The sequence below is a fragment of the Nicotiana tabacum genome, chromosome 3 (genome assembly GCF_000715075.1).
Source record: "Nicotiana tabacum cultivar K326 chromosome 3, ASM71507v2, whole genome shotgun sequence".
Lineage (NCBI taxonomy): Eukaryota > Viridiplantae > Streptophyta > Magnoliopsida > Solanales > Solanaceae > Nicotiana > Nicotiana tabacum.
The window spans coordinates 288,498-360,586 of NC_134082.1; positions in this window are offsets into that span (position 1 = coordinate 288,498).

Here is a 72,089-nt window from a genome sequence, read left to right on the forward strand (position 1 = left end):
ATTATGTTTTTTGGCATTTTACGGCCATAAAACTGGAAATCCGCGCGAGTCCCAAATTTTCGTGTGCTATAGCCCACGCCTTCCGCCGTGGGCCCGGGACCCCGAATCCGTATCGCCTAAAATTTTTCTGGGACATCGAATACGGCTTAAGGAACCATATTCACCGCTTCTCCATGACCAAATTGTGTTTTTTGGCATTTTACGGCCATAAAACTGGAAATCCGTGCGAGTCCCAAATATTTGTGTGCTATAGCCCACGCCTTCCGCCGTGGGCCCGAGACCCCGGATCCGTATCGCCTAAAATTTTTCTGGGATGTCGAATACGGACTAAGGAACCATATTCACCGCCCCTTCATGACCAAATTATGTTTTTTGGTATTTTACGGCCATAAAACTGGAAATCCGTGCGAGTCTCAAATTTTCGTGTGCTATAGCCCACGCCTTCCGCCGTGGGCCCGGGACCCCAGATCCGTATCGCCTAGAATTTTTCTGGGACATCGAATACGGCTTAAGGAACCATATTCACCGCTTCTCCATGACCAAATTATGATTTTTGGCATTTTACTGCCATAAAACTGGAATTCCGTGCGAGTCCCAAATATTTGTGTGATATAGCCCACGCCTTCCGCCGTGGGCCCGGGACCCCGGATCCGTATCGCCTAGAATTTTTCTGGGACATCGAATACGGCTTAAGGAACCATATTCACCGCTTCTCCATGACCAAATTATGATTTTTGGCATTTTACTGCCATAAAACTGGAATTCCGTGCGAGTCCCAAATATTTGTGTGCTATAGCCCACGCCTTCCGCCGTGGGCCCGGGACCCCGGATCCGTATCGCCTAAAATTTTTCTGGGATGTCGAATACGGACTAAGGAACCATATTCACCGCTTCTCCATGACCAAATTGTGTTTTTTGGCATTTTACGGCCATAAAACTGGAAATCCGTGCGAGTCCCAAATATTTGTGTGCTATAGCCCACGCCTTCTGCCGTGGGCCAGGGACCCCGGATCCGGATCGCCTAATATTTTTTTGGGACATCGAATACGGACTAATTAACTGGCATTTCACCGCTCCTCCATGACCAAATTATGTTTTTTGGCATTTTACGGCCATAAAACTGTAAATCCGCGCGAGTCCCAAATTTTCGTGTGCTATAGCCCACGCCTTCCGCCGTGGGCCCGGGACCCCGAATCCGTATCGCCTAAAATTTTTCTGGGACATCGAATACGGCTTAAGGAACCATATTCACCGCTTCTCCATGACCAAATTGTGTTTTTTGGCATTTTACGGCCATAAAACTGGAAATCCGTGCGAGTCCCAAATATTTGTGTGCTATAGCCCACGCCTTCCGCCGTGGGCCCGAGACCCCGGATCCGTATCGCCTAAAATTTTTCTGGGATGTCGAATACGGACTAAGGAACCATATTCACCGCCCCTTCATGACCAAATTATGTTTTTTGGTATTTTACGGCCATAAAACTGGAAATCCGTGCGAGTCTCAAATTTTCGTGTGCTATAGCCCACGCCTTCCGCCGTGGGCCCGGGACCCCAGATCCGTATCGCCTAAAATTTTTCTGGGACATCGAATACGGCTTAAGGAACCATATTCACCGCTTCTCCATGACCAAATTATGATTTTTGGCATTTTACTGCCATAAAACTGGAATTCCGTGCGAGTCCCAAATATTTGTGTGATATAGCCCACGCCTTCCGCCGTGGGCCCGGGACCCCGGATCCGTATCGCCTAAAATTTTTCTGGGATGTCGAATACGGACTAAGGAACCATATTCAAGGCTTCTCCATGACCAAATTGTGTTTTTTGGCATTTTACGGCCATAAAACTGGAAATCCGTGCGAGTCCCAAATATTTGTGTGCTATAGCCCACGCCTTCCGCCGTGGGCCCGGGACCCCGGATCCGTATCGCCTAAAATTTTTCTGGGATGTCGAATACGGACTAAGGAACCATATTCACCGCTTCTCCATGACCAAATTGTGTTTTTTGGCATTTTACGGCCATAAAACTGGAAATCCGTGCGAGTCCCAAATATTTGTGTGCTATAGCCCACGCCTTCTGCCGTGGGCCAGGGACCCCGGATCCGGATCGCCTAATATTTTTTTGGGACATCGAATACGGACTAATTAACTGGCATTTCACCGCTCCTCCATGACCAAATTATGTTTTTTGGCATTTTACGGCCATAAAACTGGAAATCCGCGCGAGTCCCAAATTTTCGTGTGCTATAGCCCACGCCTTCCGCCGTGGGCCCGGGACCCCGGATCCGTATCGCCTAAAATTTTTCTGGGACATCGAATACGGCTTAAGGAACCATATTCACCGCTTCTCCATGACCAAATTGTGTTTTTTGGCATTTTACGGCCATAAAACTGGAAATCCGTGCGAGTCCCAAATATTTGTGTGCTATAGCCCACGCCTTCCGCCGTGGGCCCGAGACCCCGGATCCGTATCGCCTAAAATTTTTCTGGGATGTCGAATACGGACTAAGGAACCATATTCACCGCCCCTTCATGACCAAATTATGTTTTTTGGTATTTTACGGCCATAAAACTGGAAATCCGTGCGAGTCTCAAATTTTCGTGTGCTATAGCCCACGCCTTCCGCCGTGGGCCCGGGACCCCAGATCCGTATCGCCTAGAATTTTTCTGGGACATCGAATACGGCTTAAGGAACCATATTCACCGCTTCTCCATGACCAAATTATGATTTTTGGCATTTTACTGCCATAAAACTGGAATTCCGTGCGAGTCCCAAATATTTGTGTGATATAGCCCACGCCTTCCGCCGTGGGCCCGGGACCCCGGATCCGTATCGCCTAAAATTTTTCTGGGATGTCGAATACGGACTAAGGAACCATATTCAAGGCTTCTCCATGACCAAATTGTGTTTTTTGGCATTTTACGGCCATAAAACTGGAAATCCGTGCGAGTCCCAAATATTTGTGTGCTATAGCCCACGCCTTCCGCCGTGGGCCCGGGACCCCGGATCCGTATCGCCTAAAATTTTTCTGGGATGTCGAATACGGACTAAGGAACCATATTCAAGGCTTCTCCATGACCAAATTGTGTTTTTTGGCATTTTACGGCCATAAAACTGGAAATCCGTGCGAGTCCCAAATATTTGTGTGCTATAGCCCACGCCTTCCGCCGTGGGCCCGGGACCCCGGATCCGTATCGCCTAAAATTTTTCTGGGATGTCGAATACGGACTAAGGAACCATATTCACCGCTTCTCCATCACCAAATTGTGTTTTTTGGCATTTTACGGCCATAAAACTGGAAATCCGTGCGAGTCCCAAATATTTGTGTGCTATAGCCCACGCCTTCCGCCGTGGGCCCGGGACCCCGGATCCGTATCGCCTAAAATTTTTCTGGGATGTCGAATACGGACTAAGGAACCATATTCACTGCCCTTCCATGACCAAATTATGTTTTTTGGCATTTTACGGCCATAAAACTGGAAATCCGTGTGAGTCTCAAATTTTCGTGTGCTATAGCCCACGCCTTCCGCCGTGGGCCCGGGACCCCGGACACGGATCGCCTAGAATTTTTCTGGGACATCGAATACGGCTTAAGGAACCATATTCACCGCTTCTCCATGACCAAATTGTGTTTTATTGCATTTTACGGCCATAAAATTGGAAATCCGTGCGAGTCCCAAATATTTGTGTTCTATAGCCCACGCCTTCCGCCGTGGGCCCGGGACACCGGACCCGTATCGCCTAAAATTTTTCTGGGATGTCGAATACGGACTAAGGAACCATATTCACCGCTTCTCCATGACCAAATTGTGTTTTTTGGCATTTTACGGCCATAAAACTGGAAATCCGTGCGAGTGCCAAATATTTGTGTGCTATAGCCCACGTCTTCCGCCGTGGGCCCGGGACCCCGGATCTGTATCGCCTAAAATTATTCTGGGATGTCGAATACGGCCTAAGGAACCATATTCACCGCCCTGCCATGACCAAATTATGATTTTTGGCATTTTACTGCCATAAAACTGGAATTCCGCGCGAGTCCCAAATTTTCGTGTGCTATAGCCCACGCCTTCTGCCGTGGGCCAGGGACCCCGGATCCGGATCGCCTAATATTTTACTGGGACATCGAATACGGACTAATTAACTGGCATTTCACCGCTCCTCCATGACCAAATTGTGTTTTTTGGCATTTTACGGCCATAAAACTGGAAATCCGTGCGAGTCCCAAATATTTGTGTGCTATAGCCCACGCCTTCCGCCGTGGGCCCGGGACCCCGGATCCGTATCGCCTAAAATTTTTCTGGGACATCGAATACGGCTTAAGGAACCATATTCACCGCTTCTCCATGACCAAATTGTGTTTTTTGGCATTTTACGGCCATAAAACTGGAAATCCGTGCGAGTCCCAAATATTTGTGTGCTATAGCCCACGCCTTCCGCCGTGGGCCCGGGACCCCGGATCCGTATCGCCTAAAATTTTTCTGGGATGTCGAATACGGACTAAGGAACCATATTCACCGCTTCTCCATGACCAAATTGTGTTTTTTGGCATTTTACGGCCATAAAACTGGAAATCCGTGCGAGTCCCAAATATTTGTGTGCTATAGCCCACGCCTTCCGCCGTGGGCCCGGGACACCGGATCCGTATCGCCTAAAATTTTTCTGGGATGTCGAATACGGACTAAGGAACCATATTCACCGCTTCTCCATCACCAAATTGTGTTTTTTGGCATTTTACGGCCATAAAACTGGAAATCCGTGCGAGTCCCAAATATTTGTGTGCTATAGCCCACGCCTTCCGCCGTGGGCCCGGGACCCCGGATCCGTATCGCCTAAAATTTTTCTGGGATGTCGAATACGGACTAAGGAACCATATTCACCGCCCCTTCATGACCAAATTATGTTTTTTGGCATTTTACGGCCATAAAACTGGAAATCCGTGCGAGTCTCAAATTTTCGTGTGCTATAGCCCACGCCTTCCGCCGTGGGCCCGGGACCCCAGATCCGTATCGCCTAGAATTTTTCTGGGACATCGAATACGGCTTAAGGAACCATATTCACCGCTTCTCCATGACCAAATTATGATTTTTGGCATTTTACTGCCATAAAACTGGAATTCCGTGCGAGTCCCAAATATTTGTGTGATATAGCCCACGCCTTCCGCCGTGGGCCCGGGACCCCGGATCCGTATCGCCTAAAATTTTTCTGGGATGTCGAATACGGACTAAGGAACCATATTCACCGCTTCTCCATGACCAAATTGTGTTTTTTGGCATTTTACGGCCATAAAACTGGAAATCCGTGCGAGTCCCAAATATTTGTGTGCTATAGCCCACGCCTTCCGCCGTGGGCCCGGGACCCCGGATCCGTATCGCCTAAAATTTTTCTGGGATGTCGAATACGGCTTAAGGAACCATATTCACCGCTTCTCCATCACCAAATTGTGTTTTTTGGCATTTTACGGCCATAAAACTGGAAATCCGTGCGAGTCCCAAATATTTGTGTGCTATAGCCCACGCCTTCCGCCGTGGGCCCGGGACCCCGGATCCGTATCGCCTAAAATTTTTCTGGGATGTCGAATACGGACTAAGGAACCATATTCACTGCCCTTCCATGACCAAATTATGTTTTTTGGCATTTTACGGCCATAAAACTGGAAATCCGTGTGAGTCTCAAATTTTCGTGTGCTATAGCCCACGCCTTCCGCCGTGGGCCCGGGACCCCGGACACGGATCGCCTAGAATTTTTCTGGGACATCGAATACGGCTTAAGGAACCATATTCACCGCTTCTCCATGACCAAATTGTGTTTTATTGCATTTTACGGCCATAAAATTGGAAATCCGTGCGAGTCCCAAATATTTGTGTTCTATAGCCCACGCCTTCCGCCGTGGGCCCGGGACACCGGATCCGTATCGCCTAAAATTTTTCTGGGATGTCGAATACGGACTAAGGAACCATATTCACCGCTTCTCCATGACCAAATTGTGTTTTTTGGCATTTTACGGCCATAAAACTGGAAATCCGTGCGAGTGCCAAATATTTGTGTGCTATAGCCCACGCCTTCCGCCGTGGGCCCGGGACCCCGGATCTGTATCGCCTAAAATTATTCTGGGATGTCGAATACGGCCTAAGGAACCATATTCACCGCCCTGCCATGACCAAATTATGATTTTTGGCATTTTACTGCCATAAAACTGGAATTCCGCGCGAGTCCCAAATTTTCGTGTGCTATAGCCCACGCCTTCTGCCGTGGGCCAGGGACCCCGGATCCGGATCGCCTAATATTTTACTGGGACATCGAATACGGACTAATTAACTGGCATTTCACCGCTCCTCCATGACCAAATTATGTTTTTTGGCATTTTACGGCCATAAAACTGGAAATCCGCGCGAGTCCCAAATTTTCGTGTGCTATAGCCCACGCCTTCCGCCGTGGGCCCGGGACCCCGGATCCGTATCGCCTAAAATTTTTCTGGGACATCGAATACGGCTTAAGGAACCATATTCACCGCTTCTCCATGACCAAATTGTGTTTTTTGGCATTTTACGGCCATAAAACTGGAAATCCGTGCGAGTCCCAAATATTTGTGTGCTATAGCCCACGCCTTCCGCCGTGGGCCCGGGACCCCGGATCCGTATCGCCTAAAATTTTTCTGGGATGTCGAATACGGACTAAGGAACCATATTCACCGCTTCTCCATGACCAAATTGTGTTTTTTGGCATTTTACGGCCATAAAACTGGAAATCCGTGCGAGTCCCAAATATTTGTGTGCTATAGCCCACGCCTTCCGCCGTGGGCCCGGGACCCCGGATCCGTATCACCTAAAATTTTTCTGGGATGTCGAATACGGACTAAGGAACCATATTCACTGCCCTTCCATGACCAAATTATGTTTTTTGGCATTTTACGGCCATAAAACTGGAAATCCGTGTGAGTCTCAAATTTTCGTGTGCTATAGCCCACGCCTTCCGCCGTGGGCCCGGGACCCCGGACACGGATCGCCTAGAATTTTTCTGGGACATCGAATACGGCTTAAGGAACCATATTCACCGCTTCTCCATGACCAAATTGTGTTTTATTGCATTTTACGGCCATAAAATTGGAAATCCGTGCGAGTCCCAAATATTTGTGTTCTATAGCCCACGCCTTCCGCCGTGGGCCCGGGACACCGGATCCGTATCGCCTAAAATTTTTCTGGGATGTCGAATACGGACTAAGGAACCATATTCACCGCTTCTCCATCACCAAATTGTGTTTTTTGGCATTTTACGGCCATAAAACTGGAAATCCGTGCGAGTCCCAAATATTTGTGTGCTATAGCCCACGCCTTCCGCCGTGGGCCCGGGACCCCGGATCCGTATCGCCTAAAATTTTTCTGGGATGTCGAATACGGACTAAGGAACCATATTCACCGCCCCTTCATGACCAAATTATGTTTTTGGCATTTTACGGCCATAAAACTGGAAATCCGTGCGAGTCTCAAATTTTCGTGTGCTATAGCCCACGCCTTCCGCCGTGGGCCCGGGACCCCAGATCCGTATCGCCTAGAATTTTTCTGGGACATCGAATATGGCTTAAGGAACCATATTCACCGCTTCTCCATGACCAAATTATGATTTTTGGCATTTTACTGCCATAAAACTGGAATTCCGTGCGAGTCCCAAATATTTGTGTGATATAGCCCACGCCTTCCGCCGTGGGCCCGGGACCCCGGATCCGTATCGCCTAAAATTTTTTTGGGATGTCGAATACGGACTAAGGAACCATATTCACCGCTTCTCCATGACCAAATTGTGTTTTTTGGCATTTTACGGCCATAAAACTGGAAATCCGTGCGAGTCCCAAATATTTGTGTGCTATAGCCCACGCCTTCCGCCGTGGGCCCGGGACCCCGGATCCGTATCGCCTAAAATTTTTCTGGGATGTCGAATACGGACTAAGGAACCATATTCACCGCTTCTCCATCACCAAATTGTGTTTTTTGGCATTTTACGGCCATAAAACTGGAAATCCGTGCGAGTCCCAAATATTTGTGTGCTATAGCCCACGCCTTCCGCCGTGGGCCCGGGACCCCGGATCCGTATCGCCTAAAATTTTTCTGGGATGTCGAATACGGACTAAGGAACCATATTCACTGCCCTTCCATGACCAAATTATGTTTTTTGGCATTTTACGGCCATAAAACTGGAAATCCGTGTGAGTCTCAAATTTTCGTGTGCTATAGCCCACGCCTTCCGCCGTGGGCCCGGGACCCCGGACACGGATCGCCTAGAATTTTTCTGGGACATCGAATACGGCTTAAGGAACCATATTCACCGCTTCTCCATGACCAAATTGTGTTTTATTGCATTTTACGGCCATAAAATTGGAAATCCGTGCGAGTCCCAAATATTTGTGTTCTATAGCCCACGCCTTCCGCCGTGGGCCCGGGACACCGGATCCGTATCGCCTAAAATTTTTCTGGGATGTCGAATACGGACTAAGGAACCATATTCACCGCTTCTCCATCACCAAATTGTGTTTTTTGGCATTTTACGGCCATAAAACTGGAAATCCGTGCGAGTCCCAAATATTTGTGTGCTATAGCCCACGCCTTCCGCCGTGGGCCCGGGACCCCGGATCCGTATCGCCTAAAATTTTTCTGGGATGTCGAATACGGACTAAGGAACCATATTCACCGCCCCTTCATGACCAAATTATGTTTTTGGCATTTTACGGCCATAAAACTGGAAATCCGTGCGAGTCTCAAATTTTCGTGTGCTATAGCCCACGCCTTCCGCCGTGGGCCCGGGACCCCAGATCCGTATCGCCTAGAATTTTTCTGGGACATCGAATACGGCTTAAGGAACCATATTCACCGCTTCTCCATGACCAAATTATGATTTTTGGCATTTTACTGCCATAAAACTGGAATTCCGTGCGAGTCCCAAATATTTGTGTGATATAGCCCACGCCTTCCGCCGTGGGCCCGGGACCCCGGATCCGTATCGCCTAAAATTTTTTTGGGATGTCGAATACGGACTAAGGAACCATATTCACCGCTTCTCCATGACCAAATTGTGTTTTTTGGCATTTTACGGCCATAAAACTGGAAATCCGTGCGAGTCCCAAATATTTGTGTGCTATAGCCCACGCCTTCCGCCGTGGGCCCGGGACCCCGGATCCGTATCGCCTAAAATTTTTCTGGGATGTCGAATACGGACTAAGGAACCATATTCACCGCTTCTCCATCACCAAATTGTGTTTTTTGGCATTTTACGGCCATAAAACTGGAAATCCGTGCGAGTCCCAAATATTTGTGTGCTATAGCCCACGCCTTCCGCCGTGGGCCCGGGACCCCGGATCCGTATCGCCTAAAATTTTTCTGGGATGTCGAATACGGACTAAGGAACCATATTCACTGCCCTTCCATGACCAAATTATGTTTTTTGGCATTTTACGGCCATAAAACTGGAAATCCGTGTGAGTCTCAAATTTTCGTGTGCTATAGCCCACGCCTTCCGCCGTGGGCCCGGGACCCCGGACACGGATCGCCTAGAATTTTTCTGGGACATCGAATACGGCTTAAGGAACCATATTCACCGCTTCTCCATGACCAAATTGTGTTTTATTGCATTTTACGGCCATAAAATTGGAAATCCGTGCGAGTCCCAAATATTTGTGTTCTATAGCCCACGCCTTCCGCCGTGGGCCCGGGACACCGGACCCGTATCGCCTAAAATTTTTCTGGGATGTCGAATACGGACTAAGGAACCATATTCACCGCTTCTCCATGACCAAATTGTGTTTTTTGGCATTTTACGGCCATAAAACTGGAAATCCGTGCGAGTGCCAAATATTTGTGTGCTATAGCCCACGTCTTCCGCCGTGGGCCCGGGACCCCGGATCTGTATCGCCTAAAATTATTCTGGGATGTCGAATACGGCCTAAGGAACCATATTCACCGCCCTGCCATGACCAAATTATGATTTTTGGCATTTTACTGCCATAAAACTGGAATTCCGCGCGAGTCCCAAATTTTCGTGTGCTATAGCCCACGCCTTCTGCCGTGGGCCAGGGACCCCGGATCCGGATCGCCTAATATTTTACTGGGACATCGAATACGGACTAATTAACTGGCATTTCACCGCTCCTCCATGACCAAATTATGTTTTTTGGCATTTTACGGCCATAAAACTGGAAATCCGCGCGAGTCCCAAATTTTCGTGTGCTATAGCCCACGCCTTCCGCCGTGGGCCCGGGACCCCGGATCCGTATCGCCTAAAATTTTTCTGGGACATCGAATACGGCTTAAGGAACCATATTCACCGCTTCTCCATGACCAAATTGTGTTTTTTGGCATTTTACGGCCATAAAACTGGAAATCCGTGCGAGTCCCAAATATTTGTGTGCTATAGCCCACGCCTTCCGCCGTGGGCCCGGGACCCCGGATCCGTATCGCCTAAAATTTTTCTGGGATGTCGAATACGGACTAAGGAACCATATTCACCGCTTCTCCATCACCAAATTGTGTTTTTTGGCATTTTACGGCCATAAAACTGGAAATCCGTGCGAGTCCCAAATATTTGTGTGCTATAGCCCACGCCTTCCGCCGTGGGCCCGGGACCCCGGATCCGTATCGCCTAAAATTTTTCTGGGATGTCGAATACGGACTAAGGAACCATATTCACTGCCCTTCCATGACCAAATTATGTTTTTTGGCATTTTACGGCCATAAAACTGGAAATCCGTGTGAGTCTCAAATTTTCGTGTGCTATAGCCCACGCCTTCCGCCGTGGGCCCGGGACCCCGGACACGGATCGCCTAGAATTTTTCTGGGACATCGAATACGGCTTAAGGAACCATATTCACCGCTTCTCCATGACCAAATTGTGTTTTATTGCATTTTACGGCCATAAAATTGGAAATCCGTGCGAGTCCCAAATATTTGTGTTCTATAGCCCACGCCTTCCGCCGTGGGCCCGGGACACCGGACCCGTATCGCCTAAAATTTTTCTGGGATGTCGAATACGGACTAAGGAACCATATTCACCGCTTCTCCATGACCAAATTGTGTTTTTTGGCATTTTACGGCCATAAAACTGGAAATCCGTGCGAGTGCCAAATATTTGTGTGCTATAGCCCACGTCTTCCGCCGTGGGCCCGGGACCCCGGATCTGTATCGCCTAAAATTATTCTGGGATGTCGAATACGGCCTAAGGAACCATATTCACCGCCCTGCCATGACCAAATTATGATTTTTGGCATTTTACTGCCATAAAACTGGAATTCCGCGCGAGTCCCAAATTTTCGTGTGCTATAGCCCACGCCTTCTGCCGTGGGCCAGGGACCCCGGATCCGGATCGCCTAATATTTTACTGGGACATCGAATACGGACTAATTAACTGGCATTTCACCGCTCCTCCATGACCAAATTATGTTTTTTGGCATTTTACGGCCATAAAACTGGAAATCCGCGCGAGTCCCAAATTTTCGTGTGCTATAGCCCACGCCTTCCGCCGTGGGCCCGGGACCCCGGATCCGTATCGCCTAAAATTTTTCTGGGACATCGAATACGGCTTAAGGAACCATATTCACCGCTTCTCCATGACCAAATTGTGTTTTTTGGCATTTTACGGCCATAAAACTGGAAATCCGTGCGAGTCCCAAATATTTGTGTGCTATAGCCCACGCCTTCCGCCGTGGGCCCGGGACCCCGGATCCGTATCGCCTAAAATTTTTCTGGGATGTCGAATACGGACTAAGGAACCATATTCACCGCTTCTCCATCACCAAATTGTGTTTTTTGGCATTTTACGGCCATAAAACTGGAAATCCGTGCGAGTCCCAAATATTTGTGTGCTATAGCCCACGCCTTCCGCCGTGGGCCCGGGACCCCGGATCCGTATCGCCTAAAATTTTTCTGGGATGTCGAATACGGACTAAGGAACCATATTCACTGCCCTTCCATGACCAAATTATGTTTTTTGGCATTTTACGGCCATAAAACTGGAAATCCGTGTGAGTCTCAAATTTTCGTGTGCTATAGCCCACGCCTTCCGCCGTGGGCCCGGGACCCCGGACACGGATCGCCTAGAATTTTTCTGGGACATCGAATACGGCTTAAGGAACCATATTCACCGCTTCTCCATGACCAAATTGTGTTTTATTGCATTTTACGGCCATAAAATTGGAAATCCGTGCGAGTCCCAAATATTTGTGTTCTATAGCCCACGCCTTCCGCCGTGGGCCCGGGACACCGGACCCGTATCGCCTAAAATTTTTCTGGGATGTCGAATACGGACTAAGGAACCATATTCACCGCTTCTCCATGACCAAATTGTGTTTTTTGGCATTTTACGGCCATAAAACTGGAAATCCGTGCGAGTGCCAAATATTTGTGTGCTATAGCCCACGTCTTCCGCCGTGGGCCCGGGACCCCGGATCTGTATCGCCTAAAATTATTCTGGGATGTCGAATACGGCCTAAGGAACCATATTCACCGCCCTGCCATGACCAAATTATGATTTTTGGCATTTTACTGCCATAAAACTGGAATTCCGCGCGAGTCCCAAATTTTCGTGTGCTATAGCCCACGCCTTCTGCCGTGGGCCAGGGACCCCGGATCCGGATCGCCTAATATTTTACTGGGACATCGAATACGGACTAATTAACTGGCATTTCACCGCTCCTCCATGACCAAATTATGTTTTTTGGCATTTTACGGCCATAAAACTGGAAATCCGCGCGAGTCCCAAATTTTCGTGTGCTATAGCCCACGCCTTCCGCCGTGGGCCCGGGACCCCGGATCCGTATCGCCTAAAATTTTTCTGGGACATCGAATACGGCTTAAGGAACCATATTCACCGCTTCTCCATGACCAAATTGTGTTTTTTGGCATTTTACGGCCATAAAACTGGAAATCCGTGCGAGTGCCAAATATTTGTGTGCTATAGCCCACGTCTTCCGCCGTGGGCCCGGGACCCCGGATCTGTATCGCCTAAAATTATTCTGGGATGTCGAATACGGCCTAAGGAACCATATTCACCGCCCTGCCATGACCAAATTATGATTTTTGGCATTTTACTGCCATAAAACTGGAATTCCGCGCGAGTCCCAAATTTTCGTGTGCTATAGCCCACGCCTTCTGCCGTGGGCCAGGGACCCCGGATCCGGATCGCCTAATATTTTACTGGGACATCGAATACGGACTAATTAACTGGCATTTCACCGCTCCTCCATGACCAAATTATGTTTTTTGGCATTTTACGGCCATAAAACTGGAAATCCGCGCGAGTCCCAAATTTTCGTGTGCTATAGCCCACGCCTTCCGCCGTGGGCCCGGGACCCCGGATCCGTATCGCCTAAAATTTTTCTGGGACATCGAATACGGCTTAAGGAACCATATTCACCGCTTCTCCATGACCAAATTGTGTTTTTTGGCATTTTACGGCCATAAAACTGGAAATCCGTGCGAGTCCCAAATATTTGTGTGCTATAGCCCACGCCTTCCGCCGTGGGCCCGGGACCCCGGATCCGTATCACCTAAAATTTTTCTGGGATGTCGAATACGGACTAAGGAACCATATTCACTGCCCTTCCATGACCAAATTGTGTTTTTTGTCATTTTACGGCCATAAAACTGGAAATCCGTGCGAGTCCCAAATATTTGTGTGCTATAGCCCACGCCTTCCGCCGTGGGCCCGGGACCCCGGATCCGTATCACCTAAAATTTTTCTGGGATGTCGAATACGGACTAAGGAACCATATTCACTGCCCTTCCATGACCAAATTATGTTTTTTGGCATTTTACGGCCATAAAACTGGAAATCCGTGTGAGTCTCAAATTTTCGTGTGCTATAGCCCACGCCTTCCGCCGTGGGCCCGGGACCCCGGACACGGATCGCCTAGAATTTTTCTGGGACATCGAATACGGCTTAAGGAACCATATTCACCGCTTCTCCATGACCAAATTGTGTTTTATTGCATTTTACGGCCATAAAACTGGAAATCCGTGCGAGTCCCAAATATTTGTGTGCTATAGCCCACGCCTTCCGCCGTGGGCCCGGGACCCCGGATCCGTATCGCCTAAAATTTTTCTGGGATGTCGAATACGGACTAAGGAACCATATTCACCGCTTCTCCATCACCAAATTATGTTTTTTGGCATTTTACGGCCATAAAACTGGAAATCCGTGTGAGTCTCAAATTTTCGTGTGCTATAGCCCACGCCTTCCGCCGTGGGCCCGGGACCCCGGATCCGTATCACCTAAAATTTTTCTGGGATGTTGAATACGGACTAAGGAACCATATTCACTGCCCTTCCATGACCAAATTATGTTTTTTGGCATTTTACGGCCATAAAACTGGAAATCCGTGTGAGTCTCAAATTTTCGTGTGCTATAGCCCACGCCTTCCGCCGTGGGCCCGGGACCCCGGACACGGATCACCTAGAATTTTTCTGGGACATCGAATACGGCTTAAGGAACCATATTCACCGCTTCTCCATGACCAAATTGTGTTTTATTGCATTTTACGGCCATAAAATTGGAAATCCGTGCGAGTCCCAAATATTTGTGTTCTATAGCCCACGCCTTCCGCCGTGGGCCCGGGACACCGGATCCGTATCGCCTAAAATTTTTCTGGGATGTCGAATACGGACTAAGGAACCATATTCACCGCTTCTCCATCACCAAATTGTGTTTTTTGGCATTTTACGGCCATAAAACTGGAAATCCGTGCGAGTCCCAAATATTTGTGTGCTATAGCCCACGCCTTCCGCCGTGGGCCCGGGACCCCGGATCCGTATCGCCTAAAATTTTTCTGGGATGTCGAATACGGACTAAGGAACCATATTCACCGCCCCTTCATGACCAAATTATGTTTTTTGGCATTTTACGGCCATAAAACTGGAAATCCGTGCGAGTCTCAAATTTTCGTGTGCTATAGCCCACGCCTTCCGCCGTGGGCCCGGGACCCCAGATCCGTATCGCCTAGAATTTTTCTGGGACATCGAATACGGCTTAAGGAACCATATTCACCGCTTCTCCATGACCAAATTATGATTTTTGGCATTTTACTGCCATAAAACTGGAATTCCGTGCGAGTCTCAAATTTTCGTGTGCTATAGCCCACGCCTTCCGCCGTGGGCCCGGGACCCCGGACACGGATCGCCTAGAATTTTTCTGGGACATCGAATACGGCTTAAGGAACCATATTCACCGCTTCTCCATGACCAAATTGTGTTTTATTGCATTTTACGGCCATAAAATTGGAAATCCGTGCGAGTCCCAAATATTTGTGTTCTATAGCCCACGCCTTCCGCCGTGGGCCCGGGACACCGGATCCGTATCGCCTAAAATTTTTCTGGGATGTCGAATACGGACTAAGGAACCATATTCACCGCTTCTCCATCACCAAATTGTGTTTTTTGGCATTTTACGGCCATAAAACTGGAAATCCGTGCGAGTCCCAAATATTTGTGTGCTATAGCCCACGCCTTCCGCCGTGGGCCCGGGACCCCGGATCCGTATCGCCTAAAATTTTTCTGGGATGTCGAATACGGACTAAGGAACCATATTCACCGCCCCTTCATGACCAAATTATGTTTTTTGGCATTTTACGGCCATAAAACTGGAAATCCGCGCGAGTCCCAAATTTTCGTGTGCTATAGCCCACGCCTTCCGCCGTGGGCCCGGGACCCCAGATCCGTATCGCCTAGAATTTTTCTGGGACATCGAATACGGCTTAAGGAACCATATTCACCGCTTCTCCATGACCAAATTGTGTTTTTTGGCATTTTACGGCCATAAAACTGGAAATCCGTGCGAGTCCCAAATATTTGTGTGCTATAGCCCACGCCTTCCGCCGTGGGCCCGGGACCCCGGATCCGTATCGCCTAAAATTTTTCTGGGATGTCGAATACGGACTAAGGAACCATATTCACCGCTTCTCCATGACCAAATTGTGTTTTTTGGCATTTTACGGCCATAAAACTGGAAATCCGTGCGAGTCCCAAATATTTGTGTGCTATAGCCCACGCCTTCCGCCGTGGGCCCGGGACCCCGGATCCGTATCACCTAAAATTTTTCTGGGATGTCGAATACGGACTAAGGAACCATATTCACTGCCCTTCCATGACCAAATTATGTTTTTTGGCATTTTACGGCCATAAAACTGGAAATCCGTGTGAGTCTCAAATTTTCGTGTGCTATAGCCCACGCCTTCCGCCGTGGGCCCGGGACCCCGGACACGGATCGCCTAGAATTTTTCTGGGACATCGAATACGGCTTAAGGAACCATATTCACCGCTTCTCCATGACCAAATTGTGTTTTATTGCATTTTACGGCCATAAAATTGGAAATCCGTGCGAGTCCCAAATATTTGTGTTCTATAGCCCACGCCTTCCGCCGTGGGCCCGGGACACCGGATCCGTATCGCCTAAAATTTTTCTGGGATGTCGAATATGGACTAAGGAACCATATTCACCGCTTCTCCATGACCAAATTGTGTTTTTTGGCATTTTACGGCCATAAAACTGGAAATCCGTGCGAGTCCCAAATATTTGTGTGCTATAGCCCACGCCTTCCGCCGTGGGCCCGGGACCCCGGATCCGTATCGCCTAAAATTTTTCTGGGATGTCGAATACGGACTAAGGAACCATATTCACCGCCCCTTCATGACCAAATTATGTTTTTTGGCATTTTACGGCCATAAAACTGGAAATCCGTGCGAGTCTCAAATTTTCGTGTGCTATAGCCCACGCCTTCCGCCGTGGGCCCGGGACCCCAGATCCGTATCGCCTAGAATTTTTCTGGGACATCGAATACGGCTTAAGGAACCATATTCACCGCTTCTCCATGACCAAATTATGATTTTTGGCATTTTACTGCCATAAAACTGGAATTCCGTGCGAGTCTCAAATTTTCGTGTGCTATAGCCCACGCCTTCCGCCGTGGGCCCGGGACCCCGGACACGGATCGCCTAGAATTTTTCTGGGACATCGAATACGGCTTAAGGAACCATATTCACCGCTTCTCCATGACCAAATTGTATTTTATTGCATTTTACGGCCATAAAATTGGAAATCCGTGCGAGTCCCAAATATTTGTGTTCTATAGCCCACGCCTTCCGCCGTGGGCCCGGGACACCGGATCCGTATCGCCTAAAATTTTTCTGGGATGTCGAATACGGACTAAGGAACCATATTCACCGCTTCTCCATCACCAAATTGTGTTTTTTGGCATTTTACGGCCATAAAACTGGAAATCCGTGCGAGTCCCAAATATTTGTGTGCTATAGCCCACGCCTTCCGCCGTGGGCCCGGGACCCCGGATCCGTATCGCCTAAAATTTTTCTGGGATGTCGAATACGGACTAAGGAACCATATTCACCGCCCCTTCATGACCAAATTATGTTTTTTGGCATTTTACGGCCATAAAACTGGAAATCCGTGCGAGTCTCAAATTTTCGTGTGCTATAGCCCACGCCTTCCGCCGTGGGCCCGGGACCCCAGATCCGTATCGCCTAGAATTTTTCTGGGACATCGAATACGGCTTAAGGAACCATATTCACCGCTTCTCCATGACCAAATTATGATTTTTGGCATTTTACTGCCATAAAACTGGAATTCCGTGCGAGTCTCAAATTTTCGTGTGCTATAGCCCACGCCTTCCGCCGTGGGCCCGGGACCCCGGACACGGATCGCCTAGAATTTTTCTGGGACATCGAATACGGCTTAAGGAACCATATTCACCGCTTCTCCATGACCAAATTGTGTTTTATTGCATTTTACGGCCATAAAATTGGAAATCCGTGCGAGTCCCAAATATTTGTGTTCTATAGCCCACGCCTTCCGCCGTGGGCCCGGGACACCGGATCCGTATCGCCTAAAATTTTTCTGGGATGTCGAATACGGACTAAGGAACCATATTCACCGCTTCTCCATCACCAAATTGTGTTTTTTGGCATTTTACGGCCATAAAACTGGAAATCCGTGCGAGTCCCAAATATTTGTGTGCTATAGCCCACGCCTTCCGCCGTGGGCCCGGGACCCCGGATCCGTATCGCCTAAAATTTTTCTGGGATGTCGAATACGGACTAAGGAACCATATTCACCGCCCCTTCATGACCAAATTATGTTTTTTGGCATTTTACGGCCATAAAACTGGAAATCCGCGCGAGTCCCAAATTTTCGTGTGCTATAGCCCACGCCTTCCGCCGTGGGCCCGGGACCCCAGATCCGTATCGCCTAGAATTTTTCTGGGACATCGAATACGGCTTAAGGAACCATATTCACCGCTTCTCCATGACCAAATTGTGTTTTTTGGCATTTTACGGCCATAAAACTGGAAATCCGTGCGAGTCCCAAATATTTGTGTGCTATAGCCCACGCCTTCCGCCGTGGGCCCGGGACCCCGGATCCGTATCGCCTAAAATTTTTCTGGGATGTCGAATACGGACTAAGGAACCATATTCACCGCTTCTCCATGACCAAATTGTGTTTTTTGGCATTTTACGGCCATAAAACTGGAAATCCGTGCGAGTCCCAAATATTTGTGTGCTATAGCCCACGCCTTCCGCCGTGGGCCCGGGACCCCGGATCCGTATCGCCTAAAATTTTTCTGGGATGTCGAATACGGACTAAGGAACCATATTCACTGCCCTTCCATGACCAAATTATGTTTTTTGGCATTTTACGGCCATAAAACTGGAAATCCGTGTGAGTCTCAAATTTTCGTGTGCTATAGCCCACGCCTTCCGCCGTGGGCCCGGGACCCCGGACACGGATCGCCTAGAATTTTTCTGGGACATCGAATACGGCTTAAGGAACCATATTCACCGCTTCTCCATGACCAAATTGTGTTTTATTGCATTTTACGGCCATAAAATTGGAAATCCGTGCGAGTCCCAAATATTTGTGTTCTATAGCCCACGCCTTCCGCCGTGGGCCCGGGACACCGGATCCGTATCGCCTAAAATTTTTCTGGGATGTCGAATATGGACTAAGGAACCATATTCACCGCTTCTCCATGACCAAATTGTGTTTTTTGGCATTTTACGGCCATAAAACTGGAAATCCGTGCGAGTCCCAAATATTTGTGTGCTATAGCCCACGCCTTCCGCCGTGGGCCCGGGACCCCGGATCCGTATCGCCTAAAATTTTTCTGGGATGTCGAATACGGACTAAGGAACCATATTCACCGCCCCTTCATGACCAAATTATGTTTTTTGGCATTTTACGGCCATAAAACTGGAAATCCGTGCGAGTCTCAAATTTTCGTGTGCTATAGCCCACGCCTTCCGCCGTGGGCCCGGGACCCCAGATCCGTATCGCCTAGAATTTTTCTGGGACATCGAATACGGCTTAAGGAACCATATTCACCGCTTCTCCATGACCAAATTATGATTTTTGGCATTTTACTGCCATAAAACTGGAATTCCGTGCGAGTCTCAAATTTTCGTGTGCTATAGCCCACGCCTTCCGCCGTGGGCCCGGGACCCCGGACACGGATCGCCTAGAATTTTTCTGGGACATCGAATACGGCTTAAGGAACCATATTCACCGCTTCTCCATGACCAAATTGTATTTTATTGCATTTTACGGCCATAAAATTGGAAATCCGTGCGAGTCCCAAATATTTGTGTTCTATAGCCCACGCCTTCCGCCGTGGGCCCGGGACACCGGATCCGTATCGCCTAAAATTTTTCTGGGATGTCGAATACGGACTAAGGAACCATATTCACCGCTTCTCCATCACCAAATTGTGTTTTTTGGCATTTTACGGCCATAAAACTGGAAATCCGTGCGAGTCCCAAATATTTGTGTGCTATAGCCCACGCCTTCCGCCGTGGGCCCGGGACCCCGGATCCGTATCGCCTAAAATTTTTCTGGGATGTCGAATACGGACTAAGGAACCATATTCACCGCCCCTTCATGACCAAATTATGTTTTTTGGCATTTTACGGCCATAAAACTGGAAATCCGTGCGAGTCTCAAATTTTCGTGTGCTATAGCCCACGCCTTCCGCCGTGGGCCCGGGACCCCAGATCCGTATCGCCTAGAATTTTTCTGGGACATCGAATACGGCTTAAGGAACCATATTCACCGCTTCTCCATGACCAAATTATGATTTTTGGCATTTTACTGCCATAAAACTGGAATTCCGTGCGAGTCTCAAATTTTCGTGTGCTATAGCCCACGCCTTCCGCCGTGGGCCCGGGACCCCGGACACGGATCGCCTAGAATTTTTCTGGGACATCGAATACGGCTTAAGGAACCATATTCACCGCTTCTCCATGACCAAATTGTGTTTTATTGCATTTTACGGCCATAAAATTGGAAATCCGTGCGAGTCCCAAATATTTGTGTTCTATAGCCCACGCCTTCCGCCGTGGGCCCGGGACACCGGATCCGTATCGCCTAAAATTTTTCTGGGATGTCGAATACGGACTAAGGAACCATATTCACCGCTTCTCCATCACCAAATTGTGTTTTTTGGCATTTTACGGCCATAAAACTGGAAATCCGTGCGAGTCCCAAATATTTGTGTGCTATAGCCCACGCCTTCCGCCGTGGGCCCGGGACCCCGGATCCGTATCGCCTAAAATTTTTCTGGGATGTCGAATACGGACTAAGGAACCATATTCACCGCCCCTTCATGACCAAATTATGTTTTTTGGCATTTTACGGCCATAAAACTGGAAATCCGCGCGAGTCCCAAATTTTCGTGTGCTATAGCCCACGCCTTCCGCCGTGGGCCCGGGACCCCAGATCCGTATCGCCTAGAATTTTTCTGGGACATCGAATACGGCTTAAGGAACCATATTCACCGCTTCTCCATGACCAAATTGTGTTTTTTGGCATTTTACGGCCATAAAACTGGAAATCCGTGCGAGTCCCAAATATTTGTGTGCTATAGCCCACGCCTTCCGCCGTGGGCCCGGGACCCCGGATCCGTATCGCCTAAAATTTTTCTGGGATGTCGAATACGGACTAAGGAACCATATTCACCGCTTCTCCATGACCAAATTGTGTTTTTTGGCATTTTACGGCCATAAAACTGGAAATCCGTGCGAGTCCCAAATATTTGTGTGCTATAGCCCACGCCTTCCGCCGTGGGCCCGGGACCCCGGATCCGTATCACCTAAAATTTTTCTGGGATGTCGAATACGGACTAAGGAACCATATTCACTGCCCTTCCATGACCAAATTATGTTTTTTGGCATTTTACGGCCATAAAACTGGAAATCCGTGTGAGTCTCAAATTTTCGTGTGCTATAGCCCACGCCTTCCGCCGTGGGCCCGGGACCCCGGACACGGATCGCCTAGAATTTTTCTGGGACATCGAATACGGCTTAAGGAACCATATTCACCGCTTCTCCATGACCAAATTGTGTTTTATTGCATTTTACGGCCATAAAATTGGAAATCCGTGCGAGTCCCAAATATTTGTGTTCTATAGCCCACGCCTTCCGCCGTGGGCCCGGGACACCGGATCCGTATCGCCTAAAATTTTTCTGGGATGTCGAATATGGACTAAGGAACCATATTCACCGCTTCTCCATGACCAAATTGTGTTTTTTGGCATTTTACGGCCATAAAACTGGAAATCCGTGCGAGTCCCAAATATTTGTGTGCTATAGCCCACGCCTTCCGCCGTGGGCCCGGGACCCCGGATCCGTATCGCCTAAAATTTTTCTGGGATGTCGAATACGGACTAAGGAACCATATTCACCGCCCCTTCATGACCAAATTATGTTTTTTGGCATTTTACGGCCATAAAACTGGAAATCCGTGCGAGTCTCAAATTTTCGTGTGCTATAGCCCACGCCTTCCGCCGTGGGCCCGGGACCCCAGATCCGTATCGCCTAGAATTTTTCTGGGACATCGAATACGGCTTAAGGAACCATATTCACCGCTTCTCCATGACCAAATTATGATTTTTGGCATTTTACTGCCATAAAACTGGAATTCCGTGCGAGTCTCAAATTTTCGTGTGCTATAGCCCACGCCTTCCGCCGTGGGCCCGGGACCCCGGACACGGATCGCCTAGAATTTTTCTGGGACATCGAATACGGCTTAAGGAACCATATTCACCGCTTCTCCATGACCAAATTGTATTTTATTGCATTTTACGGCCATAAAATTGGAAATCCGTGCGAGTCCCAAATATTTGTGTTCTATAGCCCACGCCTTCCGCCGTGGGCCCGGGACACCGGATCCGTATCGCCTAAAATTTTTCTGGGATGTCGAATACGGACTAAGGAACCATATTCACCGCTTCTCCATCACCAAATTGTGTTTTTTGGCATTTTACGGCCATAAAACTGGAAATCCGTGCGAGTCCCAAATATTTGTGTGCTATAGCCCACGCCTTCCGCCGTGGGCCCGGGACCCCGGATCCGTATCGCCTAAAATTTTTCTGGGATGTCGAATACGGACTAAGGAACCATATTCACCGCCCCTTCATGACCAAATTATGTTTTTTGGCATTTTACGGCCATAAAACTGGAAATCCGTGCGAGTCTCAAATTTTCGTGTGCTATAGCCCACGCCTTCCGCCGTGGGCCCGGGACCCCAGATCCGTATCGCCTAGAATTTTTCTGGGACATCGAATACGGCTTAAGGAACCATATTCACCGCTTCTCCATGACCAAATTATGATTTTTGGCATTTTACTGCCATAAAACTGGAATTCCGTGCGAGTCTCAAATTTTCGTGTGCTATAGCCCACGCCTTCCGCCGTGGGCCCGGGACCCCGGACACGGATCGCCTAGAATTTTTCTGGGACATCGAATACGGCTTAAGGAACCATATTCACCGCTTCTCCATGACCAAATTGTGTTTTATTGCATTTTACGGCCATAAAATTGGAAATCCGTGCGAGTCCCAAATATTTGTGTTCTATAGCCCACGCCTTCCGCCGTGGGCCCGGGACACCGGATCCGTATCGCCTAAAATTTTTCTGGGATGTCGAATACGGACTAAGGAACCATATTCACCGCTTCTCCATCACCAAATTGTGTTTTTTGGCATTTTACGGCCATAAAACTGGAAATCCGTGCGAGTCCCAAATATTTGTGTGCTATAGCCCACGCCTTCCGCCGTGGGCCCGGGACCCCGGATCCGTATCGCCTAAAATTTTTCTGGGATGTCGAATACGGACTAAGGAACCATATTCACCGCCCCTTCATGACCAAATTATGTTTTTTGGCATTTTACGGCCATAAAACTGGAAATCCGCGCGAGTCCCAAATTTTCGTGTGCTATAGCCCACGCCTTCCGCCGTGGGCCCGGGACCCCAGATCCGTATCGCCTAGAATTTTTCTGGGACATCGAATACGGCTTAAGGAACCATATTCACCGCTTCTCCATGACCAAATTGTGTTTTTTGGCATTTTACGGCCATAAAACTGGAAATCCGTGCGAGTCCCAAATATTTGTGTGCTATAGCCCACGCCTTCCGCCGTGGGCCCGGGACCCCGGATCCGTATCGCCTAAAATTTTTCTGGGATGTCGAATACGGACTAAGGAACCATATTCACCGCTTCTCCATGACCAAATTGTGTTTTTTGGCATTTTACGGCCATAAAACTGGAAATCCGTGCGAGTCCCAAATATTTGTGTGCTATAGCCCACGCCTTCCGCCGTGGGCCCGGGACCCCGGATCCGTATCACCTAAAATTTTTCTGGGATGTCGAATACGGACTAAGGAACCATATTCACTGCCCTTCCATGACCAAATTATGTTTTTTGGCATTTTACGGCCATAAAACTGGAAATCCGTGTGAGTCTCAAATTTTCGTGTGCTATAGCCCACGCCTTCCGCCGTGGGCCCGGGACCCCGGACACGGATCGCCTAGAATTTTTCTGGGACATCGAATACGGCTTAAGGAACCATATTCACCGCTTCTCCATGACCAAATTGTGTTTTATTGCATTTTACGGCCATAAAATTGGAAATCCGTGCGAGTCCCAAATATTTGTGTTCTATAGCCCACGCCTTCCGCCGTGGGCCCGGGACACCGGATCCGTATCGCCTAAAATTTTTCTGGGATGTCGAATATGGACTAAGGAACCATATTCACCGCTTCTCCATGACCAAATTGTGTTTTTTGGCATTTTACGGCCATAAAACTGGAAATCCGTGCGAGTCCCAAATATTTGTGTGCTATAGCCCACGCCTTCCGCCGTGGGCCCGGGACCCCGGATCCGTATCGCCTAAAATTTTTCTGGGATGTCGAATACGGACTAAGGAACCATATTCACCGCCCCTTCATGACCAAATTATGTTTTTTGGCATTTTACGGCCATAAAACTGGAAATCCGTGCGAGTCTCAAATTTTCGTGTGCTATAGCCCACGCCTTCCGCCGTGGGCCCGGGACCCCAGATCCGTATCGCCTAGAATTTTTCTGGGACATCGAATACGGCTTAAGGAACCATATTCACCGCTTCTCCATGACCAAATTATGATTTTTGGCATTTTACTGCCATAAAACTGGAATTCCGTGCGAGTCTCAAATTTTCGTGTGCTATAGCCCACGCCTTCCGCCGTGGGCCCGGGACCCCGGACACGGATCGCCTAGAATTTTTCTGGGACATCGAATACGGCTTAAGGAACCATATTCACCGCTTCTCCATGACCAAATTGTATTTTATTGCATTTTACGGCCATAAAATTGGAAATCCGTGCGAGTCCCAAATATTTGTGTTCTATAGCCCACGCCTTCCGCCGTGGGCCCGGGACACCGGATCCGTATCGCCTAAAATTTTTCTGGGATGTCGAATACGGACTAAGGAACCATATTCACCGCTTCTCCATCACCAAATTGTGTTTTTTGGCATTTTACGGCCATAAAACTGGAAATCCGTGCGAGTCCCAAATATTTGTGTGCTATAGCCCACGCCTTCCGCCGTGGGCCCGGGACCCCGGATCCGTATCGCCTAAAATTTTTCTGGGATGTCGAATACGGACTAAGGAACCATATTCACCGCCCCTTCATGACCAAATTATGTTTTTTGGCATTTTACGGCCATAAAACTGGAAATCCGTGCGAGTCTCAAATTTTCGTGTGCTATAGCCCACGCCTTCCGCCGTGGGCCCGGGACCCCAGATCCGTATCGCCTAGAATTTTTCTGGGACATCGAATACGGCTTAAGGAACCATATTCACCGCTTCTCCATGACCAAATTATGATTTTTGGCATTTTACTGCCATAAAACTGGAATTCCGTGCGAGTCTCAAATTTTCGTGTGCTATAGCCCACGCCTTCCGCCGTGGGCCCGGGACCCCGGACACGGATCGCCTAGAATTTTTCTGGGACATCGAATACGGCTTAAGGAACCATATTCACCGCTTCTCCATGACCAAATTGTGTTTTATTGCATTTTACGGCCATAAAATTGGAAATCCGTGCGAGTCCCAAATATTTGTGTTCTATAGCCCACGCCTTCCGCCGTGGGCCCGGGACACCGGATCCGTATCGCCTAAAATTTTTCTGGGATGTCGAATACGGACTAAGGAACCATATTCACCGCTTCTCCATCACCAAATTGTGTTTTTTGGCATTTTACGGCCATAAAACTGGAAATCCGTGCGAGTCCCAAATATTTGTGTGCTATAGCCCACGCCTTCCGCCGTGGGCCCGGGACCCCGGATCCGTATCGCCTAAAATTTTTCTGGGATGTCGAATACGGACTAAGGAACCATATTCACCGCCCCTTCATGACCAAATTATGTTTTTTGGCATTTTACGGCCATAAAACTGGAAATCCGCGCGAGTCCCAAATTTTCGTGTGCTATAGCCCACGCCTTCCGCCGTGGGCCCGGGACCCCAGATCCGTATCGCCTAGAATTTTTCTGGGACATCGAATACGGCTTAAGGAACCATATTCACCGCTTCTCCATGACCAAATTGTGTTTTTTGGCATTTTACGGCCATAAAACTGGAAATCCGTGCGAGTCCCAAATATTTGTGTGCTATAGCCCACGCCTTCCGCCGTGGGCCCGGGACCCCGGATCCGTATCGCCTAAAATTTTTCTGGGATGTCGAATACGGACTAAGGAACCATATTCACCGCTTCTCCATGACCAAATTGTGTTTTTTGGCATTTTACGGCCATAAAACTGGAAATCCGTGCGAGTCCCAAATATTTGTGTGCTATAGCCCACGCCTTCCGCCGTGGGCCCGGGACCCCGGATCCGTATCACCTAAAATTTTTCTGGGATGTCGAATACGGACTAAGGAACCATATTCACTGCCCTTCCATGACCAAATTATGTTTTTTGGCATTTTACGGCCATAAAACTGGAAATCCGTGTGAGTCTCAAATTTTCGTGTGCTATAGCCCACGCCTTCCGCCGTGGGCCCGGGACCCCGGACACGGATCGCCTAGAATTTTTCTGGGACATCGAATACGGCTTAAGGAACCATATTCACCGCTTCTCCATGACCAAATTGTGTTTTATTGCATTTTACGGCCATAAAATTGGAAATCCGTGCGAGTCCCAAATATTTGTGTTCTATAGCCCACGCCTTCCGCCGTGGGCCCGGGACACCGGATCCGTATCGCCTAAAATTTTTCTGGGATGTCGAATATGGACTAAGGAACCATATTCACCGCTTCTCCATGACCAAATTGTGTTTTTTGGCATTTTACGGCCATAAAACTGGAAATCCGTGCGAGTCCCAAATATTTGTGTGCTATAGCCCACGCCTTCCGCCGTGGGCCCGGGACCCCGGATCCGTATCGCCTAAAATTTTTCTGGGATGTCGAATACGGACTAAGGAACCATATTCACCGCCCCTTCATGACCAAATTATGTTTTTTGGCATTTTACGGCCATAAAACTGGAAATCCGTGCGAGTCTCAAATTTTCGTGTGCTATAGCCCACGCCTTCCGCCGTGGGCCCGGGACCCCAGATCCGTATCGCCTAGAATTTTTCTGGGACATCGAATACGGCTTAAGGAACCATATTCACCGCTTCTCCATGACCAAATTATGATTTTTGGCATTTTACTGCCATAAAACTGGAATTCCGTGCGAGTCTCAAATTTTCGTGTGCTATAGCCCACGCCTTCCGCCGTGGGCCCGGGACCCCGGACACGGATCGCCTAGAATTTTTCTGGGACATCGAATACGGCTTAAGGAACCATATTCACCGCTTCTCCATGACCAAATTGTATTTTATTGCATTTTACGGCCATAAAATTGGAAATCCGTGCGAGTCCCAAATATTTGTGTTCTATAGCCCACGCCTTCCGCCGTGGGCCCGGGACACCGGATCCGTATCGCCTAAAATTTTTCTGGGATGTCGAATACGGACTAAGGAACCATATTCACCGCTTCTCCATCACCAAATTGTGTTTTTTGGCATTTTACGGCCATAAAACTGGAAATCCGTGCGAGTCCCAAATATTTGTGTGCTATAGCCCACGCCTTCCGCCGTGGGCCCGGGACCCCGGATCCGTATCGCCTAAAATTTTTCTGGGATGTCGAATACGGACTAAGGAACCATATTCACCGCCCCTTCATGACCAAATTATGTTTTTTGGCATTTTACGGCCATAAAACTGGAAATCCGTGCGAGTCTCAAATTTTCGTGTGCTATAGCCCACGCCTTCCGCCGTGGGCCCGGGACCCCAGATCCGTATCGCCTAGAATTTTTCTGGGACATCGAATACGGCTTAAGGAACCATATTCACCGCTTCTCCATGACCAAATTATGATTTTTGGCATTTTACTGCCATAAAACTGGAATTCCGTGCGAGTCTCAAATTTTCGTGTGCTATAGCCCACGCCTTCCGCCGTGGGCCCGGGACCCCGGACACGGATCGCCTAGAATTTTTCTGGGACATCGAATACGGCTTAAGGAACCATATTCACCGCTTCTCCATGACCAAATTGTGTTTTATTGCATTTTACGGCCATAAAATTGGAAATCCGTGCGAGTCCCAAATATTTGTGTTCTATAGCCCACGCCTTCCGCCGTGGGCCCGGGACACCGGATCCGTATCGCCTAAAATTTTTCTGGGATGTCGAATACGGACTAAGGAACCATATTCACCGCTTCTCCATCACCAAATTGTGTTTTTTGGCATTTTACGGCCATAAAACTGGAAATCCGTGCGAGTCCCAAATATTTGTGTGCTATAGCCCACGCCTTCCGCCGTGGGCCCGGGACCCCGGATCCGTATCGCCTAAAATTTTTCTGGGATGTCGAATACGGACTAAGGAACCATATTCACCGCCCCTTCATGACCAAATTATGTTTTTTGGCATTTTACGGCCATAAAACTGGAAATCCGCGCGAGTCCCAAATTTTCGTGTGCTATAGCCCACGCCTTCCGCCGTGGGCCCGGGACCCCAGATCCGTATCGCCTAGAATTTTTCTGGGACATCGAATACGGCTTAAGGAACCATATTCACCGCTTCTCCATGACCAAATTGTGTTTTTTGGCATTTTACGGCCATAAAACTGGAAATCCGTGCGAGTCCCAAATATTTGTGTGCTATAGCCCACGCCTTCCGCCGTGGGCCCGGGACCCCGGATCCGTATCGCCTAAAATTTTTCTGGGATGTCGAATACGGACTAAGGAACCATATTCACCGCTTCTCCATGACCAAATTGTGTTTTTTGGCATTTTACGGCCATAAAACTGGAAATCCGTGCGAGTCCCAAATATTTGTGTGCTATAGCCCACGCCTTCCGCCGTGGGCCCGGGACCCCGGATCCGTATCACCTAAAATTTTTCTGGGATGTCGAATACGGACTAAGGAACCATATTCACTGCCCTTCCATGACCAAATTATGTTTTTTGGCATTTTACGGCCATAAAACTGGAAATCCGTGTGAGTCTCAAATTTTCGTGTGCTATAGCCCACGCCTTCCGCCGTGGGCCCGGGACCCCGGACACGGATCGCCTAGAATTTTTCTGGGACATCGAATACGGCTTAAGGAACCATATTCACCGCTTCTCCATGACCAAATTGTGTTTTATTGCATTTTACGGCCATAAAATTGGAAATCCGTGCGAGTCCCAAATATTTGTGTTCTATAGCCCACGCCTTCCGCCGTGGGCCCGGGACACCGGATCCGTATCGCCTAAAATTTTTCTGGGATGTCGAATACGGACTAAGGAACCATATTCACCGCTTCTCCATGACCAAATTGTGTTTTTTGGCATTTTACGGCCATAAAACTGGAAATCCGTGCGAGTCCCAAATATTTGTGTGCTATAGCCCACGCCTTCCGCCGTGGGCCCGGGACCCCGGATCCGTATCGCCTAAAATTTTTCTGGGATGTCGAATACGGACTAAGGAACCATATTCACCGCCCCTTCATGACCAAATTATGTTTTTTGGCATTTTACGGCCATAAAACTGGAAATCCGTGCGAGTCTCAAATTTTCGTGTGCTATAGCCCACGCCTTCCGCCGTGGGCCCGGGACCCCAGATCCGTATCGCCTAGAATTTTTCTGGGACATCGAATACGGCTTAAGGAACCATATTCACCGCTTCTCCATGACCAAATTATGATTTTTGGCATTTTACTGCCATAAAACTGGAATTCCGTGCGAGTCTCAAATTTTCGTGTGCTATAGCCCACGCCTTCCGCCGTGGGCCCGGGACCCCGGACACGGATCGCCTAGAATTTTTCTGGGACATCGAATACGGCTTAAGGAACCATATTCACCGCTTCTCCATGACCAAATTGTATTTTATTGCATTTTACGGCCATAAAATTGGAAATCCGTGCGAGTCCCAAATATTTGTGTTCTATAGCCCACGCCTTCCGCCGTGGGCCCGGGACACCGGATCCGTATCGCCTAAAATTTTTCTGGGATGTCGAATACGGACTAAGGAACCATATTCACCGCTTCTCCATCACCAAATTGTGTTTTTTGGCATTTTACGGCCATAAAACTGGAAATCCGTGCGAGTCCCAAATATTTGTGTGCTATAGCCCACGCCTTCCGCCGTGGGCCCGGGACCCCGGATCCGTATCGCCTAAAATTTTTCTGGGATGTCGAATACGGACTAAGGAACCATATTCACCGCCCCTTCATGACCAAATTATGTTTTTTGGCATTTTACGGCCATAAAACTGGAAATCCGTGCGAGTCTCAAATTTTCGTGTGCTATAGCCCACGCCTTCCGCCGTGGGCCCGGGACCCCAGATCCGTATCGCCTAGAATTTTTCTGGGACATCGAATACGGCTTAAGGAACCATATTCACCGCTTCTCCATGACCAAATTATGATTTTTGGCATTTTACTGCCATAAAACTGGAATTCCGTGCGAGTCTCAAATTTTCGTGTGCTATAGCCCACGCCTTCCGCCGTGGGCCCGGGACCCCGGACACGGATCGCCTAGAATTTTTCTGGGACATCGAATACGGCTTAAGGAACCATATTCACCGCTTCTCCATGACCAAATTGTGTTTTATTGCATTTTACGGCCATAAAATTGGAAATCCGTGCGAGTCCCAAATATTTGTGTTCTATAGCCCACGCCTTCCGCCGTGGGCCCGGGACACCGGATCCGTATCGCCTAAAATTTTTCTGGGATGTCGAATACGGACTAAGGAACCATATTCACCGCTTCTCCATCACCAAATTGTGTTTTTTGGCATTTTACGGCCATAAAACTGGAAATCCGTGCGAGTCCCAAATATTTGTGTGCTATAGCCCACGCCTTCCGCCGTGGGCCCGGGACCCCGGATCCGTATCGCCTAAAATTTTTCTGGGATGTCGAATACGGACTAAGGAACCATATTCACCGCCCCTTCATGACCAAATTATGTTTTTTGGCATTTTACGGCCATAAAACTGGAAATCCGCGCGAGTCCCAAATTTTCGTGTGCTATAGCCCACGCCTTCCGCCGTGGGCCCGGGACCCCAGATCCGTATCGCCTAGAATTTTTCTGGGACATCGAATACGGCTTAAGGAACCATATTCACCGCTTCTCCATGACCAAATTGTGTTTTTTGGCATTTTACGGCCATAAAACTGGAAATCCGTGCGAGTCCCAAATATTTGTGTGCTATAGCCCACGCCTTCCGCCGTGGGCCCGGGACCCCGGATCCGTATCGCCTAAAATTTTTCTGGGATGTCGAATACGGACTAAGGAACCATATTCACCGCTTCTCCATGACCAAATTGTGTTTTTTGGCATTTTACGGCCATAAAACTGGAAATCCGTGCGAGTCCCAAATATTTGTGTGCTATAGCCCACGCCTTCCGCCGTGGGCCCGGGACCCCGGATCCGTATCACCTAAAATTTTTCTGGGATGTCGAATACGGACTAAGGAACCATATTCACTGCCCTTCCATGACCAAATTATGTTTTTTGGCATTTTACGGCCATAAAACTGGAAATCCGTGTGAGTCTCAAATTTTCGTGTGCTATAGCCCACGCCTTCCGCCGTGGGCCCGGGACCCCGGACACGGATCGCCTAGAATTTTTCTGGGACATCGAATACGGCTTAAGGAACCATATTCACCGCTTCTCCATGACCAAATTGTGTTTTATTGCATTTTACGGCCATAAAATTGGAAATCCGTGCGAGTCCCAAATATTTGTGTTCTATAGCCCACGCCTTCCGCCGTGGGCCCGGGACACCGGATCCGTATCGCCTAAAATTTTTCTGGGATGTCGAATACGGACTAAGGAACCATATTCACCGCTTCTCCATGACCAAATTGTGTTTTTTGGCATTTTACGGCCATAAAACTGGAAATCCGTGCGAGTCCCAAATATTTGTGTGCTATAGCCCACGCCTTCCGCCGTGGGCCCGGGACCCCGGATCCGTATCGCCTAAAATTTTTCTGGGATGTCGAATACGGACTAAGGAACCATATTCACCGCCCCTTCATGACCAAATTATGTTTTTTGGCATTTTACGGCCATAAAACTGGAAATCCGTGCGAGTCTCAAATTTTCGTGTGCTATAGCCCACGCCTTCCGCCGTGGGCCCGGGACCCCAGATCCGTATCGCCTAGAATTTTTCTGGGACATCGAATACGGCTTAAGGAACCATATTCACCGCTTCTCCATGACCAAATTATGATTTTTGGCATTTTACTGCCATAAAACTGGAATTCCGTGCGAGTCTCAAATTTTCGTGTGCTATAGCCCACGCCTTCCGCCGTGGGCCCGGGACCCCGGACACGGATCGCCTAGAATTTTTCTGGGACATCGAATACGGCTTAAGGAACCATATTCACCGCTTCTCCATGACCAAATTGTATTTTATTGCATTTTACGGCCATAAAATTGGAAATCCGTGCGAGTCCCAAATATTTGTGTTCTATAGCCCACGCCTTCCGCCGTGGGCCCGGGACACCGGATCCGTATCGCCTAAAATTTTTCTGGGATGTCGAATACGGACTAAGGAACCATATTCACCGCTTCTCCATCACCAAATTGTGTTTTTTGGCATTTTACGGCCATAAAACTGGAAATCCGTGCGAGTCCCAAATATTTGTGTGCTATAGCCCACGCCTTCCGCCGTGGGCCCGGGACCCCGGATCCGTATCGCCTAAAATTTTTCTGGGATGTCGAATACGGACTAAGGAACCATATTCACCGCCCCTTCATGACCAAATTATGTTTTTTGGCATTTTACGGCCATAAAACTGGAAATCCGTGCGAGTCTCAAATTTTCGTGTGCTATAGCCCACGCCTTCCGCCGTGGGCCCGGGACCCCAGATCCGTATCGCCTAGAATTTTTCTGGGACATCGAATACGGCTTAAGGAACCATATTCACCGCTTCTCCATGACCAAATTATGATTTTTGGCATTTTACTGCCATAAAACTGGAATTCCGTGCGAGTCTCAAATTTTCGTGTGCTATAGCCCACGCCTTCCGCCGTGGGCCCGGGACCCCGGACACGGATCGCCTAGAATTTTTCTGGGACATCGAATACGGCTTAAGGAACCATATTCACCGCTTCTCCATGACCAAATTGTGTTTTATTGCATTTTACGGCCATAAAATTGGAAATCCGTGCGAGTCCCAAATATTTGTGTTCTATAGCCCACGCCTTCCGCCGTGGGCCCGGGACACCGGATCCGTATCGCCTAAAATTTTTCTGGGATGTCGAATACGGACTAAGGAACCATATTCACCGCTTCTCCATCACCAAATTGTGTTTTTTGGCATTTTACGGCCATAAAACTGGAAATCCGTGCGAGTCCCAAATATTTGTGTGCTATAGCCCACGCCTTCCGCCGTGGGCCCGGGACCCCGGATCCGTATCGCCTAAAATTTTTCTGGGATGTCGAATACGGACTAAGGAACCATATTCACCGCCCCTTCATGACCAAATTATGTTTTTTGGCATTTTACGGCCATAAAACTGGAAATCCGCGCGAGTCCCAAATTTTCGTGTGCTATAGCCCACGCCTTCCGCCGTGGGCCCGGGACCCCAGATCCGTATCGCCTAGAATTTTTCTGGGACATCGAATACGGCTTAAGGAACCATATTCACCGCTTCTCCATGACCAAATTGTGTTTTTTGGCATTTTACGGCCATAAAACTGGAAATCCGTGCGAGTCCCAAATATTTGTGTGCTATAGCCCACGCCTTCCGCCGTGGGCCCGGGACCCCGGATCCGTATCGCCTAAAATTTTTCTGGGATGTCGAATACGGACTAAGGAACCATATTCACCGCTTCTCCATGACCAAATTGTGTTTTTTGGCATTTTACGGCCATAAAACTGGAAATCCGTGCGAGTCCCAAATATTTGTGTGCTATAGCCCACGCCTTCCGCCGTGGGCCCGGGACCCCGGATCCGTATCACCTAAAATTTTTCTGGGATGTCGAATACGGACTAAGGAACCATATTCACTGCCCTTCCATGACCAAATTATGTTTTTTGGCATTTTACGGCCATAAAACTGGAAATCCGTGTGAGTCTCAAATTTTCGTGTGCTATAGCCCACGCCTTCCGCCGTGGGCCCGGGACCCCGGACACGGATCGCCTAGAATTTTTCTGGGACATCGAATACGGCTTAAGGAACCATATTCACCGCTTCTCCATGACCAAATTGTGTTTTATTGCATTTTACGGCCATAAAATTGGAAATCCGTGCGAGTCCCAAATATTTGTGTTCTATAGCCCACGCCTTCCGCCGTGGGCCCGGGACACCGGATCCGTATCGCCTAAAATTTTTCTGGGATGTCGAATACGGACTAAGGAACCATATTCACCGCTTCTCCATGACCAAATTGTGTTTTTTGGCATTTTACGGCCATAAAACTGGAAATCCGTGCGAGTCCCAAATATTTGTGTGCTATAGCCCACGCCTTCCGCCGTGGGCCCGGGACCCCGGATCCGTATCGCCTAAAATTTTTCTGGGATGTCGAATACGGACTAAGGAACCATATTCACCGCCCCTTCATGACCAAATTATGTTTTTTGGCATTTTACGGCCATAAAACTGGAAATCCGTGCGAGTCTCAAATTTTCGTGTGCTATAGCCCACGCCTTCCGCCGTGGGCCCGGGACCCCAGATCCGTATCGCCTAGAATTTTTCTGGGACATCGAATACGGCTTAAGGAACCATATTCACCGCTTCTCCATGACCAAATTATGATTTTTGGCATTTTACTGCCATAAAACTGGAATTCCGTGCGAGTCTCAAATTTTCGTGTGCTATAGCCCACGCCTTCCGCCGTGGGCCCGGGACCCCGGACACGGATCGCCTAGAATTTTTCTGGGACATCGAATACGGCTTAAGGAACCATATTCACCGCTTCTCCATGACCAAATTGTATTTTATTGCATTTTACGGCCATAAAATTGGAAATCCGTGCGAGTCCCAAATATTTGTGTTCTATAGCCCACGCCTTCCGCCGTGGGCCCGGGACACCGGATCCGTATCGCCTAAAATTTTTCTGGGATGTCGAATACGGACTAAGGAACCATATTCACCGCTTCTCCATCACCAAATTGTGTTTTTTGGCATTTTACGGCCATAAAACTGGAAATCCGTGCGAGTCCCAAATATTTGTGTGCTATAGCCCACGCCTTCCGCCGTGGGCCCGGGACCCCGGATCCGTATCGCCTAAAATTTTTCTGGGATGTCGAATACGGACTAAGGAACCATATTCACCGCCCCTTCATGACCAAATTATGTTTTTTGGCATTTTACGGCCATAAAACTGGAAATCCGTGCGAGTCTCAAATTTTCGTGTGCTATAGCCCACGCCTTCCGCCGTGGGCCCGGGACCCCAGATCCGTATCGCCTAGAATTTTTCTGGGACATCGAATACGGCTTAAGGAACCATATTCACCGCTTCTCCATGACCAAATTATGATTTTTGGCATTTTACTGCCATAAAACTGGAATTCCGTGCGAGTCCCAAATATTTGTGTGATATAGCCCACGCCTTCCGCCGTGGGCCCGGGACCCCGGATCCGTATCGCCTAAAATTTTTCTGGGATGTCGAATACGGACTAAGGAACCATATTCACCGCTTCTCCATGACCAAATTGTGTTTTTTGGCATTTTACGGCCATAAAACTGGAAATCCGTGCGAGTCACAAATATTTGTGTGCTATAGCCCACGCCTTCCGCCGTGGGCCCGGGACCCCGGATCCGTATCGCCTAAAATTTTTCTGGGATGTCGAATACGGACTAAGGAACCATATTCACCGCTTCTCCATCACCAAATTGTGTTTTTTGGCATTTTACGGCCATAAAACTGGAAATCCGTGCGAGTCCCAAATATTTGTGTGCTATAGCCCACGCCTTCCGCCGTGGGCCCGGGACCCCGGATCCGTATCGCCTAAAATTTTTCTGGGATGTCGAATACGGACTAAGGAACCATATTCACTGCCCTTCCATGACCAAATTATGTTTTTTGGCATTTTACGGCCATAAAACTGGAAATCCGTGTGAGTCTCAAATTTTCGTGTGCTATAGCCCACGCCTTCCGCCGTGGGCCCGGGACCCCGGACACGGATCGCCTAGAATTTTTCTGGGACATCGAATACGGCTTAAGGAACCATATTCACCGCTTCTCCATGACCAAATTGTGTTTTATTGCATTTTACGGCCATAAAATTGGAAATCCGTGCGAGTCCCAAATATTTGTGTTCTATAGCCCACGCCTTCCGCCGTGGGCCCGGGACACCGGATCCGTATCGCCTAAAATTTTTCTGGGATGTCGAATACGGACTAAGGAACCATATTCACCGCTTCTCCATGACCAAATTGTATTTTATTGCATTTTACGGCCATAAAATTGGAAATCCGTGCGAGTCCCAAATATTTGTGTTCTATAGCCCACGCCTTCCGCCGTGGGCCCGGGACACCGGATCCGTATCGCCTAAAATTTTTCTGGGATGTCGAATACGGACTAAGGAACCATATTCACCGCTTCTCCATCACCAAATTGTGTTTTTTGGCATTTTACGGCCATAAAACTGGAAATCCGTGCGAGTCCCAAATATTTGTGTGCTATAGCCCACGCCTTCCGCCGTGGGCCCGGGACCCCGGATCCGTATCGCCTAAAATTTTTCTGGGATGTCGAATACGGACTAAGGAACCATATTCACCGCCCCTTCATGACCAAATTATGTTTTTTGGCATTTTACGGCCATAAAACTGGAAATCCGTGCGAGTCTCAAATTTTCGTGTGCTATAGCCCACGCCTTCCGCCGTGGGCCCGGGACCCCAGATCCGTATCGCCTAGAATTTTTCTGGGACATCGAATACGGCTTAAGGAACCATATTCACCGCTTCTCCATGACCAAATTATGATTTTTGGCATTTTACTGCCATAAAACTGGAATTCCGTGCGAGTCCCAAATATTTGTGTGATATAGCCCACGCCTTCCGCCGTGGGCCCGGGACCCCGGATCCGTATCGCCTAAAATTTTTCTGGGATGTCGAATACGGACTAAGGAACCATATTCACCGCTTCTCCATGACCAAATTGTGTTTTTTGGCATTTTACGGCCATAAAACTGGAAATCCGTGCGAGTCCCAAATATTTGTGTGCTATAGCCCACGCCTTCCGCCGTGGGCCCGGGACCCCGGATCCGTATCGCCTAAAATTTTTCTGGGATGTCGAATACGGACTAAGGAACCATATTCACCGCTTCTCCATCACCAAATTGTGTTTTTTGGCATTTTACGGCCATAAAACTGGAAATCCGTGCGAGTCCCAAATATTTGTGTGCTATAGCCCACGCCTTCCGCCGTGGGCCCGGGACCCCGGATCCGTATCGCCTAAAATTTTTCTGGGATGTCGAATACGGACTAAGGAACCATATTCACTGCCCTTCCATGACCAAATTATGTTTTTTGGCATTTTACGGCCATAAAACTGGAAATCCGTGTGAGTCTCAAATTTTCGTGTGCTATAGCCCACGCCTTCCGCCGTGGGCCCGGGACCCCGGACACGGATCGCCTAGAATTTTTCTGGGACATCGAATACGGCTTAAGGAACCATATTCACCGCTTCTCCATGACCAAATTGTGTTTTATTGCATTTTACGGCCATAAAATTGGAAATCCGTGCGAGTCCCAAATATTTGTGTTCTATAGCCCACGCCTTCCGCCGTGGGCCCGGGACACCGGATCCGTATCGCCTAAAATTTTTCTGGGATGTCGAATACGGACTAAGGAACCATATTCACCGCTTCTCCATGACCAAATTGTGTTTTTTGGCATTTTACGGCCATAAAACTGGAAATCCGTGCGAGTGCCAAATATTTGTGTGCTATAGCCCACGCCTTCCGCCGTGGGCCCGGGACCCCGGATCTGTATCGCCTAAAATTATTCTGGGATGTCGAATACGGCCTAAGGAACCATATTCACCGCCCTGCCATGACCAAATTATGATTTTTGGCATTTTACTGCCATAAAACTGGAATTCCGCGCGAGTCCCAAATTTTCGTGTGCTATAGCCCACGCCTTCTGCCGTGGGCCAGGGACCCCGGATCCGGATCGCCTAATATTTTACTGGGACATCGAATACGGACTAATTAACTGGCATTTCACCGCTCCTCCATGACCAAATTATGTTTTTTGGCATTTTACGGCTATAAAACTGGAAATCCGCGCGAGTCCCAAATTTTCGTGTGCTATAGCCCACGCCTTCACCCGTGGGCCCGGGACCCCGGATCTGTATCGCCTAATAATTTTCCTGGATGTCAAATACGGCCTAAGGAACCATATTCACCGCCCCTCCATGACCAAATTATGATTTTTGGCATTTTACTGCCATAAAACTGGAATTCCGCGCGAGTCCCAAATTTTCGTGTGCTATAGCCCACGCCTTCTGCCGTGGGCCAGGGACCCCGAATCCGGATCGCCTAATATTTTACTGGGACATCGAATACGGACTAATTAACTGGCATTTCACCGCTCCTCCATGACCAAATTATGTTTTTTGGCATTTTACGGCCATAAAACTGGAAATCCGTGCGAGTCCCAAATATTTGTGTGATATAGCCCACGCCTTCCGCCGTGGGCCCGGGACCCCGGATCCGTATCGCCTAAAATTTTTCTGGGATGTCGAATACGGACTAAGGAACCATATTCACCGCTTCTCCATGACCAAATTGTGTTTTTTGGCATTTTACGGCCATAAAACTGGAAATCCGTGCGAGTTCCAAATATTTCTGTGATATAGCCCACGCCTTCCGCCGTGGGCCCGGGACCCCGGATCCGTATCGCCTAAAATTTTTCTGGGATGTCGAATACGGACTAAGGAACCATATTCACCGCTTCTCTATGACCAAATTGTGTTTTTTGGCATTTTACGGCCATAAAACTGGAAATCCGTGCGAGTCCCAAATATTTGTGTGATATAGCCCACGCCTTCCGCCGTGGGCCCGGGACCCCGGATCCGTATCGCCTAAAATTTTTCTGGGATGTCAAATACGGACTAAGGAACCATATTCACCGCTTCTCCATGACCAAATTGTGTTTTTTGGCATTTTACGGCCATAAAACTGGAAATCCGTGCGAGTCCCAAATATTTGTGTGCTATAGCCCACGCCTTCCGCCGTGGGCCCGGGACCCCGGATCCGTATCGCCTAAAATTTTTCTGGGATGTTGAATACGGACTAAGGAACCATATTCACTGCCCCTCCATGACCAAATTATGTTTTTTGGCATTTTACGGCCATAAAACTGGAAATCCGTGTGAGTCTCAAATTTTCGTGTGCTATAGCCCACGCCTTCCGCCGTGGGCCCGGGACCCCGGACACGGATCGCCTAGAATTTTTCTAGGACATCGAATACGGCTTAAGGAACCATATTCACCGCTTCTCCATGACCAAATTGTGTTTTTTGGCATTTTACGGCCATAAAACTGGAAATCCGTGCGAGTCCCAAATATTTGTGTTCTATAGCCCACGCCTTCCGCCGTGGGCCCGGGACCCCGGATCCGTATCGCCTAAAATTTTTCTGGGATGTCGAATACGGACTAAGGAACCATATTCACCGCTTCTCCATGACCAAATTGTGTTTTTTGGCATTTTACGGCCATAAAACTGGAAATCCGTGCGAGTCCCAAATATTTGTGTGCTATAGCCCACGCCTTCCGCCGTGGGCCCGGGACCCCGGATCTGTATCGCCTAAAAATTTTCCTGGATGTCAAATACGGCCTAAGGAACCATATTCACCGCCCCGTCATAACCAAATTATGTTTTTTGGCATTTTACTGCCATAAATTTGGAATTCCGTGCGAGTCCCAAATTTTCGTGTGCTATAGCCCACGCCTTCCGCCGTGGGCCCAGGACCCCGGACCCGGATCGCCTAGAATTTTTCTGGGACATCGAATATGGCTTAAGGAACCATATTCACCGCTTCTCCATGACCAAATTGTGTTTTTTGGCATTTTACGGCCATAAAACTGGAAATCCGTGCGAGTCCCAAATATTTGTGTGCTATAGCCCACGCCTTCCGCCGTGGGCCCGAGACCCCGGATCCGTATCGCCTAAAATTTTTCTGGGATGTCGAATACGGACTAAGGAACCATATTCACCGCTTCTCCATCACCAAATTGTGTTTTTTGGCATTTTACGGCCATAAAACTGGAATTCCGTGCGAGTCCCAAATTTTCGTGTGCTATAGCCCACGCCTTCCGCCGTGGGCCCAGGACCCCGGACCCGGATCGCCTAGAATTTTTCTGGGACATCGAATATGGCTTAAGGAACCATATTCACCGCTTCTCCATGACCAAATTGTGTTTTTTGGCATTTTACGGCCATAAAACTGGAAATCCGTGCGAGTCCCAAATATTTGTGTGCTATAGCCCACGCCTTCCGCCGTGGGCCCGGGACCCCGGATCCGTATCACCTAAAATTTTTCTGGGATGTTGAATACGGACTAAGGAACCATATTCACTGCCCCTCCATGACCAAATTATGTTTTTTGGCATTTTACGGCCATAAAACTGGAAATCCGTGTGAGTCTCAAATTTTCGTGTGCTATAGCCCACGCCTTCCGCCGTGGGCCCGGGACCCCGGACACGGATCGCCTAGAATTTTTCTGGGACATCGAATACGGCTTAAGGAACCATATTCACCGCTTCTCCATGACCAAATTGTGTTTTTTGGCATTTTACGGCCATAAAACTGGAAATCCGTGCGAGTCCCAAATATTTGTGTTCTATAGCCCACGCCTTCCGCCGTGGGCCCGGGACCCCGGATCCGTATCGCCTAAAATTATTCTGGGATGTCGAATACGGACTAAGGAACCATATTCACCGCTTCTCCATGACCAAATTATGTTTTTTGGCATTTTACGGCTATAAAACTGGAAATCCGCGCGAGTCCCAAATTTTCGTGTGCTATAGCCCACGCCTTCACCCGTGGGCCCGGGACCCCGGATCTGTATCGCCTAATAATTTTCCTGGATGTCAAATACGGCCTAAGGAACCATATTCACCGCCCCTCCATGACCAAATTATGATTTTTGGCATTTTACTGCCATAAAACTGGAATTCCGCGCGAGTCCCAAATTTTCGTGTGCTATAGCCCACGCCTTCTGCCGTGGGCCAGGGACCCCGAATCCGGATCGCCTAATATTTTACTGGGACATCGAATACGGACTAATTAACTGGCATTTCACCGCTCCTCCATGACCAAATTATGTTTTTTGGCATTTTACGGCCATAAAACTGGAAATCCGTGCGAGTCCCAAATATTTGTGTGATATAGCCCACGCCTTCCGCCGTGGGCCCGGGACCCCGGATCCGTATCGCCTAAAATTTTTCTGGGATGTCGAATACGGACTAAGGAACCATATTCACCGCTTCTCCATGACCAAATTGTGTTTTTTGGCATTTTACGGCCATAAAACTGGAAATCCGTGCGAGTCCCAAATATTTCTGTGATATAGCCCACGCCTTCCGCCGTGGGTCCGGGACCCCGGATCCGTATCGCCTAAAATTTTTCTGGGATGTCGAATACGGACTAAGGAACCATATTCACCACTTCTCTATGACCAAATTGTGTTTTTTGGCATTTTACGGCCATAAAACTGGAAATCCGTGCGAGTCCCAAATATTTGTGTGATATAGCCCACGCCTTCCGCCGTGGGCCCGGGACCCCGGATCCGTATCGCCTAAAATTTTTCTGGGATGTCAAATACGGACTAAGGAACCATATTCACCGCTTCTCCATGACCAAATTGTGTTTTTTGGCATTTTACGGCCATAAAACTGGAAATCCGTGCGAGTCCCAAATATTTGTGTGCTATAGCCCACGCCTTCCGCCGTGGGCCCGGGACCCCGGATCCGTATCGCCTAAAATTTTTCTGGGATGTTGAATACGGACTAAGGAACCATATTCACTGCCCCTCCATGACCAAATTATGTTTTTTGGCATTTTACGGCCATAAAACTGGAAATCCGTGTGAGTCTCAAATTTTCGTGTGCTATAGCCCACGCCTTCCGCCGTGGGCCCGGGACCCCGGACACGGATCGCCTAGAATTTTTCTGGGACATCGAATACGGCTTAAGGAACCATATTCACCGCTTCTCCATGACCAAATTGTGTTTTTTGGCATTTTACGGCCATAAAACTGGAAATCCGTGCGAGTCCCAAATATTTGTGTGCTATAGCCCACGCCTTCCGCCGTGGGCCCGGGACCCCGGATCTGTATCGCCTAAAAATTTTCCTGGATGTCAAATACGGCCTAAGGAACCATATTCACCGCTTCTCCATGACCAAATTGTGTTTTTTGGCATTTTACTGCCATAAAACTGGAATTCCGCGCGAGTCCCAAATTTTCGTGTGCTATAGCCCACGCCTTCTGCCGTGGGCCAGGGACCCCGAATCCGGATCGCCTAATATTTTACTGGGACATCGAATACGGACTAATTAACTGGCAATTCACTGCCCGTCCATGACCAAATTATGTTTTTTGGCATTTTACGGCCATAAAACTGGAAATCCGTGTGAGTCTCAAATTTTCGTGTGCTATAGCCCACGCCTTCCGCCGTGGGCCCGGGACCCCGGACACGGATCGCCTAGAATTTTTCTGGGACATCGAATACGGCTTAAGGAACCATATTCACCGCTTCTCCATGACCAAATTGTGTTTTTTGGCATTTTACGGCCATAAAACTGGAAATCCGTGCGAGTCCCAAATATTTGTGTGCTATAGCCCACGCCTTCCGCCGTGGGCCCGGGACCCCGGATCTGTATCGCCTAAAAATTTTCCTGGATGTCAAATACGGCCTAAGGAACCATATTCACCGCTTCTCCATGACCAAATTGTGTTTTTTGGCATTTTACTGCCATAAAACTGGAATTCCGCGCGAGTCCCAAATTTTCGTGTGCTATAGCCCACGCCTTCTGCCGTGGGCCAGGGACCCCGAATCCGGATCGCCTAATATTTTACTGGGACATCGAATACGGACTAATTAACTGGCATTTCACCGCTCCTCCATGACCAAATTATGTTTTTTGGCATTTTACGGCCATAAAACTGGAAATCCGTGCGAGTCCCAAATATTTGTGTGATATAGCCCACGCCTTCCGCCGTGGGCCCGGGACCCCGGATCCGTATCGCCTAAAATTTTTCTGGGATGTCGAATACGGACTAAGGAACCATATTCACCGCTTCTCCATGACCAAATTGTGTTTTTTGGCATTTTACGGCCATAAAACTGGAAATCCGTGCGAGTCCCAAATTTTCGTGTGCTATAGCCCACGCCTTCACCCGTGGGCCCGGGACCCCGGATCTGTATCGCCTAATAATTTTCCTGGATGTCAAATACGGCCTAAGGAACCATATTCACCGCCCCTCCATGACCAAATTATGATTTTTGGCATTTTACTGCCATAAAACTGGAATTCCGCGCGAGTCCCAAATTTTCGTGTGCTATAGCCCACGCCTTCTGCCGTGGGCCAGGGACCCCGAATCCGGATCGCCTAATATTTTACTGGGACATCGAATACGGACTAATTAACTGGCATTTCACCGCTCCTCCATGACCAAATTATGTTTTTTGGCATTTTACGGCCATAAAACTGGAAATCCGTGCGAGTCCCAAATATTTGTGTGATATAGCCCACGCCTTCCGCCGTGGGCCCGGGACCCCGGATCCGTATCGCCTAAAATTTTTCTGGGATGTCGAATACGGACTAAGGAACCATATTCACCGCTTCTCCATGACCAAATTGTGTTTTTTGGCATTTTACGGCCATAAAACTGGAAATCCGTGCGAGTCCCAAATTTTCGTGTGCTATAGCCCACGCCTTCACCCGTGGGCCCGGGACCCCGGATCTGTATCGCCTAATAATTTTCCTGGATGTCAAATACGGCCTAAGGAACCATATTCACCGCCCCTCCATGACCAAATTATGATTTTTGGCATTTTACTGCCATAAAACTGGAATTCCGCGCGAGTCCCAAATTTTCGTGTGCTATAGCCCACGCCTTCTGCCGTGGGCCAGGGACCCCGAATCCGGATCGCCTAATATTTTACTGGGACATCGAATACGGACTAATTAACTGGCATTTCACCGCTCCTCCATGACCAAATTATGTTTTTTGGCATTTTACGGCCATAAAACTGGAAATCCGTGCGAGTCCCAAATATTTGTGTGATATAGCCCACGCCTTCCGCCGTGGGCCCGGGACCCCGGATCCGTATCGCCTAAAATTTTTCTGGGATGTCGAATACGGACTAAGGAACCATATTCACCGCTTCTCCATGACCAAATTGTGTTTTTTGGCATTTTACGGCCATAAAACTGGAAATCCGTGCGAGTCCCAAATATTTCTGTGATATAGCCCACGCCTTCCGCCGTGGGCCCGGGACCCCGGATCCGTATCGCCTAAAATTTTTCTGGGATGTCGAATACGGACTAAGGAACCATATTCACCGCTTCTCTATGACCAAATTGTGTTTTTTGGCATTTTTACGGCCATAAAACTGGAAATCCGTGCGAGTCCCAAATATTTGTGTGATATAGCCCACGCCTTCCGCCGTGGGCCCGGGACCCCGGATCCGTATCGCCTAAAATTTTTCTGGGATGTCAAATACGGACTAAGGAACCATATTCACCGCTTCTCCATGACCAAATTGTGTTTTTTGGCATTTTACGGCCATAAAACTGGAAATCCGTGCGAGTCCCAAATATTTGTGTGCTATAGCCCACGCCTTCCGCCGTGGGCCCGGGACCCCGGATCCGTATCGCCTAAAATTTTTCTGGGATGTTGAATACGGACTAAGGAACCATATTCACTGCCCCTCCATGACCAAATTATGTTTTTTGGCATTTTACGGCCATAAAACTGGAAATCCGTGTGAGTCTCAAATTTTCGTGTGCTATAGCCCACGCCTTCCGCCGTGGGCCCGGGACCCCGGACACGGATCGCCTAGAATTTTTCTAGGACATCGAATACGGCTTAAGGAACCATATTCACCGCTTCTCCATGACCAAATTGTGTTTTTTGGCATTTTACGGCCATAAAACTGGAAATCCGTGCGAGTCCCAAATATTTGTGTTCTATAGCCCACGCCTTCCGCCGTGGGCCCGGGACCCCGGATCCGTATCGCCTAAAATTTTTCTGGGATGTCGAATACGGACTAAGGAACCATATTCACCGCTTCTCCATGACCAAATTGTGTTTTTTGGCATTTTACGGCCATAAAACTGGAAATCCGTGCGAGTCCCAAATATTTGTGTGCTATAGCCCACGCCTTCCGCCGTGGGCCCGGGACCCCGGATCTGTATCGCCTAAAAATTTTCCTGGATGTCAAATACGGCCTAAGGAACCATATTCACCGCCCCGTCATAACCAAATTATGTTTTTTGGCATTTTACTGCCATAAATTTGGAATTCCGTGCGAGTCCCAAATTTTCGTGTGCTATAGCCCACGCCTTCCGCCGTGGGCCCAGGACCCCGGACCCGGATCGCCTAGAATTTTTCTGGGACATCGAATATGGCTTAAGGAACCATATTCACCGCTTCTCCATGACCAAATTGTGTTTTTTGGCATTTTACGGCCATAAAACTGGAAATCCGTGCGAGTCCCAAATATTTGTGTGCTATAGCCCACGCCTTCCGCCGTGGGCCCGAGACCCCGGATCCGTATCGCCTAAAATTTTTCTGGGATGTCGAATACGGACTAAGGAACCATATTCACCGCTTCTCCATCACCAAATTGTGTTTTTTGGCATTTTACGGCCATAAAACTGGAAATCCGTGCGAGTCCCAAATATTTGTGTGCTATAGCCCACGCCTTCCGCCGTGGGCCCGGGACCCCGGATCCGTATCGCCTAAAATTTTTCTGGGATGTCGAATACGGACTAATGAACCATATTCACCGCTTCTCCATGACCAAATTGTGTTTTTGGCATTTTACGGCCATAAAACTGGAAATCCGTGCGAGTCCCAAATATTTGTGTGCTATAGCCCACGCCTTCCGCCGTGGGCCCGGGACCCCGGATCCGTATCACCTAAAATTTTTCTGGGATGTTGAATACGGACTAAGGAACCATATTCACTGCCCCTCCATGACCAAATTATGTTTTTTGGCATTTTACGGCCATAAAACTGGAAATCCGTGTGAGTCTCAAATTTTCGTGTGCTATAGCCCACGCCTTCCGCCGTGGGCCCGGGACCCCGGACACGGATCGCCTAGAATTTTTCTGGGACATCGAATACGGCTTAAGGAACCATATTCACCGCTTCTCCATGACCAAATTGTGTTTTTTGGCATTTTACGGCCATAAAACTGGAAATCCGTGCGAGTCCCAAATATTTGTGTTCTATAGCCCACGCCTTCCGCCGTGGGCCCGGGACCCCGGATCCGTATCGCCTAAAATTATTCTGGGATGTCGAATACGGACTAAGGAACCATATTCACCGCTTCTCCATGACCAAATTATGTTTTTTGGCATTTTACGGCTATAAAACTGGAAATCCGCGCGAGTCCCAAATTTTCGTGTGCTATAGCCCACGCCTTCACCCGTGGGCCCGGGACCCCGGATCTGTATCGCCTAATAATTTTCCTGGATGTCAAATACGGCCTAAGGAACCATATTCACCGCCCCTCCATGACCAAATTATGATTTTTGGCATTTTACTGCCATAAAACTGGAATTCCGCGCGAGTCCCAAATTTTCGTGTGCTATAGCCCACGCCTTCTGCCGTGGGCCAGGGACCCCGAATCCGGATCGCCTAATATTTTACTGGGACATCGAATACGGACTAATTAACTGGCATTTCACCGCTCCTCCATGACCAAATTATGTTTTTTGGCATTTTACGGCCATAAAACTGGAAATCCGTGCGAGTCCCAAATATTTGTGTGATATAGCCCACGCCTTCCGCCGTGGGCCCGGGACCCCGGATCCGTATCGCCTAAAATTTTTCTGGGATGTCGAATACGGACTAAGGAACCATATTCACCGCTTCTCCATGACCAAATTGTGTTTTTTGGCATTTTACGGCCATAAAACTGGAAATCCGTGCGAGTCCCAAATATTTCTGTGATATAGCCCACGCCTTCCGCCGTGGGCCCGGGACCCCGGATCCGTATCGCCTAAAATTTTTCTGGGATGTCGAATACGGACTAAGGAACCATATTCACCACTTCTCTATGACCAAATTGTGTTTTTTGGCATTTTACGGCCATAAAACTGGAAATCCGTGCGAGTCCCAAATATTTGTGTGATATAGCCCACGCCTTCCGCCGTGGGCCCGGGACCCCGGATCCGTATCGCCTAAAATTTTTCTGGGATGTCAAATACGGACTAAGGAACCATATTCACCGCTTCTCCATGACCAAATTGTGTTTTTTGGCATTTTACGGCCATAAAACTGGAAATCCGTGCGAGTCCCAAATATTTGTGTGCTATAGCCCACGCCTTCCGCCGTGGGCCCGGGACCCCGGATCCGTATCGCCTAAAATTTTTCTGGGATGTTGAATACGGACTAAGGAACCATATTCACTGCCCCTCCATGACCAAATTATGTTTTTTGGCATTTTACGGCCATAAAACTGGAAATCCGTGTGAGTCTCAAATTTTCGTGTGCTATAGCCCACGCCTTCCGCCGTGGGCCCGGGACCCCGGACACGGATCGCCTAGAATTTTTCTGGGACATCGAATACGGCTTAAGGAACCATATTCACCGCTTCTCCATGACCAAATTGTGTTTTTTGGCATTTTACGGCCATAAAACTGGAAATCCGTGCGAGTCCCAAATATTTGTGTGCTATAGCCCACGCCTTCCGCCGTGGGCCCGGGACCCCGGATCTGTATCGCCTAAAAATTTTCCTGGATGTCAAATACGGCCTAAGGAACCATATTCACCGCCCCGCCATAACCAAATTATGTTTTTTGGCATTTTACTTCCATAAATTTGGAATTCCGTGCGAGTCCCAAATTTTCGTGTGCTATAGCCCACGCCTTCCGCCGTGGGCCCGGGACCCCGGATCCGTATCGCCTAAAATTTTTCTGGGATGTTGAATACGGACTAAGGAACCATATTCACTGCCCCTCCATGACCAAATTATGTTTTTTGGCATTTTACGGCCATAAAACTGGAAATCCGTGTGAGTCTCAAATTTTCGTGTGCTATAGCCCACGCCTTCCGCCGTGGGCCCGGGACCCCGGATCCGTATCGCCTAAAATTTTTCTGGGATGTCGAATACGGACTAAGGAACCATATTCACCGCTTCTCTATGACCAAATTGTGTTTTTTGGCATTTTACGGCCATAAAACTGGAAATCCGTGCGAGTCCCAAATATTTGTGTGATATAGCCCACGCCTTCCGCCGTGGGCCCGGGACCCCGGATCCGTATCGCCTAAAATTTTTCTGGGATGTCAAATACGGACTAAGGAACCATATTCACCGCTTCTCCATGACCAAATTGTGTTTTTTGGCATTTTACGGCCATAAAACTGGAAATCCGTGCGAGTCCCAAATATTTGTGTGCTATAGCCCACGCCTTCCGCCGTGGGCCCGGGACCCCGGATCCGTATCGCCTAAAATTTTTCTGGGATGTTGAATACGGACTAAGGAACCATATTCACTGCCCCTCCATGACCAAATTATGTTTTTTGGCATTTTACGGCCATAAAACTGGAAATCCGTGTGAGTCTCAAATTTTCGTGTGCTATAGCCCACGCCTTCCGCCGTGGGCCCGGGACCCCGGACACGGATCGCCTAGAATTTTTCTGGGACATCGAATACGGCTTAAGGAACCATATTCACCGCTTCTCCATGACCAAATTGTGTTTTTTGGCATTTTACGGCCATAAAACTGGAAATCCGTGCGAGTCCCAAATATTTGTGTTCTATAGCCCACGCCTTCCGCCGTGGGCCCGGGACCCCGGATCCGTATCGCCTAAAATTTTTCTGGGATGTCGAATACGGACTAAGGAACCATATTCACCGCTTCTCCATGACCAAATTGTGTTTTTTGGCATTTTACGGCCATAAAACTGGAAATCCGTGCGAGTCCCAAATATTTGTGTGCTATAGCCCACGCCTTCCGCCGTGGGCCCGGGACCCCGGATCTGTATCGCCTAAAAATTTTCCTGGATGTCAAATACGGCCTAAGGAACCATATTCACCGCCCCGCCATAACCAAATTATGTTTTTTGGCATTTTACTGCCATAAATTTGGAATTCCGTGCGAGTCCCAAATTTTCGTGTGCTATAGCCCACGCCTTCCGCCGTGGGCCCAGGACCCCGGACCCGGATCGCCTAGAATTTTTCTGGGACATCGAATATGGCTTAAGGAACCATATTCACCGCTTCTCCATGACCAAATTGTGTTTTTTGGCATTTTACGGCCATAAAACTGGAAATCCGTGCGAGTCCCAAATATTTGTGTGCTATAGCCCACGCCTTCCGCCGTGGGCCCGAGACCCCGGATCCGTATCGCCTAAAATTTTTCTGGGATGTCGAATACGGACTAAGGAACCATATTCACCGCTTCTCCATCACCAAATTGTGTTTTTTGGCATTTTACGGCCATAAAACTGGAAATCCGTGCGAGTCCCAAATATTTGTGTGCTATAGCCCACGCCTTCCGCCGTGGGCCCGGGACCCCGGATCCGTATCGCCTAAAATTTTTCTGGGATGTCGAATACGGACTAATGAACCATATTCACCGCTTCTCCATGACCAAATTGTGTTTTTTGGCATTTTACGGCCATAAAACTGGAAATCCGTGCGAGTCCCAAATATTTGTGTGCTATAGCCCACGCCTTCCGCCGTGGGCCCGGGACCCCGGATCCGTATCACCTAAAATTTTTCTGGGATGTTGAATACGGACTAAGGAACCATATTCACTGCCCCTCCATGACCAAATTATGTTTTTTGGCATTTTACGGCCATAAAACTGGAAATCCGTGTGAGTCTCAAATTTTCGTGTGCTATAGCCCACGCCTTCCGCCGTGGGCCCGGGACCCCGGACACGGATCGCCTAGAATTTTTCTGGGACATCGAATACGGCTTAAGGAACCATATTCACCGCTTCTCCATGACCAAATTGTGTTTTTTGGCATTTTACGGCCATAAAACTGGAAATCCGTGCGAGTCCCAAATATTTGTGTTCTATAGCCCACGCCTTCCGCCGTGGGCCCGGGACCCCGGATCCGTATCGCCTAAAATTATTCTGGGATGTCGAATACGGACTAAGGAACCATATTCACCGCTTCCCCATGACCAAATTGTGTTTTTTGGCATTTTACGGCCATAAAACTGGAAATCCGTGCGAGTCCCAAATATTTGTGTGCTATAGCCCACGCCTTCCGCCGTGGGCCCGGGACCCCGGATCTGTATCGCCTAAAAGTTTTCCTGGATGTCAAATACGGCCTAAGGAACCATATTCACCGCCCCGCCATAACCAAATTATGTTTTTTGGCATTTTACTGCCATAAATTTGGAATTCCGTGCGAGTCCCAAATTTTCGTGTGCTATAGCCCACGCCTTCCGCCGTGGGCCCAGGACCCCGGACCCGGATCGCCTAGAATTTTTCTGGGACATCGAATATGGCTTAAGGAACCATATTCACCGCTTCTCCATGACCAAATTGTGTTTTTTGGCATTTTACGGCCATAAAACTGGAAATCCGTGCGAGTCCCAAATATTTGTGTGCTATAGCCCACGCCTTCCGCCGTGGGCCCGAGACCCCGGATCCGTATCGCCTAAAATTTTTCTGGGATGTCGAATACGGACTAAGGAACCATATTCACCGCTTCTCCATCACCAAATTGTGTTTTTTGGCATTTTACGGCCATAAAACTGGAAATCCGTGCGAGTCCCAAATATTTGTGTGCTATAGCCCACGCCTTCCGCCGTGGGCCCGAGACCCCGGATCCGTATCGCCTAAAATTTTTCTGGGATGTCGAATACGGACTAAGGAACCATATTCACCGCTTCTCCATCACCAAATTGTGTTTTTTGGCATTTTACGGCCATAAAACTGGAAATCCGTGCGAGTCCCAAATATTTGTGTGCTATAGCCCACGCCTTCCGCCGTGGGCCCGGGACCCCGGATCCGTATCGCCTAAAATTTTTCTGGGATGTCGAATACGGACTAATGAACCATATTCACCGCTTCTCCATGACCAAATTGTGTTTTTTGGCATTTTACGGCCATAAAACTGGAAATCCGTGCGAGTCCCAAATATTTGTGTGCTATAGCCCACGCCTTCCGCCGTGGGCCCGGGACCCCGGATCCGTATCACCTAAAATTTTTCTGGGATGTTGAATACGGACTAAGGAACCATATTCACTGCCCCTCCATGACCAAATTATGTTTTTTGGCATTTTACGGCCATAAAACTGGAAATCCGTGTGAGTCTCAAATTTTCGTGTGCTATAGCCCACGCCTTCCGCCGTGGGCCCGGGACCCCGGACACGGATCGCCTAGAATTTTTCTGGGACATCGAATACGGCTTAAGGAACCATATTCACCGCTTCTCCATGACCAAATTGTGTTTTTTGGCATTTTACGGCCATAAAACTGGAAATCCGTGCGAGTCCCAAATATTTGTGTTCTATAGCCCACGCCTTCCGCCGTGGGCCCGGGACCCCGGATCCGTATCGCCTAAAATTTTTCTGGGATGTCGAATACGGACTAAGGAACCATATTCACCGCTTCCCCATGACCAAATTGTGTTTTTTGGCATTTTACGGCCATAAAACTGGAAATCCGTGCGAGTCCCAAATATTTGTGTGCTATAGCCCACGCCTTCCGCCGTGGGCCCGGGACCCCGGATCTGTATCGCCTAAAAGTTTTCCTGGATGTCAAATACGGCCTAAGGAACCATATTCACCGCCCCGCCATAACCAAATTATGTTTTTTGGCATTTTACTGCCATAAATTTGGAATTCCGTGCGAGTCCCAAATTTTCGTGTGCTATAGCCCACGCCTTCCGCCGTGGGCCCAGGACCCCGGACCCGGATCGCCTAGAATTTTTCTGGGACATCGAATATGGCTTAAGGAACCATATTCACCGCTTCTCCATGACCAAATTGTGTTTTTTGGCATTTTACGGCCATAAAACTGGAAATCCGTGCGAGTCCCAAATATTTGTGTGCTATAGCCCACGCCTTCCGCCGTGGGCCCGAGACCCCGGATCCGTATCGCCTAAAATTTTTCTGGGATGTCGAATACGGACTAAGGAACCATATTCACCGCTTCTCCATCACCAAATTGTGTTTTTTGGCATTTTACGGCCATAAAACTGGAAATCCGTGCGAGTCCCAAATATTTGTGTGCTATAGCCCACGCCTTCCGCCGTGGGCCCGGGACCCCGGATCCGTATCGCCTAAAATTTTTCTGGGATGTCGAATACGGACTAATGAACCATATTCACCGCTTCTCCATGACCAAATTGTGTTTTTTGGCATTTTACGGCCATAAAACTGGAAATCCGTGCGAGTCCCAAATATTTGTGTGCTATAGCCCACGCCTTCCGCCGTGGGCCCGGGACCCCGGATCCGTATCACCTAAAATTTTTCTGGGATGTTGAATACGGACTAAGGAACCATATTCACTGCCCCTCCATGACCAAATTATGTTTTTTGGCATTTTACGGCCATAAAACTGGAAATCCGTGTGAGTCTCAAATTTTCGTGTGCTATAGCCCACGCCTTCCGCCGTGGGCCCGGGACCCCGGACACGGATCGCCTAGAATTTTTCTGGGACATCGAATACGGCTTAAGGAACCATATTCACCGCTTCTCCATGACCAAATTGTGTTTTTTGGCATTTTACGGCCATAAAACTGGAAATCCGTGCGAGTCCCAAATATTTGTGTTCTATAGCCCACGCCTTCCGCCGTGGGCCCGGGACCCCGGATCCGTATCGCCTAAAATTTTTCTGGGATGTCGAATACGGACTAAGGAACCATATTCACCGCTTCCCCATGACCAAATTGTGTTTTTTGGCATTTTACGGCCATAAAACTGGAAATCCGTGCGAGTCCCAAATATTTGTGTGCTATAGCCCACGCCTTCCGCCGTGGGCCCGGGACCCCGGATCTGTATCGCCTAAAAGTTTTCCTGGATGTCAAATACGGCCTAAGGAACCATATTCACCGCCCCGCCATAACCAAATTATGTTTTTTGGCATTTTACTGCCATAAATTTGGAATTCCGTGCGAGTCCCAAATTTTCGTGTGCTATAGCCCACGCCTTCCGCCGTGGGCCCAGGACCCCGGACCCGGATCGCCAAGAATTTTTCTGGGACATCGAATATGGCTTAAGGAACCATATTCACCGCTTCTCCATGACCAAATTGTGTTTTTTGGCATTTTACGGCCATAAAACTGGAAATCCGTGCGAGTCCCAAATATTTGTGTGCTATAGCCCACGCCTTCCGCCGTGGGCCCGAGACCCCGGATCCGTATCGCCTAAAATTTTTCTGGGATGTCGAATACGGACTAAGGAACCATATTCACCGCTTCTCCATCACCAAATTGTGTTTTTTGGCATTTTACGGCCATAAAACTGGAAATCCGTGCGAGTCCCAAATATTTGTGTGCTATAGCCCACGCCTTCCGCCGTGGGCCCGGGACCCCGGATCCGTATCGCCTAAAATTTTTCTGGGATGTCGAATACGGACTAAGGAACCATATTCACCGCCCCTTCATGACCAAATTATGTTTTTTGGCATTTTACGGCCATAAAACTGGAAATTCGTGCGAGTCTCAAATTTTCGTGTGCTATAGCCCACGCCTTCCGCCGTGGGCCCGGGACCCCAGATCCGTATCGCCTAGAATTTTTCTGGGACATCGAATACGGCTTAAGGAACCATATTCACCGCTTCTCCATGACCAAATTGTGTTTTTTGGCATTTTACGGCCATAAAACTGAAAATCCGTGAGAGTCCCAAATATTTGTGTGCTATAGCCCACGCCTTCCGCCGTGGGCCCGGGACCCCGGATCTGTATCGCCTATAAATTTTCCTGGATGTCAAATACGTCCTAAGGAACCATATTCACCGCACCGCCATGACCAAATTATGTTTTTTGGTATTTTAATGCCATAAAACTGGAATTCCGCGCGAGTCCCAAATTTTCGTGTGCTATAGCCCACGCCTTCCGCCGTGGGCCCGGGACCCCGGACACGGATCGCCTAAAATTTTTCTGGGACATCGAATACGGCCTAAGGAACCATATTCACCGCCCCTCCATGACCAAATTGTGTTTTTTGGCATTTTTCGGCCATAAAACTGGAAATCCGTGCGAGTCCCAAATATTTGTGTGCTATAGCCCACGCCTTCCGCCGTGGGCCCGAGACCCCGGATCCGTATCGCCTAAAATTTTTCTGGGATGTCGAATACGGACTAAGGAACCATATTCACCGCTTCTCCATCACCAAATTGTGTTTTTTGGCATTTTACGGCCATAAAACTGGAAAACCGTGCGAGTCCCAAATATTTGTGTGCTATAGCCCACGCCTTCCGCCGTGGGCCCGGGACCCCGGATCCGTATCGCCTAAAATTTTTCTGGGATGTCGAATACGGACTAAGGAACCATATTCACCGCCCCTTCATGACCAAATTATGTTTTTTGGCATTTTACGGCCATAAAACTGGAAATTCGTGCGAGTCTCAAATTTTCGTGTGCTATAGCCCACGCCTTCCGCCGTGGGCCCGGGACCCCAGATCCGTATCGCCTAGAATTTTTCTGGGACATCGAATACGGCTTAAGGAACCATATTCACCGCTTCTCCATGACCAAATTGTGTTTTTTGGCATTTTACGGCCATAAAACTGAAAATCCGTGAGAGTCCCAAATATTTGTGTGCTATAGCCCACGCCTTCCGCCGTGGGCCCGGGACCCCGGATCTGTATCGCCTATAAATTTTCCTGGATGTCAAATACGTCCTAAGGAACCATATTCACCGCACCGCCATGACCAAATTATGTTTTTTGGTATTTTAATGCCATAAAACTGGAATTCCGCGCGAGTCCCAAATTTTCGTGTGCTATAGCCCACGCCTTCCGCCGTGGGCCCGGGACCCCGGACACGGATCGCCTAAAATTTTTCTGGGACATCGAATACGGCCTAAGGAACCATATTCACCGCCCCTCCATGACCAAATTGTGTTTTTTGGCATTTTTCGGCCATAAAACTGGAAATCCGTGCGAGTCCCAAATATTTGTGTGCTATAGCCCACGCCTTCCGCCGTGGGCCCGAGACCCCGGATCCGTATCGCCTAAAATTTTTCTGGGATGTCGAATACGGACTAAGGAACCATATTCACCGCTTCTCCATCACCAAATTGTGTTTTTTGGCATTTTACGGCCATAAAACTGGAAATCCGTGCGAGTCCCAAATATTTGTGTGCTATAGCCCACGCCTTCCGCCGTGGGCCCGGGACCCCGGATCCGTATCGCCTAAAATTTTTCTGGGATGTCGAATACGGACTAATGAACCATATTCACCGCTTCTCCATGACCAAATTGTGTTTTTTGGCATTTTACGGCCATAAAACTGGAAATCCGTGCGAGTCTCAAATTTTCGTGTGCTATAGCCCACGCCTTCCGCCGTGGGCCCGGGACCCCAGATCCGTATCGCCTAGAATTTTTCTGGGACATCGAATACGGACTAAGGAACCATATTCACCGCTTCTCCATGACCAAATTGTGTTTTTTGGCATTTTACGGCCATAAAACTGGAAATCCGTGAGAGTCCCAAATATTTATGTGCTATAGCCCACGCCTTCCGCCGTGGGCCCGGGACCCCGGATCTGTATCGCCTATAAATTTTCCTGGATGTCAAATACGGCCTAAGGAACCATATTCACTGCTTCTCCATGACCAAATTGTGTTTTTTGGTATTTTAATGCCATAAAACTGGAATTCCGCGCGAGTCCCAAATTTTCGTGTTCTATAGCCCACGCCTTCCGCCGTGGGCCCGGGACCCCGGACACGGATCGCCTAAAATTTTTCTGGGACATCGAATACGGCCTAAGGAACCATATTCACCGCCCCTCCATGACCAAATTGTGTTTTTTGGCATTTTTCGGCCATAAAACTGGAAATCCGTGCGAGTCCCAAATATTCGTGTGCTATAGCCCACGCCTTCCGCCGTGGGCACGGGACCCCGGATCCGTATTGCCTAAAAATTTTTCGGGATGTCGAATACGGACTAAGGAACCATATTCACCGCCCCTCCATGAACAAATTATGATTTTTGGCATTTTACTGCCATAAAACTGGAATTCCGCGCGAGTCCCAAATTTTCGTGTGCTATAGCCCACGCCTTCCGCCGTGGGCCAGGGACCCCGGATCGCCAAAAATTTTACTGGGATGTCGAATACGGCCTAAGGAACCATATTCACCGCCCTGCCATGACCAAATTATGTTTTTTGGCATTTTACGGCCATTAAACTGGAAATCCGTGCGAATCCCAAATTTTCGTGTGTTATAGCCCACGCTTTCCGCCGTGGGCCCGGGACCCCGGATCCGTATCGCCTAAAAATTTTCCGGGATGTCGAATACGGCCTAAGGAACCATATTCACCGCCCTTCCATGACCAAATTATGATTTTTGGCATTTTACTGCCATAAAACTGGAATTCCGCGCGAGTCCCAAATTTTCGTGTGCTATAACCCACGCCTTCTGCCGTGGGCCAGGGACCCCGGATCCGGATCGCCTAAAATTTTACTGGGACATCGAATACGGACTAATTAACTGGCATTTCACCGCTCCTCCATGACCAAATTATGTTTTTTGGCATTTTACGGCCATAAAACTGGAAATCCGCGCGAGTCCCAAATTTTCGTGTGCTATATCCCACGCCTTCACCCGTGGGCCCGGGACCCCGGATCTGTATCGCCTAATAATTTTCCTGGATGTCAAATACGGCCTAAGGAACCATATTCACCGCCCCTCCATGACCAAATTATGATTTTTGGCATTTTACTGCCATAAAACTGGAATTCCGCCGCGAGTCCCCAATTTTCGTGTGCTATAGCCCACGCCTTCTGCCGTGGGCCAGGGACCCCGGATCCGGATCGCCTAAAATTTTACTGGGACATCGAATACGGACTAATTAACTGGCATTTCACCGCTCCTCCATGACCAAATTATGTTTTTTGGCATTTTACGGCCATAAAACTGGAAATCCGCGCGAGTCCCAAATTTTCGTGTGCTATATCCCACGCCTTCACCCGTGGGCCCGGGACCCCGGATCTGTATCGCCTAAAAATTTTCCTGGATGTCAAATACGGCCTAAGGAACCATATTCACCGCCCCGCCATGACCAAATTATGATTTTTGGCATTTTACTGCCATAAAACTGGAATTCCGCGCGAGTCCCCAATTTTCGTGTGCTATAGCCCACGCCTTCTGCCGTGGGCCAGGGACCCCGGATCCGGATCGCCTAAAATTTTACTGGGACATCAAATACGGACTAATTAACTGGCATTTCACCGCTCCTCCATGACCAAATTATGTTTTTTGGCATTTTACGGCCATAAAACTGGAAATCCGCGCGAGTCCCAAATTTTCGTGTGCTATATCCCACGCCTTCACCCGTGGGCCCGGGACCCCGGATCTGTATCGCCTAAAAATTTTCCTGGATGTCAAATACGGCCTAAGGAACCATATTCACCGCCCCTCCATGACCAAATTATGATTTTTGGCATTTTACTACCATAAAACTGGAAATCCGCGCGAGTCCCAAATTTTCGTGTGCTATATCCCACGCCTTCACCCGTGGGCCCGGGACCCCGGATCTGTATCGCCTAATAATTTTCCTGGATGTCAAATACGGCCTAAGGAACCATATTCACCGCCCCTCCATGACCAAATTATGTTTTTTGGCATTTTACGGCCATAAAACTGGAAATCCGCGCGAGTCCCAAATTTTCGTGTGCTATTGCCCATGCCTTCACCCGTGGGCCCGGGACCCCGGATCTGTATCGCCTAAAAATTTTCCTGGATGTCAAATACGGCCTAAGGAACCATATTCACCGCCCCGCCATAACCAAATTATGTTTTTTGGCAATTTACTGCCATAAATTTGGAATTCCGTGCGAGTGCCGAATTTTCGTGTGTTATAGCCCACGCCTTCCGCCGTGGGCCCAGGACCCCGGACCCGGATCGCCTAGAATTTTTTTGGGACATCGAATACGGCTTAAGGAACCATATTCACCGCTTCTCCATGACCAAATTGTGTTTTTTGGCATTTTACGGCCATAAAACTGGAAATCCGTGCGAGTCCCAAATATTTGTGTGCTATAGCCCACGCCTTCCGCCGTGGGCCCGGGACCCCGGATCCGTATCGCCTAAAATTTTTCTGGGATGTCGAATACGGACTAAGGAACCATATTCACCGCCCCTCCATGACCAAATTATGATTTTTGGCATTTTACTGCCATAAAACTGGAATTCCGCGCGAGTCCCAAATTTTCGTGTGCTATAGCCCACGCCTTCCGCCGTGGGCCAGGGACCCCGGATCCGGATCGCCTAAAATTTTACTGGGACATCGAATACGGACTAAGTAACTGGCATTTCACCGCTCCTCCATGACCAAATTATTTTTTTTGCATTTTACGGCCATAAAACTGGAAATCCGCGCGAGTCCAAAATTTTCGTGTGCTATAGCCCACGCCTTCCGCCGTGGGCCCGGGACCCCAGATCCGTATCGCCTAGAATTTTTCTGGGACATCGAATACGGACTAAGGAACCATATTCACCGCTTCTCCATGACCAAATTGTGTTTTTTGGCATTTTACGGCCATAAAACTGGAAATCCGTGAGAGTCCCAAATATTTATGTGCTATAGCCCACGCCTTCCGCCGTGGGCCCGGGACCCCGGATCTGTATCGCCTATAAATTTTCCTGGATGTCAAATACGGCCTAAGGAACCATATTCACCGCTTCTCCATGACCAAATTGTGTTTTTTGGCATTTTACTGCCATAAAACTGGAATTCCGCGCGAGTCCCAAATTTTCGTGTTCTATAGCCCACGCCTTCCGCCGTGGGCCCGGGACCCCGGACACGGATCGCCTAAAATTTTTCTGGGACATCGAATACGGCCTAAGGAACCATATTCACCGCCCCTCCATGACCAAATTGTGTTTTTTGGCATTTTTCGGCCATAAAACTGGAAATCCGTGCGAGTCCCAAATATTCGTGTGCTATAGCCCACGCCTTCCGCCGTGGGCACGGGACCCCGGATCCGTATTGCCTAAAAATTTTTCGGGATGTCGAATACGGACTAAGGAACCATATTCACCGCCCCTCCATGACCAAATTATGATTTTTGGCATTTTACTGCCATAAAACTGGAATTCCGCGCGAGTCCCAAATTTTCGTGTGCTATAGCCCACGCCTTCCGCCGTGGGCCAGGGACCCCGGATCGCCAAAAATTTTACTGGGATGTCGAATACGGCCTAAGGAACCATATTCACCGCCCTGCCATGACCAAATTATGTTTTTTGGCATTTTACGGCCATTAAACTGGAAATCCGTGCGAATCCCAAATTTTCGTGTGTTATAGCCCACGATTTCCGCCGTGGGCCCGGGACCCCGGATCCGTATCGCCTAAAAATTTTCCGGGATGTCGAATACGGCCTAAGGAACCATATTCACCGCCCTTCCATGACCAAATTATGATTTTTGGCATTTTACTGCCATAAAACTGGAATTCCGCGCGAGTCCCAAATTTTCGTGTGCTATAACCCACGCCTTCTGCCGTGGGCCAGGGACCCCGGATCCGGATCGCCTAAAATTTTACTGGGACATCGAATACGGACTAATTAACTGGCATTTCACCGCTCCTCCATGACCAAATTATGTTTTTTGGCATTTTACGGCCATAAAACTGGAAATCCGCGCGAGTCCCAAATTTTCGTGTGCTATATCCCACGCCTTCACCCGTGGGCCCGGGACCCCGGATCTGTATCGCCTAATAATTTTCCTGGATGTCAAATACGGCCTAAGGAACCATATTCACCGCCCCTCCATGACCAAATTATGATTTTTGGCATTTTACTGCCATAAAACTGGAATTCCGCGCGAGTCCCCAATTTTCGTGTGCTATAGCCCACGCCTTCTGCCGTGGGCCAGGGACCCCGGATCCGGATCGCCTAAAATTTTACTGGGACATCGAATACGGACTAATTAACTGGCATTTCACCGCTCCTCCATGACCAAATTATGTTTTTTGGCATTTTACGGCCATAAAACTGGAAATCCGCGCGAGTCCCAAATTTTCGTGTGCTATATCCCACGCCTTCACCCGTGGGCCCGGGACCCCGGATCTGTATCGCCTAAAAATTTTCCTGGATGTCAAATACGGCCTAAGGAACCATATTCACCGCCCCTCCATGACCAAATTATGATTTTTGGCATTTTACTACCATAAAACTGGAAATCCGCGCGAGTCCCAAATTTTCGTGTGCTATATCCCACGCCTTCACCCGTGGGCCCGGGACCCCGGATCTGTATCGCCTAATAATTTTCCTGGATGTCAAATACGGCCTAAGGAACCATATTCACCGCCCCTCCATGACCAAATTATGTTTTTTGGCATTTTACGGCCATAAAACTGGAAATCCGCGCGAGTCCCAAATTTTCGTGTGCTATTGCCCATGCCTTCACCCGTGGGCCCGGGACCCCGGATCTGTATCGCCTAAAAATTTTCCTGGATGTCAAATACGGCCTAAGGAACCATATTCACCGCCCCGCCATAACCAAATTATGTTTTTTGGCAATTTACTGCCATAAATTTGGAATTCCGTGCGAGTGCCGAATTTTCGTGTGTTATAGCCCACGCCTTCCGCCGTGGGCCCAGGACCCCGGACCCGGATCGCCTAGAATTTTTTTGGGACATCGAATACGGCTTAAGGAACCATATTCACCGCTTCTCCATGACCAAATTGTGTTTTTTGGCATTTTACGGCCATAAAACTGGAAATCCGTGCGAGTCCCAAATATTTGTGTGCTATAGCCCACGCCTTCCGCCGTGGGCCCGGGACCCCGGATCCGTATCGCCTAAAATTTTTCTGGGATGTCGAATACGGACTAAGGAACCATATTCACCGCCCCTCCATGACCAAATTATGATTTTTGGCATTTTACTGCCATAAAACTGGAATTCCGCGCGAGTCCCAAATTTTCGTGTGCTATAGCCCACGCCTTCCGCCGTGGGCCAGGGACCCCGGATCCGGATCGCCTAAAATTTTACTGGGACATCGAATACGGACTAAGTAACTGGCATTTCACCGCTCCTCCATGACCAAATTATTTTTTTTTGCATTTTACGGCCATAAAACTGGAAATCCGCGCGAGTCCAAAATTTTCGTGTGCTATAGCCCACGCCTTCACCCGTGGGCCCGGGACCCCGGATCTGTATCGCCTAAAAATTTTCCTGGATGTCAAATACGGCCTAAGGAACCATATTCACTGCCCCTCCATGACCAAATTGTGTTTTTTGGCATTTTACGGCCATAAAACTGGAAATCCGTGCGAGTCCCAAATTTTTGTGTGCTATAGCCCACGCATTCCGCCGTGGGCCCGGGACCCCGGATCCGTATCGCCTAAAAATTTTCTGGGATGTCGAATACGGACTAAGGAACCATATTCACCGCCCCTCCATGACCAAATTATGTTTTTTGGCATTTTACTGCCATAAATTTGGAATTCCGTGCGAGTCCCAAATTTTCGTGTGCTATAGCCCACGCCTTCCGCCGTGGGCCAGGGACCCCGGACCCGGATTGCCAAAAATTTTACCGGGATGTCGAATACGGCCTAAGGAACCATATTCACCGCCCTGCCATGACCAAATTATGTTTTTTGGCATTTTACGGCCATTAAACTGGAAATCCGTACGAGTCCCAAATTTTCGTGTGTTATAGCCCACGCTTTCCGCCGTGGGCCCGTGACCCCGGATCCGTATCGCCTAAAATTTTTCCGGGATGTTGAATACGGCCTAAGGAACCATATACACCGCCCCGCCATGACCAAATTATGTTTTTTGGCATTTTACTGCCATAAAACTGGAATTCCGCGCGAGTCCCAAATTTTCGTGTGCTATAGCCCACGCCTTCTGCCGTGGGCCCGGTACCCCGGATTCGTATCGCCTAAAATTTTTCCGGGATGTCGTATACGGACTACAGAACCATATTCACCGCTTCTCCATGACCAAATTGTGTTTTTTGGCATTTTACGGCCATAAAACTGGTCCGTGCGAGTCCCAAATATTTGTGTGCTATAGCCCACGCCTTCCGCCGTGGGCCCGGGACCCCGAATCCGTATCACCTAAAATTTTTCTGGGATGTAGAATACGGACTAAGGAACCATATTCACCGCCCCTCCATGACTAAATTATGATTTTTGGCATTTTACTGCCATAAAACTGGAATTCCGCGCGAGTCCCAAATTTTCGTGTGCTATAGCCCACGCCTTCTGCCGTGGGCCAGGGACCCCGGATCCGGATCGCCTAAAATTTTACTGGGACATCGAATACGGACTAATTAACTGGCATTTCACCGCTCCTCCATGACCAAATTATGTTTTTTGGCATTTTACGGCCATAAAACTGGAAATCCGCGCGAGTCCCAAATTTTCGTGTGCTATAGCCCACGCCTTCACCCGTGGGCCCGGGACCCCAGATCCGTATCGCCTAGAATTTTTCTGGGACATCGAATACGGCTTAAGGAACCATATTCACCGCTTCTCCATGACCAAATTGTGTTTTTTGGCATTTTACGGCCATAAAACTGGAAATCCGTGCGAGTCCCAAATATTTGTGTGCTATAGCCCACGCCTTCCGCCGTGGGCCTGGGACCCCGGATCTGTATCGCCTAAAAATTTTCCTGGATGTCAAATACGGCCTAAGGAACCATATTCACCGCACCGGCATGACCAAATTATGTTTTTTGGTATTTTAATGCCATAAAACTGGAAATCCGCGCGAGTCCCAAATTTTCGTGTGCTATAGCCCACGCCTTCCACCGTGGGCCCAGGACCCCGGACCCGGATTGCCTAGAATTTTTCTGGGACATCGAATACGGCTTAAGGAACCATATTCACCGCTTCTCCATGACCAAATTGTGTTTTTTGGCATTTTACGGCCATAAAACTGGAAATCCGCGCGAGTCCCAAATTTTCGTGTGCTATATCCCACGCCTTCACCCGTGGGCCCGGGACCCCGGATCTGTATCGCCTAAAAATTTTCCTGGATGTCAAATACGGCCTAAGGAACCATATTCACCACCCCTCCATGACCAAATTATGATTTTTGGCATTTTACTGCCATAAAACTGGAATTCCGCGCGAGTCCCCAATTTTCGTGTGCTATAGCCCACGCCTTCTGCCGTGGGCCAGGGACCCCGGATCCGGATCGCCTAAAATTTTACTGGGACATCGAATACGGACTAATTAACTGGCATTTCACCGCTCCTCCATGACCAAATTATGTTTTTTGGCATTTTACGGCCATAAAACTGGAAATCCGCGCGAGTCCCAAATTTTCGTGTGCTATAGCCCACGCCTTCACCCGTGGGCCCGGGACCCCGGATCTGTATCGCCTAAAAATTTTCCTGGATGTCAAATACGGCCTAAGGAACCATATTCACCGCCCCTCCATGACCAAATTATGATTTTTGGCATTTTACTACCATAAAACTGGAATTCCGCGCGAGTCCCAAATTTTCGTGTGCTATAGCCCACGCCTTCTGCTGTGGGCCAGGGACCCCGGATCCGGTCACCTAAAATTTTACTGGGACATCAAATACGGACTAATTAACTGGCATTTCACCGCTCCTCTATGACCAAATTATGTTTTTTGGCATTTTACGGCCATAAAACTGGAAATCCGCGCGAGTCCCAAATTTTCGTGTGCTATAGCCCACGCCTTCCGCCGTGGGCCCGGGACCCCGGATCTGTATCGCCTAAAAATTTTCCTGGATGTCAAATACGGCCTAAGGAACCATATTCACCGCACCTCCATGACCAAATTATGTTTTTTGGTATTTTAATGCCATAAAACTGGAAATCCGCGCGAGTCCCAAATTTTCGTGTGCTATAGCCCACGCCTTCCGCCGTGGGCCCAGGACCCCGGACCCGGATCGCCTAGAATTTTTCTGGGACATCGAATACGGCTTAAGGAACCATATTCACCGCTTCTCCATGACCAAATTGTGTTTTTTGGCATTTTACGGCCATAAAACTGGAAATCCGCGCGAGTCCCAAATTTTCGTGTGCTATATCCCACGCCTTCACCCGTTGGGCCCGGGACCCCGGATCTGTATCGCCTAAAAATTTTCCTGGATGTCAAATACGGCCTAAGGAACCATATTCACCGCCCCTCCATGACCAAATTATGATTTTTGGCATTTTACTGCCATAAAACTGGAATTCCGCGCGAGTCCCCAATTTTCGTGTGCTATAGCCCACGCCTTCTGCCGTGGGCCAGGGACCCCGGATCCGGATCGCCTAAAATTTTACTGGGACATCGAATACGGACTAATTAACTGGCATTTCACCGCTCCTCCATGACCAAATTATGTTTTTTGGCATTTTACGGTAATAAAACTGGAAATCCGCGCGAGTCCCAAATTTTCGTGTGCTATAGCCCACGCCTTCACCCGTGGGCCCGGGACCCCGGATCTGTATCGCCTAAAAATTTTCCTGGATGTCAAATACGGCCTAAGGAACCATATTCACCGCCCCTCCATGACCAAATTATGATTTTTGGCATTTTACTACCATAAAACTGGAATTCCGCGCGAGTCCCAAATTTTCGTGTGCTATAGCCCACGCCTTCTGCTGTGGGCCAGGGACCCCGGACCCGGATCGCCTAGAATTTTTCTGGGACATCAAATACGGACTAATTAACTGGCATTTCACCGCTCCTCTATGACCAAATTATGTTTTTTGGCATTTTACGGCCATAAAACTGGAAATCCGCGCGAGTCCCAAATTTTCGTGTGCTATAGCCCACGCCTTCACCCGTGGGCCCGGGACCCCAGATCCGTATCGCCTAGAATTTTTCTGGGACATCGAATACGGCTTAAGGAACCATATTCACCGCTTCTCCATGACCAAATTGTGTTTTTTGGCATTTTACGGCCATAAAACTGGAAATCCGTGCGAGTCCCAAATATTTGTGTGCTATAGCCCACGCCTTCCGCCGTGGGCCTGGGACCCCGGATCTGTATCGCCTAAAAATTTTCCTGGATGTCAAATACGGCCTAAGGAACCATATTCACCGCACCGGCATGACCAAATTATGTTTTTTGGTATTTTAATGCCATAAAACTGGAAATCCGCGCGAGTCCCAAATTTTCGTGTGCTATAGCCCACGCCTTCTGCTGTGGGCCAGGGACCCCGGACCCGGATCGCCTAGAATTTTTCTGGGACATCAAATACGGACTAATTAACTGGCATTTCACCGCTCCTCCATGACCAAATTATGTTTTTTGGCATTTTACGGCCATAAAACTGGAAATCCGCGCGAGTCCCAAATTTTCGTGTGCTATAGCCCACGCCTTCACCCGTGGGCCCGGGACCCCAGATCCGTATCGCCTAGAATTTTTCTGGGACATCGAATACGGCTTAAGGAACCATATTCACCGCTTCTCCATGACCAAATTGTGTTTTTTGGCATTTTACGGCCATAAAACTGGAAATCCGTGCGAGTCCCAAATATTTGTGTGCTATAGCCCACGCCTTCCGCCGTGGGCCTGGGACCCCGGATCTGTATCGCCTAAAAATTTTCCTGGATGTCAAATACGGCCTAAGGAACCATATTCACCGCACCGGCATGACCAAATTATGTTTTTTGGTATTTTAATGCCATAAAACTGGAAATCCGCGCGAGTCCCAAATTTTCGTGTGCTATAGCCCACGCCTTCCACCGTGGGCCCAGGACCCCGGACCCGGATTGCCTAGAATTTTTCTGGGACATCGAATACGGCTTAAGGAACCATATTCACCGCTTCTCCATGACCAAATTGTGTTTTTTGGCATTTTACGGCCATAAAACTGGAAATCCGTGCGAGTCCCAAATATTTGTGTGCTATAGCCCACGCCTTCCGCCGTGGGCCTGGGACCCCGGATCTGTATCGCCTAAAAATTTTCCTGGATGTCAAATACGGCCTAAGGAACCATATTCACCGCACCGGCATGACCAAATTATGTTTTTTGGTATTTTAATGCCATAAAACTGGAAATCCGCGCGAGTCCCAAATTTTCGTGTGCTATAGCCCACGCCTTCCACCGTGGGCCCAGGACCCCGGACCCGGATTGCCTAGAATTTTTCTGGGACATCGAATACGGCTTAAGGAACCATATTCACCGCTTCTCCATGACCAAATTGTGTTTTTTGGCATTTTACGGCCATAAAACTGGAAATCCGCGCGAGTCCCAAATTTTCGTGTGCTATATCCCACGCCTTCACCCGTGAGCCCGGGACCCCGGATCTGTATCGCCTAAAAATTTTCCTGGATGTCAAATACGGCCTAAGGAACCATATTCACCACCCCTCCATGACCAAATTATGATTTTTGGCATTTTACTGCCATAAAACTGGAATTCCGCGCGAGTCCCCAATTTTCGTGTGCTATAGCCCACGCCTTCTGCCGTGGGCCAGGGACCCCGGATCCGGATCGCCTAAAATTTTACTGGGACATCGAATACGGACTAATTAACTGGCATTTCACCGCTCCTCCATGACCAAATTATGTTTTTTGGCATTTTACGGCCATAAAACTGGAAATCCGCGCGAGTCCCAAATTTTCGTGTGCTATAGCCCACGCCTTCCGCCGTGGGCCCGGGACCCCGGATCTGTATCGCCTAAAAATTTTCCTGGATGTCAAATACGGCCTAAGGAACCATATTCACCGCCCCTCCATGACCAAATTATGATTTTTGGCATTTTACTGCCATAAAACTGGAATTCCGCGCGAGTCCCAAATTTTCGTGTGCTATAGCCCACGCCTTCCGCCGTGGGCCCAGGACCCCGGACCCGGATCGCCTAGAATTTTTCTGGGACATCGAATACGGCTTAAGGAACCATATTCACCGCTTCTCCATGACCAAATTGTGTTTTTTGGCATTTTACGGCCATAAAACTGGAAATCCGCGCGAGTCCCAAATTTTCGTGTGCTATATCCCACGCCTTCACCCGTGGGCCCGGGACCCCGGATCTGTATCGCCTAAAAATTTTCCTGGATGTCAAATACGGCCTAAGGAACCATATTCACCGCCCCTCCATGACCAAATTATGATTTTTGGCATTTTACTACCATAAAACTGGAATTCCGCGCGAGTCCCAAATTTTCGTGTGCTATAGCCCACGCCTTCTGCTGTGGGCCAGGGACCCCGGATCCGGTCACCTAAAATTTTACTGGGACATCAAATACGGACTAATTAACTGGCATTTCACCGCTCCTCTATGACCAAATTATGTTTTTTGGCATTTTACGGCCATAAAACTGGAAATCCGCGCGAGTCCCAAATTTTCGTGTGCTATAGCCCACGCCTTCCGCCGTGGGCCCGGGACCCCGGATCTGTATCGCCTAAAAATTTTCCTGGATGTCAAATACGGCCTAAGGAACCATATTCACCGCACCTCCATGACCAAATTATGTTTTTTGGTATTTTAATGCCATAAAACTGGAAATCCGCGCGAGTCCCAAATTTTCGTGTGCTATAGCCCACGCCTTCCGCCGTGGGCCCAGGACCCCGGACCCGGATCGCCTAGAATTTTTCTGGGACATCGAATACGGCTTAAGGAACCATATTCACCGCTTCTCCATGACCAAATTGTGTTTTTTGGCATTTTACGGCCATAAAACTGGAAATCCGCGCGAGTCCCAAATTTTCGTGTGCTATATCCCACGCCTTCACCCGTGGGCCCGGGACCCCGGATCTGTATCGCCTAAAAATTTTCCTGGATGTCAAATACGGCCTAAGGAACCATATTCACCGCCCCTCCATGACCAAATTATGATTTTTGGCATTTTACTGCCATAAAACTGGAATTCCGCGCGAGTCCCCAATTTTCGTGTGCTATAGCCCACGCCTTCTGCCGTGGGCCAGGGACCCCGGATCCGGATCGCCTAAAATTTTACTGGGACATCGAATACGGACTAATTAACTGGCATTTCACCGCTCCTCCATGACCAAATTATGTTTTTTGGCATTTTACGGTAATAAAACTGGAAATCCGCGCGAGTCCCAAATTTTCGTGTGCTATAGCCCACGCCTTCACCCGTGGGCCCGGGACCCCGGATCTGTATCGCCTAAAAATTTTCCTGGATGTCAAATACGGCCTAAGGAACCATATTCACCGCCCCTCCATGACCAAATTATGATTTTTGGCATTTTACTACCATAAAACTGGAATTCCGCGCGAGTCCCAAATTTTCGTGTGCTATAGCCCACGCCTTCTGCTGTGGGCCAGGGACCCCGGACCCGGATCGCCTAGAATTTTTCTGGGACATCAAATACGGACTAATTAACTGGCATTTCACCGCTCCTCTATGACCAAATTATGTTTTTTGGCATTTTACGGCCATAAAACTGGAAATCCGCGCGAGTCCCAAATTTTCGTGTGCTATAGCCCACGCCTTCACCCGTGGGCCCGGGACCCCAGATCCGTATCGCCTAGAATTTTTCTGGGACATCGAATACGGCTTAAGGAACCATATTCACCGCTTCTCCATGACCAAATTGTGTTTTTTGGCATTTTACGGCCATAAAACTGGAAATCCGTGCGAGTCCCAAATATTTGTGTGCTATAGCCCACGCCTTCCGCCGTGGGCCTGGGACCCCGGATCTGTATCGCCTAAAAATTTTCCTGGATGTCAAATACGGCCTAAGGAACCATATTCACCGCACCGGCATGACCAAATTATGTTTTTTGGTATTTTAATGCCATAAAACTGGAAATCCGCGCGAGTCCCAAATTTTCGTGTGCTATAGCCCACGCCTTCTGCTGTGGGCCAGGGACCCCGGACCCGGATCGCCTAGAATTTTTCTGGGACATCAAATACGGACTAATTAACTGGCATTTCACCGCTCCTCCATGACCAAATTATGTTTTTTGGCATTTTACGGCCATAAAACTGGAAATCCGCGCGAGTCCCAAATTTTCGTGTGCTATAGCCCACGCCTTCACCCGTGGGCCCGGGACCCCAGATCCGTATCGCCTAGAATTTTTCTGGGACATCGAATACGGCTTAAGGAACCATATTCACCGCTTCTCCATGACCAAATTGTGTTTTTTGGCATTTTACGGCCATAAAACTGGAAATCCGTGCGAGTCCCAAATATTTGTGTGCTATAGCCCACGCCTTCCGCCGTGGGCCTGGGACCCCGGATCTGTATCGCCTAAAAATTTTCCTGGATGTCAAATACGGCCTAAGGAACCATATTCACCGCACCGGCATGACCAAATTATGTTTTTTGGTATTTTAATGCCATAAAACTGGAAATCCGCGCGAGTCCCAAATTTTCGTGTGCTATAGCCCACGCCTTCCACCGTGGGCCCAGGACCCCGGACCCGGATTGCCTAGAATTTTTCTGGGACATCGAATACGGCTTAAGGAACCATATTCACCGCTTCTCCATGACCAAATTGTGTTTTTTGGCATTTTACGGCCATAAAACTGGAAATCCGCGCGAGTCCCAAATTTTCGTGTGCTATATCCCACGCCTTCACCCGTGAGCCCGGGACCCCGGATCTGTATCGCCTAAAAATTTTCCTGGATGTCAAATACGGCCTAAGGAACCATATTCACCACCCCTCCATGACCAAATTATGATTTTTGGCATTTTACTGCCATAAAACTGGAATTCCGCGCGAGTCCCCAATTTTCGTGTGCTATAGCCCACGCCTTCTGCCGTGGGCCAGGGACCCCGGATCCGGATCGCCTAAAATTTTACTGGGACATCGAATACGGACTAATTAACTGGCATTTCACCGCTCCTCCATGACCAAATTATGTTTTTTGGCATTTTACGGCCATAAAACTGGAAATCCGCGCGAGTCCCAAATTTTCGTGTGCTATAGCCCACGCCTTCACCCGTGGGCCCGGGACCCCGGATCTGTATCGCCTAAAAATTTTCCTGGATGTCAAATACGGCCTAAGGAACCATATTCACCGCCCCTCCATGACCAAATTATGATTTTTGGCATTTTACTACCATAAAACTGGAATTCCGCGCGAGTCCCAAATTTTCGTGTGCTATAGCCCACGCCTTCTGCTGTGGGCCAGGGACCCCGGATCCGGTCACCTAAAATTTTACTGGGACATCAAATACGGACTAATTAACTGGCATTTCACCGCTCCTCTATGACCAAATTATGTTTTTTGGCATTTTACGGCCATAAAACTGGAAATCCGTGCGAGTCCCAAATTTTCGTGTGCTATAGCCCACGCCTTCCGCCGTGGGCCCGGGACCCCGGATCTGTATCGCCTAAAAATTTTCCTGGATGTCAAATACGGCCTAAGGAACCATATTCACCGCACCTCCATGACCAAATTATGTTTTTTGGTATTTTAATGCCATAAAACTGGAAATCCGCGCGAGTCCCAAATTTTCGTGTGCTATAGCCCACGCCTTCCGCCGTGGGCCCAGGACCCCGGACCCGGATCGCCTAGAATTTTTCTGGGACATCGAATACGGCTTAAGGAACCATATTCACCGCTTCTCCATGACCAAATTGTGTTTTTTGGCATTTTACGGCCATAAAACTGGAAATCCGCGCGAGTCCCAAATTTTCGTGTGCTATATCCCACGCCTTCACCCGTGGGCCCGGGACCCCGGATCTGTATCGCCTAAAAATTTTCCTGGATGTCAAATACGGCCTAAGGAACCATATTCACCGCCCCTCCATGACCAAATTATGATTTTTGGCATTTTACTACCATAAAACTGGAATTCCGCGCGAGTCCCAAATTTTCGTGTGCTATAGCCCACGCCTTCTGCTGTGGGCCAGGGACCCCGGATCCGGTCACCTAAAATTTTACTGGGACATCAAATACGGACTAATTAACTGGCATTTCACCGCTCCTCTATGACCAAATTATGTTTTTTGGCATTTTACGGCCATAAAACTGGAAATCCGCGCGAGTCCCAAATTTTCGTGTGCTATAGCCCACGCCTTCCGCCGTGGGCCCGGGACCCCGGATCTGTATCGCCTAAAAATTTTCCTGGATGTCAAATACGGCCTAAGGAACCATATTCACCGCACCTCCATGACCAAATTATGTTTTTTGGTATTTTAATGCCATAAAACTGGAAATCCGCGCGAGTCCCAAATTTTCGTGTGCTATAGCCCACGCCTTCCGCCGTGGGCCCAGGACCCCGGACCCGGATCGCCTAGAATTTTTCTGGGACATCGAATACGGCTTAAGGAACCATATTCACCGCTTCTCCATGACCAAATTGTGTTTTTTGGCATTTTACGGCCATAAAACTGGAAATCCGCGCGAGTCCCAAATTTTCGTGTGCTATATCCCACGCCTTCACCCGTGGGCCCGGGACCCCGGATCTGTATCGCCTAAAAATTTTCCTGGATGTCAAATACGGCCTAAGGAACCATATTCACCGCCCCTCCATGACCAAATTATGATTTTTGGCATTTTACTGCCATAAAACTGGAATTCCGCGCGAGTCCCCAATTTTCGTGTGCTATAGCCCACGCCTTCTGCCGTGGGCCAGGGACCCCGGATCCGGATCGCCTAAAATTTTACTGGGACATCGAATACGGACTAATTAACTGGCATTTCACCGCTCCTCCATGACCAAATTATGTTTTTTGGCATTTTACGGTAATAAAACTGGAAATCCGCGCGAGTCCCAAATTTTCGTGTGCTATAGCCCACGCCTTCACCCGTGGGCCCGGGACCCCGGATCTGTATCGCCTAAAAATTTTCCTGGATGTCAAATACGGCCTAAGGAACCATATTCACCGCCCCTCCATGACCAAATTATGATTTTTGGCATTTTACTACCATAAAACTGGAATTCCGCGCGAGTCCCAAATTTTCGTGTGCTATAGCCCACGCCTTCTGCTGTGGGCCAGGGACCCCGGACCCGGATCGCCTAGAATTTTTCTGGGACATCAAATACGGACTAATTAACTGGCATTTCACCGCTCCTCTA